Below are 72,089 nucleotides of genomic sequence, written 5' to 3' on the forward strand. Positions count from 1 at the left end.
TAGTGACTCAAATATAGAGAACGATGAGTGCTCACACGTTGCTAACTTCACAATATATTTATCATGCTTTGAAGATCCTTTTTTGCAGGCTTATTCCAACCCACTTCTCTAGGAAATTACTTTTTATCCATACCTTGACTATGGTATATCGAGTGTTGAGGTTTAGTTGTTTAGAAAGAGAAACTATGGTATGTTTTCCTGGTATTTATATGCTTTTGGTCTAGTTGATGATCCTCTAATGTTTAGAGAGCTTATGAATTGTGTCACTTGACTCCGCAAAGACTGATCCATATCCAAGAATTATTACGGCATGCAACCCGATCCAATTATAATACCATCAATAGTTGTCACGACTAAAAATTCCACAAAGATCGTGATGGCGCTTAACCTATTTGCTAGGCAAGCCAACACTTAATAACAATAATATAAGCTAAATTTTTAAGTCATTAACAGAGTTATGATATAAATATGACAGCGAAATAAGTATGAAAATATCATCACGAATATATAACCCGAGACAGGGTCTAAACGTGATCACAACTGTCTCAAGATACGCCCAAAAACCGGTGTCATAATATCATGAGCATCTAACAAGAGTAAATTGCCTCAACTAGCAAAAATATCTTTCTGGAAATAAGTAATTAGATAGAGAATAGATAGAACAAGGGAGAGGGACTCCATGTGTTACAGATCGAACAAATAAGGCATCTCACCATGAAGTCTCCAATGCAAAATCCTAGATAGTGGGATGGGTACGACTAGTACCTGCCTCTAAATCTTCATAAAAATATATAGAAGTATAGTATGAGTACAAAACTATGGTACTTATTAAGTATCAAGTCTTGATACGGAATAAGATAAAAACACGGATATAGTAGAATACGTAGAATCAAAAATAAGAGCTAGACCTACCATTGATTGAAAAAACAAGAATCAATTAGACTTATAAAACCTAATTACCTCTATGAGTTCAATCAATTATAACCCTAAGCTAAGAGAACCTTCAAGAGATTAGCAACTCTTTAAAATCCAATTAAGCAATTAAGTATTCACGACTAATCATTCACCAACTAAGACTAATTTAACACTAATAAAAGCATAAACAAAGCGATAAAGGAATTAAATGCATAAATACTTAATTGCATTAAATTAAGAAATAAGTAAGGAGTATGAGACTTTTATGTCTTCAAGTTTACCATTCATCGAAGTCTAACCCTAAGGGTACTCATGCTTAGATATTTATACTGGAGCAATTTTAGGTACAAGTAATTCCTAAGGTTGCCCTAAGAGTGACTCAAAATTCAATTTAGCCACTTTGGTTAAAATCTACTCTATGTCCATCCTCTTGCCTCAATTCTTGGTCTTCACTCCATTGGAACACATTGTAATGTATCTGAGACTTTTCCAAACCTTACTCTGATGCTTCAAGCTTCCTTTGTTTGGATTCTGTGAATGGTCTAGATGAAGTATATGAGGGTCGGGTTGTATCGTCCTCCCCCTAAGAAATATTCGTCCTTGAATTTACACCATCATGACCTACAACACAAGGACTTAAGTCACTAACATTAAAGGCATCATGAACAAGGATATCATTAGGAATATCAATCTTATATGCATTATTATTTGTCCTTTGAAGAACCTGGTAGGGGACTTCTCCCCTAGGTAGAAGCTTTTTGTTTCTCTTTTGAGGGAATCTTTCCTTTCTCAAGAGAATCCAAACCCAACCACTAGGTTCAAACATCATTCTATTTCTTCCTTTGTTGTTTATAGTAGCTGCCTTGTCATTTATTTTCTCAAGTTGATGTCTTTCCTTCTCATAAATATTCTTCATAGCCTCGGCCCTTTTCTTGGCATCTAGACTGACAATTACATCTTGAGACAAAGGCGTTAGAGCCAATGGGATGAGGGGATTAAAATCATACGCACATTCAAAAGGAGTCATTCCAATTGAATAATGATAAGAATGATTATATGAAAACTTAATCAACAGTAATGCTCCTCCAAAAAATAAACTTACTTAATTAACAGTAATGCTCCTCCTAAAAAGTAAACTTCACATTGACCATGGCCCAAAGCATGTTACCTAAGGTCCTACTGACCACTTCGGTTTGACCATTGGTTTGAAGGTGGAAAGAAGTAGAGAATTTGAAATGTCTGAAAAGCTTGCTACAAAGGCCCTTCCAAAAGTAACTAACAAACTTGGTCTCCATATCACTAACAATAGATATAGGGATCCCATGTAACTTAAGCACATTTTTCACAAACAAATGAGCCATCTTAGAAAATCGATCAAAAACCACAAAGATGCTATCTTTTTCCTTTTTGTCCTAGGCAAACCAAGCAAAAAATCTATAAAAATATCAAGCCATGATGCTTTGGGAAAATGGAGTGGAGTGTATAAACCATAAGGATTAGACTTAGATTTTACATGCTTACATTCAACATAGCTTCTACAAATATGCAGAATAACACTTTTCATTTTACGCCAATAAAAATGTTCCTCAAGAGTGTGCAAAAGTCTTATGAATTCCAAAATGCCCTACCAATCCCCCACAATGTATCTCACTAACTAGCAACTTTCTCCAAGAAGAACGATACACACAAAGTCTACCTTCCCTAAGCAAAAATCCGTCAACCTTGAAATACTTTCTTTCCTCCCTAAGGTGAGCCAACTCCCTCTTTCTTTCCGTATGCTCTTCCTTGACAAGACTTTATTCCTCTATGTTGGTGACTCTCTTAAAATAGTCATGGTTCTCAAACTTAGAATATATCTCTCCAAAGTCAACATCACCAGGATAAAGATTATTCAAGGACTCAAATCCTATAAACTTACAAGACAAAGTACTCAATAAAGTATATCTCCTAGAAAGTGCATCCGCCACCACATTCTCCTTGCCTTTCTTATATTGAATCATATAAGAGAATTTCTCTAGAAATTCTAACCATTTAGCATGTATATTCCCCAACTTACTTTGGCTTCTAAGGTGCCTCAAAGTATCATGATCGGTCTTAACAACAAACTCCCTGTGCCAAAGGTAGTGTCTCCAAGTAGCCACGGCTCTCACTAAAGCATACAATTCCTTATCATAGTTAGAGTACTTCAAATAATCTCCCTTAAGTTTTTCACTAAAATAAGCTAAAAGGCTTTCCATCTTGCATAAGAATCTCTCTAATGCCTACTCGTCTTGCATCACACTCTTTCTCAAAGTTCTTATCAAAGTTTGGCAATTGTAAGAGTGGAACACTAATCAAAGATTCTTTAAAGGCATTAAAGCCTCCTCTTGTTCCTGTCCCCAAATAAAACTCTCATCTTTCTTGACAATCTGGGTCAAAGGTGCGGCAAAAGTACTGATCCCTTACACAAATCTTCTACAAAAACTGGCTACACCATGAAAACTTCTTACATCTATGGTGGAATAAGGCATAGACCAATTTCTAATTGCCTCTACCTTAGATTCATCAACCTCAACACCTTTAGCACTAACAACAAAGCTAAGAAACAGAACTTTATCAACACATAAATTTCAGTTTTTCAAATTAGCAAGCAATCTTTCTTGACTAAGAACATCAAAATTTTGGCTAAGGTATTCCACATTCTCTTCAAGTATTTTAGAGTATACTAGAATGTCATCAAAGTAAACCACAACAAACTTGCCTATGAAAGGCTTCATGATATGATTCGTCAAACGCATGAAAGTACTCGGAGCCCTAGAAATGCCGAATGGCATAACCATCGACTCATATAGACCAAACTTGCTCTTGAAGGCAATTTTCCATTCATCACCGGATTTCATTCTTATTTGGTGATAGCTACTTTGCAAGTCAATTATTGAAAAGATTTGAGAACCACTCAACTCATTAAGAAGGTCATCTAACATAGAGATATGATGACGATACTTTACCATAATCTTGTTGATAGATCAACAATTAACGCACATCCTTCAATTCCCATCTATCTTTGACACTAATATGACCGGTACCGCACATGGACTCAAACTTTCACGAACAAAATCCCATCTCTAAAAGCTCTTCCACTAACTTTTGAAGTTCCTTTGTAGCTTGCTTCTATAAGCGGCTTGGTTTGAGAGTTGAGATCCACGCACTAAATCAGTTTGATGCTCAATGTCTCTAAGTGGTGGAAGCTTCTTTGGTAGCTCATCCAAAAAGAAATCTTCAAAACCTTGCAAACGAGAAGAAATAGAACTAGGTAAGGTAGATAGAATATCATTAACAATCAAATAATCTTTATTCATAATGAGAAAGATAGTAGGCTCATGAGCAACTTCCCTTGGAGGCTTGTAGTTGTTGTCAGGGAAGCTCACCCTCAATTTCTCTCCTTCTTCACCTTTTTCACATAAAGATTGAATCTTTACACTAATCACTTAATTCTCACTTTTACCATGTAGCTTTATCCCTTTTTCCCCTGATAAGTTGTATTATACCAACTTATCTCTTCTTTTATCTTAGATATTTGCTATGTTTGATCGATAAAATAGTGTATTTAATGTCCTTTACTTCCATTTTATAGGTTTTATATTATTTAGAAGTGACTGGGAAGAAACCAAGTAAAAACAAGTCAAAGAGAAGCTAAAACGTCACAGAAATTCTGCCCAGTGAATCACCCTTCAAGAACGCGAAGAAGGACCGTGAACGCGAAGCATCAAAAGTCAAACCATGGTGAAACCGAAGGAATGATCGCGAACGCAAAGCTTCAAAAGTCAAACCTTCGCGAACGCGAAGCTTCAGAAATCAAACCTCCACGAACGCAAAGGTATGAACGCGACTGTGAAGCTTCAGGAGTCAAACCTTCACGAACACGAAGGTATGACCGCGAACGCGATGAAGAAATTGGCAGAAAAACAGGTCAGTTCTGAAAATTGACAGTTTTTGGTCCCAATCCTTTTAATACTCGACCCTGCTCTTTTGGACAGTATCTTTGGCTGCCTTTGAGAGCTATTTGGCTATTTTTTGGTCTTCTTGACTATGAACACAAGTTTGGGAGCTACGGTTCTTGCACACACTTGGGACTTGAAGATTTGAAAACTTTTGTTAAGATTTTCTTACCCATTTTTACTCATTTCTTCATTTCCTTGCATATTGAATATCTAAGTGTGTATTATTTTTTCTAACACTTGAATCTTATTTTTGGGAATATTCAATATTTAAAGTTTGGATTAAATATCTTATTGTGCTTATGTATTGAATGGTTTTTATTAATTATGAAGTGAGTTAATTGATTCTTTAATTATTCTTGTTCTCTAATATTTCCAAAGGGATTAGCTAACCCTAGGACTCATCCATTAACTTCAAATTAATCTTGAAAAAGGTAATTTGGGATTGGGAAAGATTAATTAACAAGAACTTGAGGCGTTAACTCTCATTTTATAGATTCTACTTAGGGATAGGATTGAACTACTTGTAGCCACACCGGGTGCACTTAATCTCTTAATTGATTTAGAGATAATTCAAATAGAAAGTCTTTCTAGTCTTCAGAAGAAGCTAATATAGGATTAATATCCAAGACTAATTAACATAAACTCGCTCATATTTGTAAAATCGTAAAATACTTTGGATCGCTACTAAGTGTAATTCCCCTTGTATCCATGCCTGTAACCATTGATAATTTTACTTGCTTTCTAGGTTAGTTTACATTTCCGTAATTAGTTATAATATTTTCTCAAAAATACCTATTAGTGTTTGGCTTAGTATAATAAGCGATAATTCTCTTACTTTTCTAATCGCCTACATATTGTCCTTTGTGCGATTCGACCCCGACTCATAGTTGGGTATATTATATTGCATGCGACCGTGTCCGTTTACTCTTTGCGGAGTGGATTTGGATGCCATCACCCTCTCTTTCTCATTTTTTTCTTCTCTTGGAGTCTTACACTGTCACCTAACACAATTTTCTAGGCAAGCCAACAATAAAATATGCAGAAATAAACTTCAACAACATGAAGATATAGTCTTAACAATGGAATAACATAAATAATTGGAGTCAGAATAACGATATAACTAATAACCATCCCAAAAGTTGGTATAATCGAGTGCATGAACTCTATAGAATACTAAATACAAAGTTTGTACCAAATATACAATATTGTCTTGAAGAATAAACAGTAATAACATGATATAAAAGAGGGGACTTCAAGGCCTGCAAACGGAACAATATTGCTACCTCAAAATCTCCAACAAGTCCTGATACGGCTCACTGCAAACACCATGTACTCATGTCATGCCCAAAAACCGAGGAGCACGACCGAGCTCAATCGAGTGAACCCAACCAAGCGAGCCTGTTAGATTCCTTCTACCAAACTCATTCATGAATAAAGAGAATATATGTTTTCCTTAATTAAACAATAAAGTGGCCATGTCTACAATTAACAATTTCTTACCATAAGTTTTACCATTTTTAAAGTCTCAGATGGACAAGTAATACAACCACAACATAGCATAGTTTGTCTTTTCCAGCACCAATACACAACCCACACTATGTCTACAGAGCCTCTATAGATAAAGATGAGTACAATGATAATACCGGCAACAAGGCCCCGGCTATACCTAAAACAGAATACACAAAGAACAAAAGATACATGACCCCGTGATGAAGTGGGGCTCACCAAGTCAGCTGGGAAGAAGGTGTACTGCTATCACTGATCAATATCTCCTGCTGTGGAACCACCTGCATCTATTTAAAGATGCAGCGCCCCCGGCAAAAGGGACGTTAGTACCGTCGAATAACACTAGTATGTATAACTAAACAGTCTCTCAATAGAATGACAAAAAATACAAACAAGATTATCATGATATCAATGAAAGCCTTAATTAACATCAAACCTCAATTTAGGATCAAGATAGTGTTCAAATTAATTCCCATATCTCACATAGGGAGATTTTTAGTATCGATATACAATTGTCCACAATACCATTATTCACAATATCATTATTCACAAAACCAGTACCACCGTACTCTTAGCACGAAGTCCGATCACGGCTCGATCGTCTAGGCTATACATTAGGCACATCGACCACAATCACAATTTCAATTATAATTTCCAGCACAATCACCACCATGTGTGCGGCATGGTATCCGAGCACGACCCGATCGGCTAGGCTGTCTTATTAGAGACATCAACCTTTTTATATCAATCATCGCATTTCATAATACTTTCACATCTTTTCATTTCATTGGCACTAGTGGCCATAGTTATAAGATCATTCTTGGCACGTTGGCCATATTCAGTATTTCATGCTCACCTTATCAATTTCAAATATCATTCTCATCATCAACAACAAATACAATTCAAATCAAGGTGTGTAGTACACTTGTGAGCAATTTAAAGTCTAATGCACATAGAGATATTTCACAAAATTTGGCATAATAGCCTTCATTTGAACTTGATTTAAAGTTGAAACATTATTAATGCACAACCCATATTTTAACACATCCTCAATTGGTAACATAACATGAATAAAGCATTTGGGATTCTTGTTGAACATATATCTTTCAACCTAATCTTACTCGGAATAGCCAGTGTCATAATGAATCGCTCGGGACTTACATAATTTACATGAATATCATGGGATTCAATTCTAAGAGAAGAGTTTAGCCAACATACCTCAATTGAGCTTCCTTAAACTCTAAAATGTTCTGGAATTCTTAGCAACTTCAATATATTGTAGAAATATAACAAATTGAATCAAAATTAGGAAGATGATCATGGTTCTAGCTCACTTGAGTATTTTGTCAAACACAAGGTGTGCATAAGGTTTCAATGTCCTTTTTATGAAGGATTCCATCATCCCACAACCCAATCTTTACCATTTTTAGCTCAACAATCTTCCTACACCCTTTGATAACACATGCATGTAAAATAACAACTCTCATGCCCAAAATTATCTTGCTAGTTACCCATTTTCATAAAAATTTCGAAATTAGGGTTTAGGGTGTAGAATCTTACATCTAGGATGAAGACCTAGTGAGCTTCCCTTCTTAATCTTCCAAAATTTGAGTAGGAATTGAAGAAAAATTATTGAAGAACACCTTCTCACTCTAGGGCACTCTCTCTCACTCTAAAATATCAGATTATGTTTCAAAAATGGCCCGAAGAGTGTATTTAACGAAATAGGGTCGGGTTTTTAAAAAACCCAAAAATGGAGCTCCGGAACAAAGTATACGATCGCATAACCGATATGCGGACCGCATATCGATCGCATAATTGGTTACAAAATAGCCAAAAGAATTGTCTGTGTATGCGGTCACTATGCGGTCCGCATAACTGTTATGCGGTCGCATAATGCACCGCATAACAGTTATGCGGTCGCATAGTCGACCGCATAGCTACTTCCAGAATAGCCATCTCCTGCTCACTTCTGCGTCCATCATGTGGCCCGTAGAGTGATTATGCAGTCGCATAATGGACTGCATAAACGCACTTTTCCGGCAAAAATTTTCCTTTACTTTCCTGTGCATTGTTCAACCCAAAAAGTCCGAGCCGCGGCGAGCAAGCTCGCCACGAAGAATTTCTATAATCCTCAAACACGTAAGCCTAGTCTGGCACCATGAAACATTATTTTCTTTGAAAATTTTACCAGGCCTTACACTTAAGTACTTTGAAAATTTTCGGGGTATTACATTCTCCCCCGCTTAGGATCTTTTGTCCTCGAATGAGGATCAAATTCTGTTATTAGCATCTTATGCAACTCGATTTTTCATACCACACACCAGCAAACCAAAATTTGACTAACTCCCTAAATTTCCAAAATTTCGCCATAGTTTCCTTTGTAACTCGGCTTATCCACATGTCAGAGAGCCCCAGAAACACTTCCTAACAACATATACGTATGCCAACGACGTAACATAATACAAAACAACACCAACTATGGCCTCACAAGCAATTATATTACTAGAACGGAACACCCTTAACATCAAATGTACAAATCATACATAATTCATAGAAAGTAACTCTTAGAATTTTTTCATAGATCACAACTTTATAAATACATGGTCATTCAAACAAATAAGGATACTTTTTCGTAATTTCTTCCTCGGCCTCCCAAGTAGCCTCTTCAACCTGTTGGTTTCGCCATAGCACTTTTATGGATGTAATTTCTTTATTTCTCAACTTTTGGACTTGCCTATCAAGAATGACAACTGGAATTTCTTCATAAGTCAATTTCTCATTTACCTCAATAGTCTCAACCGGAACAATGAGTGTCGGATCTCTAACTACTTTCTTTAACATAGACACCTGAAACACCGGGTGTACTAATGACATCTCAGGTGGTAGCTCAAGCTTGTACACCACCTCACCGATCCTCTAAATGATTTTGTACGGTCTGACATACCTCGGACTCAATTTTCCTTTCTTACCAAATCGCATTACACCCTTCATGGGGGAAACTTTCAAGAATACCCAAATATCTTCTTTGAACTCCAAATCCCTATGACGAACATCCGAATAGGATTTTTGATGACTCTGAGCAGTCTTCAACCGCTCCTTAATTATTTTAACTTTTTCCATACCCTGATGCACAAGGTCTGGCACTATCAATTCTGCTTCCCCAATTTCGAACCACCCAATGGGAGATCTACATCTCCTACCATATAAAGCCTCAAACGGTGCCATCTGAATGCTAGCATGATAGCTATTGTTGTACGCAAATTCTATAAGTGGTAAAGAATCATCCCAGCTACCTTTGAAGTCTAGCACACAAGCACGCAACATATCCTCAAGTATTTGAATAGTCCGCTTTGCCTGCCCGTCAGTCTGCGGGTGAAAGGATGTACTGAGATTCACCTGAGTATCCAAACCTTGTTGAAATTTCTTCCAAAAATTAGCAGTGAATTGTCCTCCCATATTAGAAATGATGGAAACTGGGATGCCATGCAACCTGACTATTTCTTTGATATACAACTGAGCATACTGCTCCGCTGTGTTGGTAGACTTAACTGGCAAAAAGTGTGCTGACTTCGTGAGTCTATCCACAATCACCCAAATGGAGTCACACTTGCACGGAGTGCACGGTAATCCTACCACAAAGTCCATATTAATCATTTCCCATTTCCACATTGGAATTTCTATGTTCTGTGCCAACCCACCGGGCCTTTGGTGTTCGGCCTTCACTTGCTGACAATTCGGACATCTTGCCACAAAGTCTGCCACATTCCTCTTCATATCATTCCACCAATAGACTTCCTTAAGATCATGATACATTTTTGTAGAACCTGGGTGCACGGAATACCTAATAGCTTCACTCAAAATTCTTTCACGGAGACCATCCACATTTGGAACACATAGTCGCCCTTGGTACCTTAGTGTACCATCATCCATGACAAGAGAAAAGGCCATGGTCTTATATTTATGAATCCCCTCTTTCAATTGCACCAACAATGGATCGTTGTATTACTTCTCTTTGACTTCCACAACAAGCAATGATTCAGCCCTATTTTGCATAATTACCCCTCCTTCACTAGAGTCCGTAAGACGAACTCCCAAACTAGCCAATCGGTGAACTTCTTTGGCCAATGGCCTTTGATATGCCTCCAAGTGTGCTAAGCTACCCATAGATTTTCGGCTAAGAGCATCCGCCACAACATTAGCCTTCCCCGGATGGTATAAAATATCAATGTCATAATCCTTGAGTAATTCAAGCCATCTTCTTTGCCTCAGATTTAATTCCTTCCGTTTGAAAATATATTGAAGGCTCTTATGGTTGGATAGTTCTAAATCATGTGTTGGATAGTTCTTTTCATGATTCTTTAGTTGCCTATAAGCATAAGTTATCACCTTCCCGTGTTGCATTAATACACATTGGTCAGGCGAGTGTGAGGCGAGCTTTCGGAAGCTCAAGACTGCTTTGACTACAACGCGGGTGTTGGTGTTGCCCACAGGTTTAGGATCTTATACGGTATATTATGATGCATTCCATGTTGGGCTCAGTGCAGTATTGATGCAGGATGGCAGGGTGATTGCATATGTCTCGCGGCAGTTGAAGGTTCATGAGAAGAATTACCCTGTCCATGACTTAGAGTTGGCAGCCATTGTTCATGTGCTAAAGATTTGGAGGCACTATCTTTACGGTGTGGCGTGTGAGGTTTTCACGGATCATCAGAGCCTACAGTATTTGTTCAAGCAAAAAGATCTCAATTTGAGGCATAGGAGGTGGTTGGAGCTATTGAAAGACTATGATATCACCATCTTGTATCATCCCGGGAAGGCCAATGTGGTGGCCGATGCCTTGACTAGAAAGTCAGTGAGTATGGGCATCCTTGCATACATTCCAGTAGGTGAGAGACCGCTTGCATTAGATGTTCAGGCCTTGGCCAATCAGTTCGTGAGTTTAGATGTTTCTAAGCCCACTCGTGTTCTAACTTGTACAGTAGCTCGGTCTTCTTTGTTCGAGCGCATCAGAGATCGACAGTATGACGACCCTCATTTGTTGGTCTTTAGGGACACAGTGCGGCACGGTGGTGCCAAGCAGGTTACTATTGGAGATGACAGAGTTTTGAGGATGGAGGGTCGTGTTTGTGTGCCTAATGTTCATGGACTTCGTGAGTTGATTCTTGATGAGGCCCACAGTTCCCAGTATTCTATTCATCCGGGCGCCGCCAAGATGTATCGGGACTTATGGAAGCATTACTGGTGGAGGAAGATGAAGAAAGATATAGTTGCTTATGTAGCTCAGTGTCTAAATTGTCAGCAAGTAAAGTATGAGCATTAGAGACCTGGTGGTTTGCTTTAGAAGATAGAGATTCCTGAGTGGAAGTGGGAGCGTATCACTATGGATTTTGTTATTGGACTCCCACAGACTCAGAGGAAGTTCGATGCCGTTTGGGTCATTTTGGACAGGCTGACCAAGTCAGCGCATTTCATTCCTGTGGCAGTTACCTACTCTTCAGAGCGGTTGGCTGAGATTTACATTCGCGAGATTGTTCGTCTTCACGGTGTGCCCGTGTCTATCATTTCTTATCAAGGTACGCAGTTCACCTCACACTTCTGGAAGGCAGTGCAATATGAGTTGGGAACGCAGGTGGAGCTGAGCATAGCATTTCATCCTCAGACGGACGGATAGTCCGAGCACACTATTTAGTTATTGGAGGATATGCTTCGCGCTTGTGTTATAGACTTCGAAGGTTCTTGGGATCAGTTCTTGTAGCTTGCGGAGTTTGCCTACAATAACAGCTACCAGTTGAGCATTCAGATGGCTCCCTATGAGGCATTATACGGTAGGCAGTGCCGATCACCAGTTGGATGGTTCGAGCTGGGGGAGGCTCGGTTGTTGGGTACACATTTAGTACAGGATGCCTTGGATAAAGCCAAGATTATTGAGGATCGATTTCACACAGCTCAGTCCAGGCAGAAGAGTTATGCCGACCGTAGAGTTCGTGATGTTGCATTCATGGTCAGAGAGAGAGTGTTGCTTCGGGTATCACCCATGAAGGGTGTGATGAGGTTCGGAAAGAAGGGCAAGTTGAGCCCTAGGTATATTGGGCCTTTCGAGATTCTTGAGTGAGTGGGAGAGGTGGCTTACTGGCTTACGTTGCCACAAGGTTTATCAACAGTTCATTCGGTGTTCCACGTGTCCATGCTTCGGAAATATCACGGCGATCCGTCCCACGTATTGGATTTCAGCTCTGTCTAGTTGGACAAGGATTTGACTTACGAGGAGGAGCCAGTGGCTATTCTAGCCCGGCGGTTCGACAACTGAGGTCTAATTGTTATCCTTCAGTTCGTGTGCAGTGGAGAGGTCAGCCCGTCGAGGCAGCTACTTGGGAGTCCGAATTAGATATGCGGAGTAGATATCCCCATATTTTCACCAGTCCAGGTACTTTTCTATGTCCGTTCGAGGACGAACGGTTATTTTACAGGTGGAGAATGTGATGACCCGATAGGTCATCTCATGTTTTGAAACCTAATTGTGTTATCCTAAGCCTTAAAAATCATGTTTTAGCCTTCCTAGATTTGCATGCACAGTCCGGGCATCTTTCCAGAAAGCTTTTATGTTAAAAACTGAGAAAAATATGAAATTTTGCCTTAAAATCCACTTGAGTTGACTTCGGTCAACATTTTGAGCAAACGCACCCGGATTTGTGATTTCACGATCCCGGTGGGCCTGTATCGTGATTTGGGACTTGGGCATATACCCGGAATCAAATTCGGAAGTCCCTAGCCCGAGATATCGGACTTTGTTGAAATTTGAAAGTTAAAGGCTTAATGAATTTGAAATGTTTGACCAAAGTTTGACTATTTGGATAACGGGTTCGTATTTTGGTTCAGAAACCCGATATAGGTCCAACACCATATTTGTGACTTGTCTGTGAAATTTGATGAAAAACTGAGTTGGTTTGACGTGATTCGGATGTCTGGTTGTAAAAATAGAAGTTTCAATGTTTTCTTGAAAAATTTCATTTGATTTGGTGTTCAATTCGTAGTTTTAGGTGTTATTTTTGGTGTTTTGATCGAGCGAACAAGTTAACATGATACTTTTAGACTTGTGTGCATAGTAGGTTTAGAGCCCCGAGGGCTCGGGTGAGTTTCGGATAGGCTACGGAGTAAATTGGACTTAGATCATTTGCTGGTGTCTGCAATTTTTGGGAACTGGCCTCTGACCTCGTATTTGCGAGAGCAGAGTTCGCATTTGTGAACATTTCCATATTCTGTCAGGCTCGCATTTGCGAGCCATTTCTTGGCATTTGCAAAGTGTGCTTGGGTCAGCCTAGGTTCGCATTTGAGATCATGAGGTCGCATTTGCGGAAGGCCAGTGTCCGCATTTGCGAACAAAGCTTCGCATTTGCGATGGGAGCTGGGGAGGAAGATTCTTCGCATTTGCGATCATTGGGTCGCATTTGCGGTCAAGTCAGTGTTTGCATTTGCGAACTTTTCATCGCAAATGCGATGATTGAAGAGGTGTGAGAGTCTTCACAAATGAGATAGATTTCTCGCATTTGCGGGTTCGCAAATTCACAAATGCGACATCTGCAGCTGAACAAAATATGACTTACACGGGATTTTTGGTCCATTCTTCAAATTTTCAAAACCTAGAACCTTAGAGGCGATTTTTCTAAGACTCCTTCTTCCCCAAATCGTTGGTAAGTGATTCTAACCTATTTTCTTTCAATCTTTACTACATTTCATAAGTTTTCAACCTAAAATCTAGTGTTTTCATGGTGGAATTGGGGGTTTTGGGTCGAAATTAGGAATTTGATAAATTAAGGATTTAGACCTCAAATTGAGGTCGGATTCCAAAACAAATCACATAACTGGGCTCGGGGGTGAATGAGTAATCAGGTTTTAGTCCGAATTTTGGGTTTGGAACAAGCGGGCCCAGGGGTTGACTTTTGTTGACTTTTTCAATAAAGGCCTAAATTGAATTCCTTATAATCGTGTGTAGTTCCTAAGGCTTAATTTGAATCGTTTGGTTGGTAAATTTCTAGATTCTATTGGTTCGGAGGCTTGTTTGAAAGGAAAAGCCTTGGCTGAGCTTTGAGTTTGGTCTTCGAAGCGAGGTAAGTGTCGTGGTTAACCTTGATTTGAGGGAATAAAACTTGTTTTTCTATTTGCTACTTGTTTAAATGTTGGGGAACAATATATATGTGAGGTGACGAGTACTTATGCGTTGTAGTCGGGTTAAAGCATGCGGGCGGGGCTTGGTTTCATGCAATTATAGCTTCCTTTGCTCATGTTATCCTTGTTTAGACTAGTATTGCTAAATTGATCATTCTTATCGTATTTACGGATCTTCTTGTGATAATTGAGTATTGATTCCGAAGTTGAGGTTGATATTGTGGAACCAAATGTTGAAGTAAGTCTTGTACTTGTTATTCTATCTCCCTGTTGCTATTTGTTCATTGCATTATGGTAAGGGAGAGTGTTAACGCACGAAGTGTGATGCCGTGCCATATTGTGAGTGTTAATGCACGAAGGGTGATGTCGTGCCATATTGTGAGTGTTAATGCACGAAGGGTGATGCCCTACCATATTGTGAGTGTTAATGCACGAAGGGTGATGTCGTGCCCTGTTATGAGAGTTAAAGCACGAAGGGTGATGTCGTGCCGTTTCTATTGATTTTATGGTGAGGTTGAGAGTAAAAGCACGAAGGGTGATGCCGTGCATTCTTCCTTTACTATGTTTACTTGTTCTCATTGGTTCATAGTATATTGACCTTTCAAGTTACCATTCTGCTGTAGTTCTCTATCTCGTATTCCCCTCAACATGTTCCCCCTCCCAATAGTACTTGTTTAGTTGTTATTTGTACATATAATATTAAATATCACAGGTTTATTATGTAGGTGTCTTGTCATAGCCTCGTCACTACTTCGTCGAGGTTAGGCTCAACACTTAACAATACATGGGGTCGGTTGTACTGATACTGCACTCTGTACTTCCTGTGCAGATTTTGGTATTGGTCCCAGCTGATCGAGAGGCATAGCAGCTCGGACTGGTTCATCGGAGACTCAAGGTAGATCTGTTGGCATTCGCAGACCTTGTAGTCCCCGTCTATCTTTTCAGTCTTTTTTACTGTTTCTTTCGTTCGAACAATTGTATTTCTTTCAGACTTTTACTTGTAGTAAATCCTATAAGTTCGTGAATTTTGACTACAGATCCGGGTGGTAGTAATTAATGAAGTTTTTATATTACTTTGCACTAGGTTGCCTAGGTCTCACAATTCACGAGCAGGCTTAGTAGAGTCTGGAGGATTGGTACGTAGACGTCTGTACTTATCTTCCAGAGGCTATAAAGTTTAGGAACAAATTTAACTAATATTCTTCTCTGTCGTGCGATTTTTGTTCTTTCAATGCTAATTGAACTCTTCTACTCTTATTCTCTCACAGATGGCGAGGACACGTACCGCATCTTCAGCTGAGCAGCAACCAGAGCCTCCAGTGGCAGCTCATCCGAGGGGCAGAGGTCGAGGCCGAGGCCATGCCAGAGGCCGAGGTAGAGGCAGGGTTCTGCCCAGAGCCGGAGCAGCAGCCCCAGCAGTGGAGCCTTACGTAGAGTTTGACGAGGAGGTTCCAGCCCAGACTGTTCCTGCCGGTCCAGCTCAGGTCCCGGAGGGGTGCTCCCGGAGGGGTGCATCGCCACCCCGGTGCTTCAAGATGCTTTGGTCCGTTTGGTGGGCCATATGGAGAGTGTTTCCCAGACTGGCACATTTCCCATAGCACCAGCTGTCTCTCAGGCTGGGGGAGGAGCAAAAACTCCCACTACTCCCGTTCCGGAGCAGATGGCTCCCTAGTATCGGTCTCCAGCAGCCCTGCCAGTTGGAGTAGTTCTGCTGGTTGTTGCGGCAGAGGCCGATGATCGACCAACTATATTTTCACGACCCAAACCGATGGGCCGTGACGGGTACCCGGTACCTTACTCAACTGAGTTCCAACATAACGTATCTTTTCGTATCATACTATCATAGATAACTGAGCCGGAGAGGCTGCCGTGGGATAAGTAGAATACAACATGAAATACCAACTTATACTTCAGACATACGGACCTACAAGGCCAAAATGAGCACTCTTACACTGAACATAGGCCGATAAAGCCATACAATATTTCATATACATGACACCTGTCTACAAGCCTCTAAGAGAACATAACATCATAAAGGTCGGGACAGAGCCCTGCCATACCAATCAACACATGTTCTAATCATACTGACCAAATAGCATTTCCTGAGCAAATGGAGCGCACAAACACCTTTTCGCTGAGCTGATAGCCTACTTGGAGGACTCTCATCCTATCTAACGGGACCTGCGGGCATGCAACGCAGTGTCCCCAGGAAAGAGACGTCAGTACAAATAATGTACCGAGTATGTAAGGAATGAAAATTAGTAAACAATAGACATGAGAGAAACATGGAGTAAAAGACTCGACATATATGTATGAATAACTCTGTGAATCATTTCATATTTAAAATGTCATGCATATGCGTATAAATGTCATACCATGCATAGGTATATGCGTTCATAATATCATCAAGCCTCTGAGGGCATCCCATCATATCATCTCGGCCACTGTGGGCAATTCATCAACGTATACCAGCTGATCAGGTGGTGGTGCGTATATAATGTCGTAACCTTTTCCCATATCCCATATACATATATATATACATATAATTACATGTATAAATGAATGCAATGCATGAAAAGTACATCAATAAAATCTTTCGAAATGTTATAAGACCATTATACCTCTGATTAATATCTTGAAATGAACTTTATCAACTTATGTATTTTCTGAGACCCATGAACAGATTATAAAATAATAGGACACATGAGGAATTAAGAATATAGACACCCCTAATATTTCTATGAATAGAGTCATTTATGAAAGTTGCGTATTTTGCTCGTTTCGTTTGTATCATTTTGGTCATGCCAAAAAGAAAGAAGTGATAGCCTTAACATACCTGAGCCGATTCTCTTGACAATCTTTTTAATACTCCTTGATTGCGACAACACGTAACGGCAGATCAAAGTAGGGAAAAATCCATATGATATTCTTGATAAAGATTGTACCGTGCTCTCTTAGAATTGCAAATCTCATTGCGATTACACCGAATAGCTTCGTTGCAAATCTCTTAGAGTTGCGAATCCGAATTGAAGCTTAATCCGTCTCTTACCATACTTAGAATCATACCTTAATAAGGTAAATTTCTTAAAATTGTTGGATTTTTGTGGGCCCTACTTGATAGGGATATCTTGTATGATTTCGTATGAAAGTTGCTTGGCAGATCCGTTACATTGTAGATGAGATTAAGCATCTCAATTTTATGCTTTAAAGAGGCTTTTATATTAGTGGGTGTGGGCCCCACTTCATGTGGCTTAGTTGGCCAAAGACACCTCCACATTCTTGCCACCTTTTATGTGACTTTAAGAGTCGCCATCTCTTAATACAAGGGCTGCCACGTTTTGGCGGGTTTAGCTTATCCAAAGAATTGTAATTAATTACCCACTAAGTTTTAATTAACTTGCTAATTCCCCCATTAACCAGTAATCCACATAATTAAGAATTAACTCAATTTATTTAAAATACTACTCACTTTTAACACACTTTATATACCTCACTATCATGGCCATGTGGTACCTTGTATGGTATTAGTCCATAAATACCGGGTACTCTAGCTCGGGCCGTATTTTATCCCAAAATGTCAAACTTTGACTAAATTCATTTTTTTCGTTTTGCTTACCCTCTCTCCTTCACGAATTTACTCATCACTTGTTTTGAAATAGCATAATGCTTATAATCTCAAAATAATCTCATTCCCAAACTTTACATCGATTAACTTACGACGAAACTTTAACATACAAAATGCGGGATGTAATAATATTCCCCCCTTTGGAACATTCGTCCTCGAATGTTGACTGATGCACTTATCATTTTCATAACCTATGTCTTCCGAATAATTTATTACTCTCCTTGCCATCTAGGCAACTATTTTTTGAATAAATCCAAAGGCTAGGGCATTCCCCCCTTTATGCCTCTTTCTCACACCACGGTCTGTGGTCGGAATTCTTCCAATCTCGTAACTCTTCCTACCTTCTGCCATGCAGCCTGTAGGACTTTTTCCTTGCATATGCCCCTATGCGACTCTTCCCTTCAGCTTTTAGCCAATCTTTAGGCCTCACTTTGGGAACATATACAGAACTTGATAAGATGTCCCTCTAGGCATCTATAGGTGTATTGAAGTTCTTCGGTCGGTACTTTGTCGAACTTACGAATATTGTCATATCTCATTTCGTACTTTGTAACTTCTATCCATCAATTGTTGATTTACCTCAATGTTGATCTATAATCTACCACTGGTATCTTGAAACTTCTTACGTAAACCATTGCCACTAGGTCTTACGTTGCATCGAGGAATATTCGAAGTGATTTTCCTGATCCACTTAGCGGCGATACTGTACTTCAATAATCGTACTTTATAGCATCCCAATGTGACTCACTTACGTGGGTATTTTAATGCTGTACAATTCATGAAATCCCTTCAAATCATCACTCAATCGAAGGTCCAAATGTCATCCTTCATTTATTACAAGTATACCCTCATTTTACTACCACGGCAACATTTCATCTCTTTTAAATGCTATTAGTCTTAGACCCTTTTAAGTTCATTCAGGCTATACTGAGCTTTCTATAACTTAGAGAAACCATCAGCTCTCTTGTTTTCATTGGCTTAATCCTAAGGACTTATCCATTCTCATCACCTTCTCACCCGCCCTTTCTTATCCTTACTCATGTATTCCTAAAACCTTGTCGATGTACCATACTTTAGCTCGCGACCTACACATATCTAGTTATACTACTCCCAACCTTCTTTCAACTTGCTTGCACCATAGATTTCCTTGTGTTATTTTGGAACATCAAGCGAGACATCACGTCGTCTCAAACTCTTCTTTACTCTCTTAGCTAGGCCTCTCGGTACCTAGAAACCATAGGCTGAAAGATATATGCCGCTGAAGACGCTGCTATCATTCCTGGATACTGAATCCCAACGCTTCTAGCCTTCTATCCGAAGTATGGACTATTCACGATCTTCTACATTTGAGTATCTCGTACGTTATTCACCTTTACCTTACTTACCTTAAAATCTCGCATCACATCTTTGGCGTCCTTTCACATCATCGATGACCCTTACTTGCCTTGCGGCAATCCTACTCTACCAAGGATAACAAAATTCCTTATTCGCGAGGGTGACACTTAGTATAACTGGCACATACAGTCCCTTAAGCTTAACTTTGCTCACATTGCTTGCTTTAGGGAAGCGTCTTCCTGAATGACAATTCTCTGAATTTCTTGTGAATCTTCTTCTGTTGTCCACTCTATTATCGCCGGAACGAAATCTGAAATTCTTATGATGTCGACTATTATCCAATCACTCGGTCCCTAATTCATGTTTAGTTTATCTTGTTCACCAGCTCATACTGATTTCTATTGTTCTGGGGTCTAACTTTTCCTTCCGGTAGTCGTGTTGGAGTCACGAACTTATTTCTTCAAATGAGGATATGACTTTATGGCCTATACTCTTTTGTTGTCTCAAGGCTTGTCACTTCTCGTCTTTTCCTTTAATTGACTATAGACTCTATAATACTGTCATCTTTTTTATCTACCGTTATCATCCATGTATTTCATCATACTCATAATGCTTCATTAACTCTCTTCTTATTTTTCGCTAACATTTATGTCTATCACTTTATTCTGAAAACTCAAACAAAATATTCTTTTGATTTTAGCTCCCCTTTGCTCCATCCAGTGGCTCTTTGGGTTGCTTAACATTCTCACTCTACTAGGGACGCGAGTCAAACTAAGATAATATTTATCCCCTCTAGGCTTTAAGTGCCTCTCTTCTGAATTTTGTTTTTCATGCTAGTATTCACATCTAATTGTAATATCCTAGAGTGCGCCATTTGGGTGTCTCACAAAGAGATCTATTAGCACCTTTGTAATATCCTTCAGAAATGTCAACTAACACAAACAATCCATTTACCATTTTGGGTTACTCTAAACCCAGCCGGATCTTGATATCCCGTCCTTTTCTTAAACTTTACCTGTTAGCCCCCATAGGGCATAACTGAAATGGGTGTGGCCAATTGTACATTCCTCTGTTAGTGTTGAAGGTAACTCAAAATTCTTATATCTCTCTTCCTGAATTGTAGATAATGTTCATCTTTACTAACTGGGTACCTCGTACCCTTCTTCACCTTGCTTCTTTTACTTGTTGAAATTTGTATCTATGTTCTAAATCTCCCATTGCCTTTCACCATAGGGGTGGATACATACTCTTGCCTTAAGGCTCCTTATCAAGAAGGTTGCACGTCTTAGTATCCACATATTCTGCTGGAGACCTTATATTTACTCATCATAAGCGTGATGCAAAATCGAGTTCCTCTGACTCAATTCTTCCACAGCCATATTCAATCCCTTACCAACTGTATTTCTAGATGTCAGTATCGTTTTATTATGAATATAATATAATTTAGGAATTTGAATTTCTACGACTGAGCTCTACCACACGATCTAGAGTAAGAAGAAAGAGTGACAGTCCTAAATGCCCTGTAGCCTCTTGCTTATAAGTGTGGTACACAATACACCCATAAACAAGACTCTACAAGACACGACTTGTAGACTCCCTAGGACAGAACTGCTCTGATACAACTTTTGTCACGACCCAAACCGATGGGCCGTAATGGGCACTCGGTACCTTACTCAACCGAGTGCCAACATAACGTATCTTTTCATATCATACTATCATAGATAACTGAGCCGGAGAGGCTGCCGTGGGATAAGTAGAATACAACATGAAATACCAACTTATATGTAAGACATACGGGCCTATAAGGCCAAAATGAGTACTCTTACACTGAACATAGGCCGACAAGGCCATACAATCTTTCATATACATGACACCTGTCTACAAGCCTCTAAGAGTACATAACATCATAAAGGTAGGGACAGAGCCCCGCCATACCAATCAACACATGTTCTAATCATACTGACCAAATAGCAACTCCAGAGCAAATGGAGCGCACCAACACCTTCCGCTGAGCTGATAGCCTACTTGGAGGACTCTCATCATGTCTAACGGGACCTGCGGGCATGAAACACAGCATCCCCAGGCAAAAGGGACGTCAATACAAATAATGTACCGAGAATGTAAGGAATGAAAATCAATAAACAACAGACATGAGAGAAACATGGAGTAAAAGACTCAACATGTATGTCTGAATAATCATGTGAATCATTTCATATTTATAATGTCATGCATATGCGTATAAATGTCATACCATGCATAGGTATATGCGTTCATAAGATCATCAAGCCTCTGAGGTCATCCCATCATATCATCTCGGCCACTGTGGGCAATTCATCAACGTATACAAGTTGATCAGGTGGTGGTGCGTATATAACGCTGTAACCTTTTCCCATATCCCATATACATATGTATACATATAAATACGCGTATATAATGCCATCTGGTCATGGGTCAATGCACATGTATAAATGAATGCAATGCATGAAAAGTACGTCAATAAAATCTTTCGAAATGTCATAAGACCATTATACCTCTGATTAATATCATGAAATAAACTTTATCAACTTATATATATTGTGAGACCCATGAATAGATGATAGAATAATAGGACACATGTGGAATTAAGAATACAGACACCCCTAATATTTCTATGAATGAAAGTTGCATATTTTGCTCGTTTCGTTTATATCATTTGGATCATGCCAAAAAGAAAGAAGTGATAGCCTTAACATACCTGAGCTGATTCTCTTGGCAATCCCGTTAACACCCATTGATTTCGACAATACGTAACGGCGGATCGAAGTAGGAAAAATTCCGTATGATGTTCTTGATAAAGATTGTACCATGCTCTCTTAGAATTGCAAATCGCATTGCGATTACACCGCATAGCTTCGTTGCAAATCTCTTAGAGTTGCAAATCCGAATTGAAGCTTAATCCGTCTCTTGCCATACTTAGAATCATACCTTAATAAGGTAAATTTCTTAAAATTGTTGGATTTTTGTGGGCCCTACTTGATAGGGATGTCTAGTATGATTTCGTATAAAAGTTGCTTGGTAGATTCATTACATTATAGATGAGATTAATCATCTCAATTTTGTGCTTTAAAGAGTCACCATCTCTTTATACAAGGTTGTGGGCCCCACTTCATGTGGCTTAGTTGGCCAAAGACACCTCCACATTCTTGCCATATTTTATGTGACTTTAAAAGTCACCATCTCTTTATACAAGGGTTGCCACGTTTTCGGGGGTTTAGCTTATCCAAAGAATTGTAATTAATTACCCACTAAGTTTTAATTAACTTGCTAATTCCCCCATTAACCAATGATCCACATAATTAAGAATTAACTCAATTTACTTAAAATACTACTCACTTTTAACACACTTTATACACCTCACTATCATGGCCAGGTGGTACCTTGTATGGTATTAGTCCATTAATACCGGTTATTCTAGCTCGGGCCGTATTTTATCCCAAAATGTCAAACTTCGACGAAATTCATTTTTTCGATTTGCTGCCATCTCTCCTTTACGAATTTACTCATCACTTGTTTTGAAATAGCATAATGCTTATAATCTCAAAATAATCTCATTCCCGAACTTTACGTTGATTAACTTATGACAAAACTTTAACATACGAAAATGCGGGATGTAACATATGTCTTCTGAGGGCTTATTGAGGTTGGACAAGTTCACCAAGCTCTTTCCAGTTCACTTTAGTGGTGCACCTTCTAAGGACCCACCGGATTATCGTGACCGCTGCCATGAGGTTCTGCGGAACATAGGGATAGTTGAGACCAATGGGGTCGATTTTGCTATGTTTCAGATGATGGGTTCCGCCAAGAGATGGTGGAAGGATTTTGTATTGACCAGACCAGCGGGGTTGCCTGCTCTTACTTGGGATTAGTTCTCTCAGATATTTCTTGAGAAGTTCATTCCTGTCACACTGAGAGAGGATTTTCTCAGGCAGTTCGAGCGTCTCCAGCAGGGCAGTATGTCCGTCACTCAGTATGAGACCCGTTTAGTAGATCTGGCCTATCATGCTATTCTTCTGCTTCCTTCCGAGAGAGAGATAGGGTGAGGAGGTTTATTGAGGGACTCACTCACCCTATAAGGCTACAGATGGCCAAGGAGACCGGAAGTGAGATTTCCTTTCAGGCGGCTGCTAATATTGCGAGGAGGATCGAGATGGTTCTTGCACATGGGGGGTCAGGGGTCTGACAAGAGGCCTCGTCATTCTAGTGGGTTTAGTGGTGCCTCGTTTGGAGGCAGGGGTAATTTTGGTAGAGGCCATCCTCCTAGGCCGTTTCATTCAGCACTCCAGGCATCCCGCGGTGTTTCATGTGGGCATGGCCCTCATATGCCTTATTCTGACCAGCTAGCCTACAATGCACTACCAGCTCCTAATAGTGTATCTCCGCTCCAGAGTTTTCTGGGTGGTTACTCAGGTCGACAGGGTCAGAAGGGTCAGCAGTCACAGCAGTCGAGGTTCTATTATACTTGTTGTGATCTGAGGCAGCTCACAGCATCAGGGTTCTCGTGCCATAGTCCCGGCACCGGGTGCTTCACCGCCCGCTCAGCCAGCTAGAGGTTGGGGTCAGGCAGCTAGAGGTGGAGGTCAGGCCATTAGAGGTGTAGGTCAGGCCGCTGGAGGTGGAGGACAGCCAGCTAGGGCCCGTCCTAAAGATGTAGTTCAGTGTGGTGGGGCCCAGCCCCGATGCTATGCTTTTCCAGCCAGGCCTGAGGCTAAGTCATATGACGCTGTTATTACAGGTACTGTTTCAGTTTGCAGTATAGATGCTTCAGTTCTATTTGATCTGGGTTCTACTTACTCCTATGTGTCATCATATTTTGCTTCATATTTGGTTGTGCCTCATGATTCTTTGAGTGCTCATGTGTATGTGTCCACACCTGTGGTGGATGCTATTGTTGTAGATCGTGTTTATCGTTCGTGTTTTGTCACTATTGGGAGTCTCGAGGCTAGTATAAATCTTCTACTTCTCGATATGGAGATTTCGATGTTATCTTGGGTATGGATTGGCTGTCATCTTATGACGCTATTCTGGATTGTCACGCTAAGACTGTGACCTTAGCCTTACCAGGGTTGCCTTGATTGGAGTGGAGAGGGACTCCTGGCCATTATACCAGCAGGGTTATCTCTTATATGAAGGCTTGGTGTATGGTCGAGAAGGGGTGTCTAGCTTATTTGGCTTATGTTCGCGATTCTAGTGTGGAGGTTCCTACCATGGATTCAGTACAAGTTGTCCGTGAGTTTCCAGAGGTATTTCCTGCAGACCTGTCTAGGATACCACCCGACAGGGATATCGACTTCTGTATTGACTTGGCTCCGGGCACTCGGCCCATTTCTATTCCACCATATCGTATAGCCCCGCCAGAGTTGATAGAATTGAAGGAGCAGTTGCAAGATTTACTTGATAAGGGCTTCATTAGACCTAGTGTCGTGCCCTGGGGTGCGCCCGTGTTATTTTTAAAGAAGAAAGATGGATCGATGAGAATGTGCATAGATTACCGATAGTTGAACAAAGTCACCATCAAGAACAAGTATCCATTACCGAGGATTGATGACCTATTTGATCAGCTTCGGGGTGCCAAGGTGTTTTCAAAGATTGATTTAAGGTCGGGCTACCATCAGTTGAGGATTAAGGCATTTGATGTCCCTAAGATAGCGTTTTGGACTCGGTACGGGCTTTATGCGTTTCTAGTGATGTCCTTTGGGTTGACAAATGCCCCAGCAGCATTTATGGATTTGATGAACCGAGTGTTTAAGCCCTACTTGGACTCCTTTGTGATTGAGTTTATTGATAATATCTTGATCTACTCCCGTAATCGAGGGGAGCACGAGCAGCATCTTCGATTTGTACTTCAGACTCTAAGAGACAGCCAGTTATATGCTAAATTTTCAAAGTGCGAGTTTTGGTTGGATTCAGTCACTTTCTTGAGGCACGTTGTACCAGCAGAGGGCATTCAGGTGGATCCTAAGAAGATTAAGGCAGTTCAGAACTGGCCTACACCCACTTCAGCCACTGAGATCAGGAGTTTCTTGGGTTTGGCGGGCTATTACCGTTGATTTGTGGAGGGGTTTTCATCTATAGCAGCCCCGTTGACCTGGTTGACCCAGAAGGGTGCCCCGTTCAGATGGTCAGGCGAGTGTGAGGCGAGCTTTCAGAATATCAAGACTGCTTTGACTACAACACCGGTGTTGGTGTTGCCCACAGGTTTAGGATCTTATGCGGTATATTGTGATGCATCTCGGGTTAGGCTCGGTGCAGTATTGAAGCAAGATGGCAGGGTGATTGCATATGCATCGCGGTAGTTGAAGGTTCATGATAAAAATTACCCTGTCCATGACTTAGAGTTAGAATCCATTGTTCATGCGCTAAATATTTGGAGGCAGTATCTTTACGGCGTGGCGTGTGAGGTTTTCACAAATCATCAGAGCCTACAGTATTTGTTCAAGAAAAAGGAGCTCAATTTGAGGTAGAGGAAGTGGTTGGAGCTATTGAAAGACTATGATATCACCATTTTGTACCATCCCGGGAAGGCCAAAGTGGTGGCCGATGCCTTGAATAGAAAGTCAGTGAGTATGGGCAGCCTTGCGTATATTCCAATCGGTGAGAGACCGCTTGTATTAGATGTTCAGGCCTTGGCCAATCAGATTGTGAGATTCGATGTTTTTGAGCCCAGTCGTGTTTTAGCTTGTAGAGTCGCTCGGTCTTCTTTGTTCGAGTGCATCAGGGATCGATAGTATGACGACCCTCATTTTTTGGTCCTTAGGGACACAGTGCGGCACGGTGGTGCCAAACAGGTTACTGTTGGAGATGACGGAGTTTTGAGGATGCAGGGTCGTGTTTGTGTGCCTAATGTGGATGGACTTCGTGAGTTGATTCTTGAGGAGGCCCATAGTTCCAAGTATTCTATTCATCCGGGCGCCGCCAAGATGTATCGGGACTTATGGAAGCATTATGAGCGTATCACTATGGATTTCGTTGTTGGACTCCCACGGACTCAGAGGAAGTTCGATGCCGTTTTGGTGACTGTGGACAGGCTAACCATGTCAGCGTATTTCATTCCTATGGCAGTTACCTATTCTTCAGAGCGGTTGGCTGAGATTTACATCCGCGAGATTGTTCGTCTTCACGGTGTGCCCGTGTCTATCATTTCTGATCGAGGTACGCAGTTCACCTCACACTTCTGGAGGGCAGTACAGCGTGAGTTGGGCACGCAGGTGGAACTGAGCACAGCATTTCATCCTCAGACGGATGGACAGTCCAAGAGCACTATTCAGACGGACGGACAGTCCAAGAGCACTATTCAGCAAATTCGCAAATGCGATGGATTTTTCGCATTTGCGGGCTTCGCAAATTCGCAAATACGACATCTGCAGCTGAACAAGATATGACTTACACGGGATTTTTGGTTCATTCTTCAAATTTTCAAAACCTATAACCTTAGAGGCGATTTGTCTAAGACTCCTTCCCCAAATCGTTGGTAAGTGATTCTAACCTATTTCTTCTTAATCTTTCACTACATTTCACAAGTTTTCAACCTAAAATCTAGAGTTTTCATGGTGGAATTGGGGGGTTTTGGGTAGAAATTAGGGATTTGGTAAATTGGGGATTTAGACCTCAAATTGAGGTCGGATTCCTAAACAAATCACATAACCGGGCTCGGGGGTTAATGGGTAATCGGGTTTTGGTCCGAATTTCGGGTTTGGACCAAGTGAGCCCGGGTGTTGACTTTTGTTGACTTTTTTAATAATGGCCTAAATTGAATTATTTACAATCGTGGATAGTTCCTAAGGCTTAATTTGAATTATTTTGCTGGTAAATTTCTAGATTCTATTGGTTCGAAGGCTTGTTTGAAAGGAAAAGTCGTGGTAGAGCTTTGAGTTTGGTCTTCGGAGCGAGGTAAGTGTCGTGATTGACCTTGACTTGAGGGAATAGGACTTGTTTGTCTATTTGCTACATGTTTAAATGTTGGGGAACAACGTATATGTGAGGTGACGAGTACTTATGTGTTGTAGTTGGGTTAAAGCATGCGGGCGGGGCTTGGTTTCCTGCAATTATAGCTTATTTTGCTCATGCTATCCATGTTTAGACTAGTATTTTTAAATTGATCATTCTTATCATGTTTACGGATCTTCTGGTGAAAATTTAGTATTGATTCCGAAGTTGAGGTTGATATTGTGGAACCAAATGTTGAAGTAAGGCTTGTACTGGTTATTCTATCTGCCTATTGTTATTTGTTCATTGCATTATGGTAAGGGAGAGTGCTAATGCACAAAGGGTGATGTCGTGCCATATTGTGAGTGTTAATGCACGAAGGGTGATGCCGTGCCATATTGTGAGTGTTAATGCACGAAGGGTGATGTCGTGCCATATTGTTAGTGTTAATGCACGAAGGGTGATGCCGTGCCATTTCTATTGATTTTATGGTGAGGTTGAGAGTAAAAGCACGAAGGGTGATGTCGTGCATTCTTCCTTTACTGTGTTTAGTTGTTCTAATTGGTTCATAGTATATTGGCCGTTCAAGTTACCATTCTGTTGTAGTTCTCTATCTCGTATTTCCCTCAGTAGTTGGTGGAGGAGCCGGTAATGGCTGAGTAGGGGTCTCGCCTTGAGCCTCAGACTGGGCCCCATCTACTGGGGGTACCCTGCTGGTCCCCTTACCTACTGCTGTATCTCTCCTCTGGCTAGCCGTAGTCTTCCTAGTCACCGTCATCTGTGCATGCAAACACCAACACATAAGTTTAATTCAAATTTCCTATAACTCAGTTCTATAGCACGATTTAGATTTCAAAGAAGGGTAACCAACTCCTAAATGCCCTGTAGTTCCCTGCTTATATAATGTGGTGCACAACACATCTATAAACAAGACCCTACTAGACACGGCTTGTAGACTTCCTAGGACAGAACTGCTCTGATACCAAGTTTGTCACGCCCCGAACCTAGGAGCGAGACAAGCACCCGGTGCCTCACCTAACCTGGCGTACCAAATTGCGACTAAGGGACTCTGAACATATAATGTCATACTTTGGCCATGGGGCCACCTTGCAAGACAATTTGCAAAGCAAAATATAAAACTGAATGGAAACTAGCGCTAACTAAACATCAATATAAAGCTAGGCCGACAAGGCCGTCATAGCTACTATAGCTGACAAACCATCAAATATACATACCAGGCCTACAAACCCAACATACTGCACTAACCAACAGGATATGTCTACAAGCCTCTACTGATAGATGTACTATGATCAGAACAGGGCCCCGACCTACCCATAACATATATACAGATATACATAAGATGTACACAACACTCTAGACCTGGCAACTCCGAAAGACGTGGAGCTTACCGATCAGGCTGAACTCGGGAAACACCTACTGAGGAGATCTACTCGTCTGTCTATCTGAACCTGCATGCATGAAATGCAGCGTCCCCGGAAAAGGGACGTCAGTACGAAATAATGTACCGAGTATGTAAGGCAATAACATAACTGAAAATCGAAACTGAACTGATAATATAATAACTGAAAGTAACTGGGAGTCAAAGATGATCTGGAGATATACTTACCTGCTGATACTGACTCAACTCCTTCAATATAGTAAGTAAAATAATTGTACGGCCTTATAAGGCTCGGTATATATAACTGCTCTGCCATAGTAGGCTCGCTCATAGGCGCTCGGCCATACTAGGCTATGTATCTCGACCATGCTGGGCTCGCTCATAGGTGCTCGGCCACAGTAGGCTCGGTATATAACTTTCCATCTGATCAGAGGTTGCCCAATAGGGGCCTGCCCATCGATTATAGCTCGATGGTAATGAAAATACTGTAATACTGTATATATAGGCTTGCTGCTCTCTTGACTGGAAGAAGACAATACTAAAATTGAATATAGAGTCTCGATAAGGAATAATATTGTAACTTATGAGACTAGAATAGTGTGAATAAATTCATGAATATGAACTTCTCTTTTTGTCTCATTACTAACACATGTAGCTACGAGATCATGCCAAAATGAAGGAAGGCTTAGCCTTAACATACCTTATCACAATCTTTCCAATCACCAAGTTGAACTCACCTCTTCGCACCTTAATCTACAAGAATGATAATAATACTATCGTTAAGTTACGAAAGTTACAACTATCGCACAACGAACGACAAACCTATTTTGTATTAAAACGGGCAGCATCTCCCCTATAATTCTTACTTCCTCCAAATTCAAGATAACACCAACAATACAAGAACAGAACAATAACAACATATATACATCATTTTCCAGCCCTATATACACCATCAAATACTACAAAACAGCCCAACACACCCCAATCTCTTCGTACACAAAACGACCACCGTAGTAGTGTCAAACGACCCAAAAATGTTATGACGAATGACCAGCCAACCACCCTACATTTATATGGTGTTTATAAACCCCCTTCCTCCTCCAAAACTCCACAAAATAGTAGTAAAACACGCAGCCCAACAGCAACACAAAACAGTCCATAAAACAGTCTGCTACAAGTGAATAACTCGAACTCACGGCTTCCGATCACCGTCCCGTGAGTTCTTACAAGTATAGAACGACTTACCATGAATTTACAGAAGAAAAATTGGATGAAAGAGAGAAGTAAACTCACCTTATTTGTTGGATAACTCAGCTCTTATCTTGGTTTTTCAAACTCTAGGTTTTACCTCCAATTGGAACTTGAAAGGGAGAGAAAATCAATTAGGGTTTGTGGGAAATTTTTGGGAGGATTCTTTGCAGAGCTTATGTCTGGTTATTATGCTCTATTTTAAGTCTAATATATGAAGAAAATAGGCCCTTAAAAGGCCTCTTTGGATGACCCGAAATGGCCCATTTTTCTCATTTAAGCAAGTAGGTGACACACCTACTTGTCACCTAGCAGCTTGCGTAGTATCGCACAAATACCCATATTATTCTACTCCAATGTCGTATTGACAAACGGTTTAATGAGTTGGAAAATAGACTCATAGATCTTTAATTTGATAGGTGGAACATCCCATAACTCTAAGTATATTGGGAGAAAATCGTAGTTACATTTGACCCAAAGTTTCAGTAAAACTTATGAATGTAACTTGTGATGACTTTCATCGACTTTTGTTCCACAACTCTCTTGACTTCAAAACATAACACAGGGATGTCATACGACTAATATAAATCATAATATAATCTTCTTATCATGTTAATCACCCTAGTCTCACCCCAAAGGTATATGTTATAACATTCCCAACTTGTCGACTTTCGACGAAATATTATTTTCTTCAATTGCTTTATCTTCTGAACCGTCCAACCCTCTTTGTACTTGTTGTTCATGATCTTCAATATTTGTAACCTCAGAGGTAACATGATTAAATTAATTTATATACTTTTAAATATTATCTCATTTTTGGTCCTACATTAGTTTGCTTACGATGCATTTTTATGTACGAAAATATAGGGTGTAACAGTTGCTCAGTGCATTGAGGAGTTTAAATTGCAAGCATCTCTATATTATTAGCAAGCATAAGTCCTGACTCAAACTCTTATGACATAGCTCTATATAGCACGATTTGGATTTGAAAGAAGGGTAACAGACTCCAAAATGACTTGTAGCTTCCTGTTTATATAATGTGGTGCACAACACATCTATAAACAAGATTCTACTAGACACAACTTGTAGACTCCCTAGGACAGACCTCCTTTGATACCAAGTTTGTCACGCGCCAAACCAGGGGAGGCGAAACTGACACCCTGTGCCTCACTTGACCGAGCTTACCAACCTGAGATTGAGGGGCTTTGAACATACAATGTGGTACTTTGGCCGGCAAGGCCACAACGCAAGACAATTTGTGGAACAAAATATGAAACTGAGTGCAGATTAGCTCTAACTGAACATCTATATAAATCTGGGCCGGTAAGGCCGTCAAACTTAATATAGCTGACAAACCAAATATACATACAAAGCTTACAAGGCCAACATACTTTACTGACTGACAAGTTATGTCTATAAGCCTCTACTGATGGTTGTACTGTGGTTGGAACAGGGCCCTGGCCTACCCATATATATATATACACACACACACTCAAAACTCTAGACCCAGCAACTCCGAATGACATGGAGCTTAACGATCAAGCTGAACTCGGACAGCACCTACTGAGGAGGCCTACCCGTCTTTCTATCTGAACCTGCAAGCATAAAATGCAACGTCCACAAAAAAAGGAACATCAGTGCGAAATAACGTACCTAGTATGTAAGGCAATAGAATAATTGAAAGCTGAAACTTAACTGAAAATATAATAACTGAAAGTAACTAGGAATCAAAGACAATCTGAAGATACGCTTAACTGTTGATATTGACTCAACGCTCTCAATATAGTAAGTAATATAGTTTCCCGGCCCTATAAGGCTCAGTACGTGTAACTGCTCGGCCGTAGCAGGCTCGCTTATAAGCACTCGGCCATACTAAGCTCGGTACGTGTAACTGCTCAGCCATAGTAGGCTCGCTCATAGGTGCTCGGCCATACTAGTCTCGATATCTAAATCACTACTCGTCCATTTTGGACTCGCTCATAGGCGCTCGGCCACAGTAGGCTCGATATATAGCTTGCCATCTGATCAGAGGTTGCCCAATAGGGGCCTGCCCAACGATTATACTTGGTAGTGGTGAAAATACTATAATATTGTGTATATATATAGACCCTCTTCTCTCTAGACTGAAAGAAGGCAATACTTAACTGAATATAAAGTCCTGATAAGGGAGAATACTATAACTTATGAGACTAGGATAATGTACATGAATCCATGAGTACAAACTTCTCTTTAGGTCGCATTATCAAATGCATTTAGTTACGGGATCATGCCAAAAATGAAGGAAAGGTTTAGCCTTAATATATCTTTGCAATCATATCTCCAATCGTAAACCAAGCTCTACGATCTTCTTATGTATACAATGAGTAAAATGACTTCGTTGTCATCATATAAGCGTCGTAACTCTCATATTTCGACAACAACATTTTAAAAGAAAATGTATAGCACCTCGCTTTTTTATACTACATCCCATAAGTTATTAAAAGTCACCAAACAATCCAAACAAAAATAATAGAATTCACAATAAGCTTTCCGATTACTTCAACAACTATTTTGAGCGGCAAGCTCGATTTACGATTAACAAAATATAATTCAAACCCAATCCCTTTTCAATGAATCTGCCTACAACATTTATAACATCATACTTATGTTTACCATATTATTTTCCGCCCAAAACAACATAAGAATAATCTACAAAAACAGTCCACACACCTAGCACCTTAACCTTTATCGTCAATCTCTTATTTTTTATGTTTTCTTCTTCAATCAACTTATATAAATAAATAAAAAACTTAACCACAGCAGCCATAATATAATCAAATTATTTCTCATAATTTCCATCCACAAGAAACCATATACACACCCTCAAAACAGTCCAGCAAAAAGACAACAACACCCCATGCTATTTCAAGCACGAGCTTGTAGTTTTTCATTGAAATAACTCAACCAACACTTGAATAAACTTAAGAAAAAGAAAGGAGATAATATTCTTACCTTATACAGCTACTAAAACTCTAAATCCAAGCTCCTCTTAGCTCACAACAACCCTTAATGTCACCACAACACCATAGAAGTTTTATCCCACCTAAGCTAATCTTTAATGTTGATCTTGGATAAAAACACTTAGATTCGTTCTTGGATTTTCATGAACTTGTTAGGGAGGGTTTTGGGAGTATTTTGGGTCTGGAAATAGTGAATAATACCAATGAAAATGATCTATAGGCGTTTGATATATATCTGAATATTTTCACCGCCCTAAGTGGGCTCCATAGGGGTTGCTTGCACAATCTCGCGAAAATGCGATTACATATGTACTCTAATGTCGTATCGACGAACGGTTTAATGTGTTGAAAACTATACTCGTAAATATTCAATATGGTGGGTGGATCACCCCGTATATCCAAGTATATTGAGATAAGATCTCAGTGACATTAGACTCTAATTTCAGGAAGATTATGAACGTATCTTGCGACGACTTTTGTCGACTTTTGTCTTACAACTTATTTGATTTCAAAACTTAAAATACGAATATTATATGATGAAAGTACCTTAAAACATGACCTCCTTAGCATATCAAGTACTTCTAGTTTCACCCCGAAATTACGGGTTATAACATCTTTGATTCGTTTAGCCTCCAATCCTCATGATACTTTCGTAACACCTGTGTTAACTCATCATTATGTAAAGGTCCTTAAACTCTCCAGCTTATATTGATTTACTTAAGACGCATTCCGATATGAAAGTACGGGGTGTAACACGCATATTAGATCGCAAAATCTCCTTCAAATTTTCCCTAGTTGACCTGACCAATTCTGCGATGGATATGCGGTCCGCGAAACAGATATGCGGTTCCAATAACCCACATCGAAAAGGCCCTCAAACTTTGGTTTGCTTCTGCCCCAATCCGCAATGATTCTGCGGTCAACTAAACTGATTCGCGGTTCGCATAGCTGACCGCAAAATCGCCCTTTCATGCCAATACTTCTTCCCACTTATTCTACAACTTTCCGAACATATTAACTTGACTTTTGCACTATAAAACTTAAATTCTTGACGGACTTTTATGGGGCCTTACACTCAGCCAGCCAAACCTCATAGGTGCGGACTCCCTTCGCAAATACGATGTCCGAATCTACAGACCTCCCTCACAGAAGTGGCCCTGGCAGAAACAGCCAACCTTCGCAAAGGTGGCCACTGCCAACCAGCCTTCTCTTTCGCATTTGTGAAAGCGTTGCTCGTAGGTGCGACTTCGCACCTACCACCCCATCTCTGCATGTGTGATGCACCAGCACTAGATCTGCCAACTAATACTAAAATGGTCTGGAACCCATCCGAAATACATCTGATCCCCTTGGGACCCCGTCCAATCATACCAACAAGTCCTAATACCTCCCAAAACCTAACCAAAAGCTCAATACACCATAATTAACATCAAAATCAAGGATCAATGATCAAAACACAAGTTGAATTTCTCTTAATTTCATTAGTCCTCGGCAGGCGGGAACAAAAAGAGAAAGAAGGTAGAAAGGTTCAGTCCCAGTTGGTCTCGTCTATGAATTTTCTTTCCCTATCCTATTGTCGAGACGAATGTGGCCATACCCAGAGGACTATCACATCAGCAAGACGACTTTCTAGTCAGATCCTTCTTGTGCTTCGGATATGAAGAATTTGATCGATCGATTTAGGAAAGATGAAAAAACAAAGGCCCCCTCGTTCTCACTTCTCTTACTTTCGGTGCTTATCTTCAATTATAAGATGGTCACCCGCGCTAAGCAAGATCGGTTCAACAGGCCAATTCACGCATCTTTCGCAGAGTACCGGAAAAGCCCTATGAGCTAACTTTCCATTTGACGGCAAAGAGCAATCGAACCTGTGAAAGTCACATCTTTGACTTATATACACAGGCTTCGGAGAGGATTTTTTAATTAGATTCGATTTAGCAGTCCATACCAGGTAGATTTAGGAGTGACTGGCAGTGAATGCCCGGTAGCAAAGGTGCGAAGCAGACTCGGCTTAACTTCACTTGAGTTCGCTTTCCCCTGGAAATGATGGAATAAGCTAACTTCCAAACTTCAACGTCTGATTCAAACCTAACCGATTCGGATTACATCCAAACTTTGCACACAAGTTCCAAATGACAAAATGAACATATTCCAAGTCCAGGAACAACAATTCGACCTGATATTATCAAAATCAACTCCTGGTCAAAATAGGAACTCCCCAAACCTTCAAATTGCTAACTTTCGACAAATAGGAACACAACATCCTAAGTTCAAAAATATCATACGAACCTATTAGAACCATCAAATCACAAATCCGAGTTCATTTACAACAAAATCAAACTTTGATCAACTCTTACAACTTAAGACCAACTAAGTGTTCCAGTCACTCTTAAACCTTCTTAAAATAAAGTCAACCATCTCTTCAAGTCACCAAACATCAAATCATATACAAGGTATGTCAAATAGGGAAACGGGAATAAAATACACAAAATGACCGGTCGAATCGTTATAGAAGGTAGGGGAAAATCTATTATCTTTTGGGCACCTACTAGTCTTTGGGAGACGATAGGGTAGTCTATTATACATTGGGTAATGGGGGACTAACTTGTACTATATAAGAGTAGAAGGGGTCATTTTTGAAAGGGAGAAGACTTGCACACCATCAGATTTTTTAAGGGTCTCAAAACCTTAATTAAATTTTATCTCTCATCTCTCTCATTTGAGAGAACTAGCCACCCCCACGAGCTCCTCTACCGCCCGCCGGATCTGACGATGGCCGGCAGCCACGAACTTTTCTCCCCCTCATCTCTCTCTTTCCTACGTAGGGTGGACACTAACGCCGTCAGATTTCACTACTGGACGGCAATTGATACGCCACCATTGATGACCCTCATTGCCTTTGTCTTGTACCTTTATCTCATCTCCTTTTTCATTTTTTTTCTTTTCTTTCTCTTTTGCAAACGATACAGATCTAAGATTATTTCTTATATTCTTGTGCAAGTGTTTTGGCCGGAGAAGTGGTCGGAAAAGGTCAGATCTTGACGAAAAACTCCACCTCTGTTTGGCCATGTCATTTCTCGGTGACTCTGGCAATGAGCTAACGCTGTGTTACCCGGTCGTTCGCCTCTACTGCCCACTGCTACCGTTGAATTTTAGCCAAAAAAATTCATCCAGCGAAACAAATGTTGCTCTGGTGATTCCTTAGTGTCGTAGAAGCTTCCCAGGCTAACACTTTTGTGGTTTCTTCGTTACAATTTCGCTGCTTCGTTCTTGATGTCGTTGTCTTTGGTTCTATGCTGTTCCATTGATATTGCAATAGTGACTCAAAAATGCTCAATTACTATTTGTATTAGTTGAGGCAGAACTTCGCCGTTGTTGTTTGTTGCTGGACTGCATTTGAGATTCATGGCTTGAAAGCCGTCTCACTGTGTTGCTTTTGGTGGTTTCCAGCCACTGCGTTGATGGAAAATCTTGTTCAAATGATTTCCATTCAACTGACTGTGTTTGTGCCATTACTTTGACCAAAATAATATTTAGCTGACCTACTGTTTTGACTAACGATTAGCTTTAATACTTGTGGCTAAGCTTCTTCATTTGTCAAAATGTGTATATTTTGAGGCCTTGCGACATTAATTTATTGATACTGAACAGATACTACATCAGGCCTATGAAAATAATGAATGAATTATGGAGGCCACGCCCCTTCGATCCCGAAAATAAAAGAGGCGATGATAATACTCATCGAGAAAGGAAAAGAGGAGAAACACGACGAACTCATACTTTGGACGGTGACAAGGTTGGCCACTGTAGTTGCAACCAAGTCGATTCCCGTTCTCATATCTAGACTGAATCAAATATATAATCCGAGCCTCCCCAAAATATTGTAAACTATTTTCAAGTGCAAAATTGGCCAAATAATCTGCCAGTTTATTCCCCACATAGAATATGAGACACTATGATATTGCATCTGCCTCTAATATCTCCTCTATCCAGCCACATGGACCATGGTGGTTTTCAGTTTCCATCTGACACGTTCTTTAAGAAGAAGGAATCTATTTGTACAATAACATGAGTAAAGTTAGCATTGACATAAAACCTGATTGCCTGGAGTATAGGAACTGCCTCAGCTTTTGTATTTATATCATATCATATTTCCTTATCTTGTACATGAATTAGATCCCCGCAGCATCTTTAACACACAAAGCATATGAACTCCTGCCAGAATTGTCTTTTGAAGCTCCATCTATGTTGGCATTTCATCCATCCATATGGAGGTAATTCCCATAGTAATCTGGTGATCTTCCGTGTTGGAGTGAAATCTTCAAATAGCTTAATTATGAGGCAGTGCCTCCATTCTGGGATTCTCACAGCACCAATATCTTGATGAGCTCATACACTATTTTCCTTAAAGCATCAACTTCCAAGTCCACATAATAGAAAGATATTTTAAAAGGCAGTCGTTTCACCCACATAAACTTGTATGTATCATTAGGTTGCCCTTTATGTCTTATGTAATCCCAAGTTGACTTCACTATAAATTCTCCTTTGGATTCAAGCATCCATCGGGCTTATCATTCCCAGATCCCATCACAGGAGGCTTGACTTCTTCCACAACATGTTGTACAAGATCATCAGGCAAGTACTCATTTAATTTGTCCATATTTTATCTTCCTTCTTGTTCAAACTCATTAACAATTTGTATATCTTCAGTGCACTTGAAATCCGTAGGAGTTATAAAATAAAGAGGCCCTAATCCTGTCCAGTTATCAAACAAAAACTTTGATGAGCCCCCCTTTGGTTTGCCAACAGATCTGATGTTCAACCGTATCTCTACATTATAATTTTTTTTTCCAAGCTGAAGATCCATTCTTCCCCTGCACCATTACCGGATTCAGCTTCTTACAATACTTAATCTTTATACACTCACTCCACAAAGAGGGCTTTGTTCTGAAGTTCCACCACAACTTACTAAATAATACCTTAGACACATCAAACAATGATCTAAAGCCAACACCACTGCTATATTAAATCTTTCAAACATAGGTATATTTAAAGTAGGAACTTCTCTGTAGAAACATAAAGTCATAACGCATACTTAAAACCCAAACTTCTATTTGGTGAAGGTAAAGATTTAATTGTCAAATACTCTGCCCTGCAATCTCAAAGGGGAGTTGAAGACAATCCATCTTGAATTATGAAATCGGATTCTTCAATCTAGCATTTCTAGCTCTGTATTATCGAAATCTTGAATGAAACTATTTTCCTCACGTCACAGTTGATAGTAAAAATTTTGTTGTATCTGCATAATTCATGTAAAATAATTACATAGCTGAATTAATCAGTGATTCAAACTTACAATTCTTTCTTTTTACTACCTAGAATTTCCCATCACAGATAGCACTCCCTCTGCAAAAATTATACATCCAGATGACAATTTTACATTGTAAAAATTCCGATGTTATATACCTTGACTATGGAAGAACTATAAGAGCGGAATATGAGGGGATAAGTGCAGCAAAATCCACTGCTCCAACACTGCACAAAAGCCTTAATTAGTTTAGAAACCAAAACTTCTGTAAGCTAATGAAGCAAACTGAATCTCGTTTTAGAATCATCTGGTTATGGCGTTGAGGAGATCTATAGCAATTACAGTGGTGGAAGGACCACAATGACACTATTGAATATTAAACAAAGAGCAGTACTATACCGAAGAACTCAAGAGTGTGTTGGAACTAACCACAGAAAGCAATGGTCCCTGTTTAAACTTGTCATGAAATGAAAAAGCTATTGGCTTGGGGTCATCTCCAGGACCCCTAATGAACCCACTGGATATTGTATAAAAATAATTGTTAGAAACATTAAGGATAAAATTAAGTACATACACAATACAGTAAAACGTGAAGAGATTTATCTCCATCAGAACCACCACATATGTGAAACCAATAACTAATTAATAGTATAAATTTTAATAGACAAGCATGCATAAACAGAGAAAATTTTAACTTACACCAAAAACGCTGAAATCAGTGGACTTCTTCTAACATCAAATATTGCAATAAGACCCCTGTACAAGTCATCCCCATCTCGATAAGATAAGGCTAGACGCTCTCCTGAAGCATCCCATGCCATCTTATCAATTCCTTGACTGCATAAAGGAGAAAACTTCAGCGACAAATCATACATTAGATATAAAAATGGGCATCCTCCTTTTTACATATACAGTCAGTTTCTCCAACTAGTCCAAAGAGCAAACATACCCTTAGACTCATGTAAATGAGGTCTATTGGAACCAGCTTTTGCTTCGATAACCAAAGCATCTTAGTCCCAATCCATAAGCCAGTGATAAAATTTTCATTTCCATCCTTTCTATTTATATAAAGTTTAATCATTTTTAGCCTTACACTTCAACTGAAATGAAAACAAAATGAAAAAAGTGCTTGGAGACGGAAAAGGGAAAACTGATACATGTAGAATATCAAAGCAAAGAAGGAAAGAGTATATAAAGTTGAGACATGCAGAACAGAGAGTCACCCATAAGGACTAAACTTCCTTGTGGTCAAGTCCTTTAAGCTTTAGGAGTTGAAACTCAAAAACAAAGTATACAACTGGCAACAATTCTTTTCTGCCTAGTTGGACATGCAAATAATTCAATTAGAATATAGAAGAATGAATACCTTCTTGATGCTTTATATTTTGGATTATTTTTTTTATTTTTTTTTGAGAAAGTTTATATTAAGGTGGGAGTAGCCTCCGTGGAGGACAAGATGCGAGAACTGAGGCTGAGATGGTACGATCATGTGAAGAAGAGATGCATGAATGCCCCGATGAGAGGTGTGAGAGGCTGGCTATGGTGGGGGCTAAGAAGTATTGGGGAGAGCAGGGCGCGCTTCAGCTTACTAAGGACATGACCCTTGATAGGCGGGTGTGGAGGTCGAGAATTAGGGTAGAAGGTTAGTAGGGAAAAGTGCGGGCAAGGCAGGCTTGGAGTGGCTCACTACATTATTTAATGTCATTTTTAGAACGAAGAAGATGCCCGAAGAGTGGAGGTGGAGCACGATGGTTCCTGTATACAAGAACAAGGGTGATATCCAAAATTGCAATAACTATCGGGGTATCAAGCTGCTTAGCCATACTATGAAAGTCTGGGAGAGAGTGGTAGAGCTAAGGGTGAGGAGGAGTGTGTCTATTTCCGAGAACCAATTCGGGTTTATGTCGGGGCGTTCACCTATAGAAGCCATCCACCTTGTTAGGAGATTGATGGAGCAGTATAGGGAGAGAAAGAAGGACTTGCATATGGTGTTCATCGACTTAGAAAAGGCGTACGGTAAAGTTCCGAAAGAGATTTTATGGAGATGTTTGGAGGCTAAAGGTGTACATGTTGCCTACGTTAGGTTGATTAAAGACATGTATAATGGAGCAAAGACCCGAGTGAGGATGGTGGGTGGGGACTCGGGCCATTTTTCGGTTATGATGGGGTTGCATCAGGGGTCAGCACTCAGCCCTTTTTTGTTTGCTATGGCGATGGACGTACTGACGTGCCACATCCGGGGGAGGTGCCGTGGTGCATGCTATTTGCAGATGATATTGTATTGATTGACTAGACACGAGATGGTATGAACGCACAATTAGAGGTATGGAGACAGATCCTGGATTCCAAAAGGTTTCAAGTTGAGCAGGACCAAGACATAATACTTGGAGTGTAAGTTCAGTGGCGAGACTCAAGGAGGGGACGGGGAGGTAAGGCTGGACTCGCAGGTCATCCCGAGGAGAGGAAGTTTTAAGTACCTTGGGTCTATTATTCAGGGAGATGGGGAGATTGATGAAGATGTCACGCATCGTATTGGTGCGGGATGGATGAAATGGAGACTCACTTCCGGTGTTTTGTGTGATAAGAAGGTGCCACCGAAACTTAAAGGTAAGTTCTACAGAGTGGTGGTCAGACCAACGATGTTGTATGGGGTTGAGTGTTGGCCAGTCAAGATCGCTCATCTCCAGAAGATGAAGGTAGCAGAGATGAGGATGTTATGATGGATGTGCGGGCACACCAGGTTAGATAGGATCAGAAATGAGATTATTCACGACAAGGTGGGTGTGGCCCCTATTGAGGCGGGGAGCACGACTTAGGTGGTTTGGTCATGTGAGGAGGAGCACAGATGCCCCGGTGAGAAAGTGTGAGAGCTTGACATTGGAAGGCCTACGGAGAGGTAGAGGTAGGCCAAAGAAGAGGTGGGGAGAGGTGATTAGGCAAGACATGGCGCAACTTCAGCTGACCGAGGACATGACCCTTGATAGGAAGGTATGCAGGTCGAGGATTAGGGTAGTAGAGTAGGTAGTCTAGGGTGTTCATAACAGTAGTATTGGCACGCAGTCTCGCTTTCTGTTGGTAGTTAGTTTTTATGACTAACTGTTGTTTTCTTTCATTGTTGATCACCTTACTATCTTGTTATTTTTATTCTGTTTTTTATGGCTTTTTGGTACTATCCTTTCTTGTCTATATTTTTATTAATGTGGTGCTTATGCTTTCCTGAGCCGAGGGTCTATTGGATACAACATCTCTATCCTCACAAGGTAGGGGTAAGGTCTGCGTACACACTATCTTCCCCAGACCCCACGGTATGGGATAATACTGGTATATTGTTGTTGTATATGTTGCTTCTTTCTCTTCGGGTATTATCATCTTCTCTTGTTGTTGCTACTACTTATTGTCTCTGCTTCTTTTCATCTTTACTTGTTTTGCAAAAACTATCAAGCAAACACAATTGAATCATAAATTGGAATAGATTTTGGCCAAAAACTTTTTCATTCATTTTTTCCTCTAAATGCCATTACTTGAGAAAGCATTGGGCCTCCAAATTTTAAAATTTTCAAAGCAAACCAACCTAAGAAATTGCCTCACATAAGCTCTCTAACGGCTTGGACATCAAGTATTAAGTAAATTCGTGCACCAAATTACGAAGCTTCAGTTATACAACACTTGCAGCATGCCGCTCTCTCCATTCTGTATTTTGGTTTTCTTTTTTCATTATCTCTGCCTTCTTTGTGTAACTTCTCACTCCTCTACTACTCTATTTAGAGTGGAAGATTTCCTCACTGATAGGTTGACTATCATATAAAAATAACACTTGGTTTTCTTATCTATTTATTAATATTTGTAGGTTAATTATTTTCTAAATAATATTGTGCTATCAGAAGAGAAAAGGAAAACACATAGGCCACCCAAGAAAGATTATCTAGGTATCAAGTGGCCGAAGGAAGGGAGAAAACACAGAATATTTTCATGTTATAGCCAAAAGGGTTGTTGCAAATAAACAGGTAAGATCGGTGGTTTGGATAGCGTGCGGCGACAAATAGCGACGAGGGCCCGCTTCACTGAGGTGAGAGGCTTGCAGCGAAGCGCTCACCTTTTTGATGTGAAGCGACAATTTATACGAAAGCATAAAATATTATCTTTATATATATATAACTAAAAACTCAATAACAATAATATATTAATAAATATATCAATTCAAAAATTAAAAACTCAATAGATAGTCATAGTAGATTCATAAACTAAAGTCTAAAAGTCTAAAACAAGCAACATCTATTCTTCTTCAAGATTTTCAAATTCTAGAACTTCAAGAATGTTAGCATTATATTGGCTATCATTTTCTTCATCCTCAGAGTCTTCATCAATTAGGGACCGGCTTGAACTTGCTACTCCATTTCCCTTGTAATTTGAACTTGAAGAAATCCCTCTATACCTCTGCTTTGCTGGTCGAAAAACAGAGCACAAAAAAAGACAAGAAGAAGAAAAAGGAAGAAAGAAGAAAGAGCTTATCACTGAAGAAAGAAGAAGAAAAAGAAAAAAAAAGACAGCAATGGTTACTGTCACTGAAATAGAAGAAGAAGAAAGTAGAAAAAGAAGAAGAAGAAAAGAAAAGAAAGAAACATACCTGGGTTAGTTGGTTACTGTCGCTGATGGCTGAAGATGAATCCTAAGCCCTAATTTTTCTATTGCTGAGAGAAAGGTCGCTGAAGGAGAAGAAGTGAAAAACCCAAGCCCTAATGTTTTAAGTCACTGGTCTTTACGCCTTTTTCTTTCTTTTTTTTGAAATAGCGACGCCACATCTCGTCTCTCGCTACACAGGTAGAGGCGCTCGCCTTTTACAATCGCAACGCAACAGAGTCAAAATAGCGCAGGTTGCTCGCATCGCCTCATGCTATTAGTGCTGAGGCGAGCGCTATTTATAATACTGGGTAAGATATCGGTAGCGTTCGTGAGTGTATATTTCAATACTATCAGACACTATTACCTACTATGAGGATTGAGGATTGGGGGCCACAATTGAGGACGACAACATTCCAGAGAATTAGCAACACCGTAGGCTCTTAAACGCTCTTTTGAAGAGGAAGTTGGACAAGCTGTGAGGAGTTCTTCAGAGAACATTAGAGGAAACAAACACCAATTTTACCATTCTTTTTCTTTTTCCCCTTTTGAAGAACCAATTTAATCATAATAAGCTCAAAATAATTCATTCAAAACCAAATCCAGACACTCACAAAAAAGAAGAATTAAAACAGTACAAAAGTGTTTTCCAGTCCAAACGAGTGTTGTGTTCCATGTCTCCATTTCCTTTAAATTTCTTTTTCCTTTTTTGAAGAACCAATTTAATCATAATATGCTCAAAATAATTCATTCAAAACCAAATCCAGACACTCACAAAAAGAAGAATTAAAACAATACAAAGGGGATTTCCAGTCCAAACGAGTGCTATGTTCCATGTCTCCATTTCTTTTCTTAGTTAATAAGGAACTGGAGAAACTGTGTGGGACTCTTATTGGAGATGGAAAAAAAAGGGAGAAAATTCAACTTGGTTAGATGGAAGTCTCATGGTTCCAATCAAAGATGGGGGATTAGGCATCAGAAAACAAGCTATTTTTAATCAAGTTGTTTTGGAAAAATGGTTATCAAGATTTGCGCGCAAAGAAGATGCTCTATGGAGAAAAATATTACAACGAAATATCGTTGTAGTCAATATGGATAGTTTTCAAACGAGGTTAGAAACCATATGGGACGAGCTCATGAAAAGGAATTATGAAAGAGAGAATGAGTTTCTCAAGATTCATTGGGTTTTCGACAACAAATGTGAACCAAATACAATTTTTGTTTGATGTATGCAGTAACACCACCTCAAGGATGAATACCTTCTGATGAACATGTGGAGGCCATGTTTTCTACAACAATGGAGGCTTATTGGGCTCATGAAGGTGCCAATGGATTTGGAGAATTGGGCCACGAATTTAAAATGCTTACACTAACTAGCCTTAGTCCAATTGAGGCCCAAGAATTTCAAGAAATTGAAGAAGTCCAAGAATCCATTCAAGATTAGGATTTCTTTTCCTTAAAAGATTAGGATTTCTTAATTCTTGTTTTAGTAGGATTATATTTATAGTTCTAGTCAAACTAGAATTGTTAGTTGGTAGTCCATTTCTACTAGAATTCTTTTTTCTATTTCAGTTATGATATGTTTTCTTAGCCTTATTCTTATTCTAGTTTAATTAGGATTAGTTTTTCTTAACCTTATCAATTGTACTCATTGTAAGGCCTATTTAAAGGGCTTAATATGATGAAAATAAACATTGGTGATTAGTTTTTCTAAGCTCTTGCTTCAAAAACGTGATTTACTTTTTATTTCATTGTTCTTCCTTTACTCAACGCTTCTTGCAATCTTGCGGGATTGAAGAACGTGTGGATAGGTTTCTTTTTATCTTACATTCGTCTAACGTGAGTTTGAAGAACGCTTTCGCTAGTTTTGTGAAAAAATTTAGCGAGGTGCTTTTGTTTTTCTCTTCTTTGTGCTTGAGACGTGCAAAACCTTGAAAGTACATCAATTTGGTATTAGAGCCTAGGTTCCATATTCGAATTCTTGAATTGCTATCTTGTTCATCATGTTGCCAGACAAGAAAAGTGAAAGTTCAGGATCCTCTTCAATTGATGAACAAATTCAGATTGAAACATTAAGAACTACAGACTTTGAACGAGACAACGAAGAAATTAAAGTGCAGCTAGATGACTTAAAAAAATCAGTGCAGAATCTGACTCAATTGGTTGAAGGTTTGGCAATTCAAAATCAGCCACCAAATCTACCACAACGCCTGCAACCTCCCCCGCCACCAAGACAACACACCAATGCTACCGCGACGTCTTCCACTTCGAGATCCACCAATTAAAGTGCGTAGAGCAAGACATATTGAGCAAGCGGAAGAAGCTATAGCTAACCAAGGCATAAGAGTACCGAGGCGCCATGCTCACTATGATAAAAACTCATATTCAGAATACTCTGATAATCAAAGTAGTGAAGAGTATGACTCTGATAAAGTTCAGTATCAACATGATAGAAGGAGATTTTAGAGAAGGTCGCATAATAATAATCGTGAGAGGTATCAACGTGATGATATTAAGCTTGAATTTCGGAGTATGATGGCAAATCTCAAGGTGATGAATTCATTGATTGGCTTATAACTATTGAGCGTATTTTTGTTTATAAAGAATATTCTGATAAGAAGGTCAAACTTGTTGTTATAAAGCTTAGAGGTTACGCATCGCTATGGTGGGAAAACCTCAAAAGAGAGCGAGAGCTTAAAGGAAACACACGAATTCACACTTGGGAGAGAATGAAATGAGAATTGCATAAACAGTTCTTGCAAGAGACATATGAAGAAGATTCTTACTTGAAGTTTTATTCTTTTAGACAAGGGAGTTTATTCGTGGATGAGTACACAAGAGAATTTGAATATCTTAGGCTCAAGAGTGACATTAAAGAAAAAATAGCCCGCATAATTGCTCGATATTTGATTGGATTAAATAAGCCTATTGCGAATGTAACACGATTGCAGCCCCATTGGACCTTTGGAGATGTTGTCAAATTAGCCAAGGTCGTAGAGACACAACAGAAGGAAGCCAAAGCCATATTTTCATCAACTACCATAAAAAGACGAACACTTTCAACCATGGGAGTGCTAGTTCGAGCTCTACAAAGCCACAATCATGTACAACAAAACCAAGTGCCCAAAAAGTTGAAGGGAAGCCCATGACTTCAGAAGCTATTTTTAAAAAGAGATGCCATAAATGTGGAGGACTTGAGCATATACAAGTTGATTGTCCTAACAGAAAGGCATTCACCATCCTTGAAGGTGCAACTGATGAAGAAGATTATCATGAAGAGCAACATAATGACAACTTGGAAGAAGTAGCTGAATATGGAGATGATAGAGAATACCTTATGATCCAACGAGTTCTGCATTCAGATTCTAGCAAGGAAGAACCATGGTTGCGACACAATATTTTCCATACACGTTGTACATCTAAGGGAAAGGTTTGTACACTCATCATTGATCCGAAAAGTTGTACCAATGTAGTTTCTGAAGAAAAGGTTACCAAATTGGGGTTTGAGACAGAGCCATTGCAGAAGTCATACCGCATGAGGTGGCTGGATGAAGGAAGGAATGTACAAGTTAATAAACGATGCTTTATTCCTTTCTCTATTGGCAAGAATTATCAAGATCCTAAGAAAAATGGATCTTGGCGCATGTGTGTTGACAGTCATGCTATTAACAAGATCACCATCAAGTATAAATTTCTTATTCCTAGGCTTGATGATCTTTTTGCTTTTTGACCAATTACACAGGGCCAAGATATTTTCTAAAATTGATTTGAAGAGTAGCTATCACCAAATTTGAGTGACGGAGGGTGATGAATGGAAGACTGCATTCAAGACAAGGGATTGTATGAATGACTTGTTTGCCATTTGGGCTCTCTAACGCTCCTAGCACATTTATGAGACTCATGACCTAAATCTTTCAGCCATACATGGGAAAATTTATCGTCGTTTATTTTGATGATATATTTATTTATAGCAAGGATGACCAACAATATTTGAAGAACTTGAGAAAGATTTTTGAAGTTTTAAGAGAGCAAACCCTTTATGCCAACTTGAAGAAGTGCAAGTTTCTTTTCTCTGTTATATTGTCTCTAGTGAGGAAATTCATGTCGACTCGGGAAAGATTGAAGCTATTGCTAGCTGGCCCATCTAGAAAGCTTAACAAAGATTCGTAGCTTCATGGTATGGTTATTTTTATTGGCGTTTTATAAAGAATTTTAGCTCTCTTGTTGCTCTTATTACCGAGCATTTGAAGGGAAACTCATTTAAATGCACGGATGCTACCCAAAAGAGTTTTAAATTGATTAAGACAAAGATGACTCAAGCACCTATGCTTGCTTTGCTCAACTTTGATGTAATCTTTGAAGTTAAATGTGATGCTTCTGGAGTTGGGATTGGAGTTGTTCTTGGTCAAGAAAGTAGACTTATTGCTTTTTTTAGTGAGAAGTTGAATGATGCAAAAGTTCAAGTATTCTACATATGACAAGGAGTTCTACGCCATTATCTGAGCTCTTTCTCATTGAAGTCATTATCTTTTACCTCGAGAATTTGTGCTTTATTCTGATCATGTATATGAATAGTCAACAGAAGCTCCACATTAGGCATGCCAAGTGGGTAGAAATTTTGCAAGTCTTTCATTTGTTATTAAACACAAGGCTGGAAAGGTCAATCAAGTAGCTGATGCATAAGTCGCAAGCCTTGTTTTGCTTCTGCCATGCAAAACACTATTGCGGGTTTTGAACACCTAAAGGAATTATATGCAACAGATCTAGACTTTGGAGCTTTTTGGGGTCAATACTGGGAGGGTCCTCAATATATGTTTGTGCTTAGGGATGGCTATCTTTATCATGGTAAGCAGCTTTGTGTTCCACAAGGTAGTTTGCGTGAATTTATAATCCGTGAGTCCCACGAGGAAGGGTTAGCTAGCCACGTCGGGCAAACAAAGACTCTACGCCTAGTTCAAGAAAACTTCTATTGGACTAAGATGGTTCGGGATGTTAATAAACTGGTTGCAAGATGTGAAACTTGTATAAAGGCAAAAATGCACAAAAGCAATTCGGATCTTTATACTCCTCTGCCAATTCCTACTCAACCTTGGGAAGATATTAGCATAGACTTTGTGTTAGGCCTTCCAAGGACTCAAAGAGGTAAGGATTCCATCTTCGTGGTTGTCGATCGAATTCCTTGCGATAAGACTTCGGATGCAACAAATATTGTTGATCTCTTCTTTGATCATATTATGAAATTGCATGGAATTCCCATAACTATTGTTTCAGATAGGGATTCGAGGTTCCTAGGTCATTTTTGGAGGACTTTATGGGCTAAACTTGGTACTAAGCTAACACCTAACACTTCTCATCATCCCCAAACTGATGGGCAAACCGAAGCTATCAATGGAAGTTTAGGTGCTTTGCTTCGTGGGTTTAAAAGAAGAATCTCAAAGAGTGGAAATCATTGCTTCCTACTACTGAGTTTGCCTTCAACAAGTCAACCAACCGCACTATAGGAAAGAGTCCATTCGAAGTTGTCTATGGTAAGAATCCTCTTAGACCACTTGATCTTTCCCCTCTTTTAGTTACTCATTCTTTTAGTGGAGATGTTGATGATCGAGTGAAGCAACTCAAGAAACTACATGAGAAAGTTCGGGCACATATCGAGAAGCAGAATGCTAAATATAAAGAAAAGGCTGATACACGTAGGAAACATGTGGTGTTCAAGGAAGGCGGCTTGGTTTGGGTTCATTTGAGTAAGGAGAGATTTCCAAACTGCAATAGGCAAGTATGCATATTAAATGTTTGACAAAATTTCCAAAAGACCTAAAATATGAGAATTATTACTAATAATGGTTCAATTGAACTATGTTGATGTAGATTTAAGTTGTTAAGAGTAGTGGAACATCACAGGGATCCTAAGTAAAGCTCGAATAAGGTATGTTTGGCTAAACCTCTTCCATAGAATCAGATTCCATGAAACTCCTCATACACTCTAAATATGGTTTGTCCTAGTTCCTACTCCTTTGCTTGAACTGCTTCAAATACGATTGATTTATCAAATGTCTATGAACTCAACCCATGTTTCAATTTCAATTAATATGCTCCCTTTTAGAAATATTTCAATGTGTTTTATGCTCTTTATATACTCATGTATTTGAAACTATGATTTTCTTATTTTTCAATTATACTTGATGTCTAATGATAAGCCATGCCAAAAATGAATAAAGTGAGATTATGAAGATGAAATGTGGCTATTTTGCCAAAATGAGAATGATGAAGTATGTCCCAAGGGACAAATGAAAAGAAAAGGTTTTTATGAAATGCTTCGAATGAAATATTTTTGGGAGTATCGTTATGTAACCAGGAAGGTGTAGAATATAAATCCTATATCTGTAACTAATGATCTCCCAACCAAAAATGTTAAGGTTTATTTGAAGGTTTTACTTATCTTATGCTTTCTCTTTATAATTTAACTTGGCATTTTTAAATACTATTGATTTTCTGCCTACTCCATGTTTTCTCTCCTTATGTTGACATTCATTCCATGTGAGGGTACTTAGCTTCACATACTAGTACTATTCCATATATACTAACGTCTATTTTGTTGGGGACGTTGCAATTTTAATGGATGCATGCGGTATCTCAACAGGCGGCACAAATTCTTGATAGGAGCATACCCTTCCTTCAACATATTTTGGTGAGCCCTTCTTTACATGGGGGCCCTTATGTTGTATAGACCTTTTTACATTATTTGTGAGGTATAACCGGGGGCCTTGTCACCGGAACTTTTATATTTTTCTCATGTTAGTCTTGAAGCTTCGTAGATGCACTGTGGGAAATGTACGTATGCAGGAAACTATAAATGTTGTTTTGTCATTTAAGTCCACTTATAACCCATGGACATGTATTATTTTGTTGTATCCATGAAGACACTTTTTAATGAAAAAAATTTAGTGTTGTACATTCCTATCTTCTCGGTTGGCTACTCATGTTATTTCTTCTTAAATCATTCATGGATAAGGGTAGATAGTAGACATCAAGTAGGTTTGCTTGACTGGGTTACCTAGGTTGAGCCCCAGTCCTACTTCCCTAGGTTGGGGACATGACAAGCTTTGTATCAGAGACTCACGTTTTAAAGTGTCTTAGGATGCCTCGGAGCCATGTCTAGTAGAGTCCTTCGTATCGATGTGAAGTTGACCACATCTATAATTAGGAGGCTATTTGCGATGTCACCCTTCTTTGACACTCTAGATCGTGTGATAGATTTTGATTATAAGATTGTTCTATTAAATCGTGCGTTGTTCTAAATTTCAGTACATGGCGCCTAGGAAGAAGGCAAAGACTAGCCAAAGGGAAAATACCACCCCAAGAGTGGTAGTTAATACAACCCGATGCTGCGGCTGAGCACACAAGGGGTGAAGGAACTTCCCCAACTACAACACCTCCTACTTCTAATACTCTTGCTAAGGTTCTGACTGACAATGTACAGATGCCTCCTCTAACCGATACTCCAGTTCCACCTCCAGCTTCATTCTCCAGTCCTAGTGCTACCAATGGAGACCTTAGGGGAGCCATCCAATTGTTGACTCAAATAGTGGCTTCCCAAGCTCAAATATTGAATGTTATATCTAATTCCTCCAGTCACCTAGGGGATTCAGCTAGTTCCAAGGTGAACAGATTCCTCTAGTTGGATCCTTTGGTATTCATGGGTACTAAGCCCGAGGAGCACTTAGGAGTTTATTGATGAGATGCACAAGAATCTTCGTGTTATGCATGACACTAAGACAGAAATAGTAGAATCGACCCCTTATCGTCTGAAGGATGTGGCTTATACTTGGTATGAGTTGTGGGAAGAGTTCCGCAAGGAAGGTGACCCTCCGACAAGTGGAACGAGTTCGCAGATGCCTTTATTGATCATTTCTTGCCTGCTTAGACTAGGGCAGCCCGTGCCACTGAGTTCAAGAATTTGAAGCAAGGAAATGTGAGTGTGTGGGATTACCGCCTGAAGTTTGTGAATCTTTCAAGGTATGCCCTCTACATGTTGCCCCCTATGGAGGCTAGGGTACACTTATTTGTGTAAGGCCTTAGTAATTTGGTTATCAATGAGGCCGCAACAGTCGCCTTGAATTCTAACATGACTTATGGGAAGATGGTGATGTTTGCTCAAGCCACGAAAACCCGAAAGTTGAAAAGTAGGAGAGAGCGAGACTTCAACAAGAATGCTCGATCCATGGGTAATTTTAATGGGTCCTATAGTCTTGGTGGTTGTGGAAGGGCATTGTTCAGGAGAGAATCATTTGAATCGTCATTATCAATTATTCCCTCTTCAGCTAGTGCGCCGCCATCAGGGCCCAGTCAATAGTAGTGGGGCCATGTTAGGCAATGCCAGGGCAACATGTGATCTTATCAACAAGTTCAGTCATCGCAGAGCTTTTAGCCGCAGCAGAGGCCCTCATGTTCTAAGTGTGGGAAGAAGCATCCAAGAATTTACCGCCTAGGCTCAGGTGTATGCTATGAGTGCGGTCTTTCGAGCCAAAATCTAAGAGACTGCTTCATCCCGTCAGAACACTAGATGTGGTATGGTGCAGCTAGCCAGTTCAATAGCTACTACCTCCACAACACCTCCTCCGACTCGGGGTACTTAGGCATTCGCAAGGCATGGTGAACCTAGAGGTAGTGCACAGGATTCGGGAGGACCCGGTAGATTTTATGCTATGATGGGCTGCTAGAGTTCAGAGGCTTCTCTAGATGTTTTTCATATGTATATTGACAGTTCAATCTCATGATGTGTATGCTCTTATAGATCCTGGTTCTACATTATTATATGTCACTCCTTATGTTTCCATGTAATTCGAGATAGAACTGGAACAACTTTGTGAGCCATTTTTTGTATCTACTCTAGTTAATGAGTCTATTGTGGCCATGGATTTTATAGAGATTGTATTATCACAATGCATAGTCGGGAAACCACAGTTGACCTCATCGAATTGGTGATGGTGGATTTTGTTATGATAATGGGGATGTACTGGCTTTACTTGTGTTTTGCCAAGTCAAAATATCAAACCAGAACTATTATGTTCGAGTTTCCTGACAAGCCAGTCATTGAGTGGAAGGGGGAGGATGTCGTGCCGAAGAGTAGGTTTATTTCTTACCTTAAAGCAGCGAAGATGATCAACAAAAGATGTATCTACCACTTGGTCCGAGTTACGGACATTGCTGCTGATAAGTTGGTATTTTACCAACTTATCTCGTCGTTAATCTTAGATTTTTGCTATGTTTGAATGAGTAAATCATGTGTTTAATGTCGTTTACATCTATTTTACAGGTTTTATGTGATTTAGAAGTGATGGTGAAGAAACCAAGTAAAAATGAGTCAAAAAGGAGCTAAAGTGGAAAAAAACAATCTGCCCAGTGAATTAGCCTTCGCGAACGCGAAGCATCAGACAGCCAAACCTTCGCGACCATGAAGGAAATATCGCAAACGCAAAGAAGCAGGAGACAAACCCTCGCGAATGCGAAGGAGATATCGGGAACGCGAAGAAGCAGAAATCAAACCTTCGCGAATGCGAAGTATTGTTCGCGAACGCGAAGAAGAAACTGGGCGGAAAAACTGGGAAGTTATGGAATTTCATGATTTTGACCCCAAACCATTTAATACACAAACCAGCTCATTTGTAAAGGATCTTTGGCTTATTTTCAGTTCCTAGACTAGAGAAGACATGTTTTGGAGCTAGGGTTCTTGCACACACACTTGGGTCTTGAAGATTTGAAGGTTTTGGTTGAGAATTTCTTACTCATTTATGCTCACTTCTTCATTTCCTTGCTTTGTATTGAATATTTAAGTGTGTAGTATTTTTTTCAACACTTAAATCTAGTTTATGGAAATATTCATATTTAAGGTGTGGATTAAATATCTTGTTGTGCTTATGTATTGAACGATTTTTATTTATTATAAAGTGAGTTATTGTTTCTTTAATTATTCTTGCTCTTTAATGTTTTCAAAGGGATTAGCTAACCCTAGGACTCGCCCATTAACTTCGAATTGATTTTGGGAAAGAGAATTTGGGTTGGGAAAGATTAATTAATAAGAACTTGAGGCTTTAACCCTCACTTTACAAATTCTACCTAGGGATAGGATTGAACTACCTGTAGCCATATTCGGGTGTGCTTAATCTGTTAATTATTTTAGGGATAATTCAATTAGGAAGTCTTGTTAGTCTTCGGAAGAAACTAATATAGAATTATTATCCGAGGCTAATTAACATAAATTTGGTCATATTTGTAAAATCGTGAAATACATTGGATCGCTATTTGAGTGTAAATCCCGATGCATCCATGCTTGTAGCCATTCATCATTTTACTTGCTTACTAGATTAGTTTACATTTTCGCATTTAGCTATAATATTTTCTCAACAACCATTCTAAGTGTTTGGCATTGCATAATAAGTGATAATTCTCTTACATTCCTAATCGCCTGCATATTGTTTTCTGTGGGATTCGATCCCGACTCATAGTTGGGAAATTATATTGCATGCGATCGTGTCCATTTACTTTTTAGTAGGGGATTTGGACGTCATCAAAATTGGCGCCGTTGCCGGGGAACAATTTGGCATATTTAGGTTGTTTGAGAAGTAAGCGTAAGTGCTTTGGTTCAAACTTATGAATATTTGTGTAATTATTTTCTTATCTTTGTTTATCTTCTTTTTTGTTTCTTGTTTATTTTCTTAGTTTTTAAAAAATGGCATCATATAATGAAAATTGGTCGGATGGTAGTTGTTCATACTTTGATGACCCTTGTCCTTATTGTGGAAGACCACACTCGTGACAAAATTGTTTAAATTCTCCCGGGGGTGGATTGTGCGCACAATCTCAAACCCATGAGTGGAGTATTTGTGATAAGTGTGGCCGTCAAACTAGTCATTGGGATAATTGTGCATATTTGTCCTACCCGTCCCAAGCCCCCGCTATAATGATTCTACTTTTTGTGATGACAAGTATAGGGACATGGAAGTGGAATAAATTCAGCATGGTCAAAATGGAGAGTTCAAGCTCATGTTAGAATGCCTATTTGAAGGAGGAAACAAAGATCAAGGTTCCTTGGAGGAGCTTTTGGAAAATAGTCTCCAAAATGACTTGGCGCTTGAACGGATGCTCTCACAAATGGGAGAAATGCTTGAAGCTTTAGAGGCCCAAAAAGCCTCGGAAGTGAATGAAAGCCAAAAACCCTCCTTAGATGTGGAAGCCGAAAATCCTTCCTTGGCATTTGTTCAAAACCAAGAAGAACTCTCAAATGCTCAAAATGAGAAAATGATGCTCATGATGGAGGCCATTCTTAAAAATGAGGAGAAGCACCACTTGGCACTCGAAGACTTGAAACAAGGCTTGACTCAAAATGATGATGATATCCGCACCATGGAAAAGCAAATGGAATCATTGATTGAGGCTCATTATGCCCATCAATTTAAAAGTTTGGAAAGAGATCAAGAAGAGTCCAACTCCGAGGAAGAAAGTGAGCTTTACTTTGAGGAATCAAGAATTGAACATCCGCCAACCGACTCCATGCTTGTCAATGATGCCGAGAAAAAATGGAATTAGAGTCAGCCGGTGTAATTAAAAATATGGTTGAGATTGACTCTAGTCCGGGGGAAAAAGAGGAATTCAAAATCCGGGAAGAATTGTAATTTAGAGGTTTGATGTCACATTCCAAGCATTTTTCAACATTGGAATTATGTGGTGAATTGGGAATTGAACTACACGAGTCAATGAGGGATTGCGAGGAGGAAAGGCAAAGGCCATACATCTTACAATTTGAGGGAACAAGAAGGTAAAATGACATTCCTCACATGAAAGCCAAGAACCGCAAAATGAAGAAATTAAAGTTTGGCTTGATCATCAACTTACCACCCCCCACCGCTCGTGGTCACAAGTTTGATTCCAATTTAGGTGCCCAATTTATATTGTCAAAGAGGCGAGAAAAGTGGTAATGTGATTTGCATCGTGCCACGACGTTAAATGCGGCGCTTGGTGGGAGGCAACCCATCGTTTTCAAATTCTTTTGGTCATTTTTGAAATTTTCTCTTTTAGAATAGTTTAGTATATTATTTTTGTCTAATTTGCCAAGTTTTAGAATTTTTGGAGTTGATTTGAGTTGGTCGGGGTGACCGGACATCCAAAAACCAGTAGCTGTTGGAAACTGCAGACGCAATGCTTCGCATTCGCGTTGGACCTTCGCGTTTGCGAAGGTTTATGAAAATTTAACCCTTCGCGTCCGCGGTGAGCACTTCGCGTTCGCGACAATTTGGCACTTTTTACTCTTCGCGTAGGCAACAAGGCACTCGCGAACGCGTAAGGTCAGGTAAGTTAAAATCCTAGAAACACTGGAAACGGGCACTTGACCCCTCTTTTCTCAAAGAACGGGTTCTTCTACTCCTTCTGCCCCCCAGAAAAATCAAATCATCCATAATCTTCAAGTCTATTGCGATTTTCCATCTCCATTTGTAAGTTATGTGGTTTCCTCTCTTGTCTCTTAACTCTTTCTTCTCTTTCTTGGTGTAAAACAATAGAAGAACAACCATGGTTGTTTGGTTCTTAGGATTCAAATTTTGAGTATTAATTGTCAAGCTTGTGTTTGAAATTTGTTGTTGCTTGCTGGGTGAGGTTGGTTGAGTGTGAGTGTCTTTTTATTGAAGAAAATTGGGGCAAGATCTGTGCTTCAATGGTCTGTAAAATGAACAAAGAAAAGAGGGCACCCCAACTATTTGAAAAAAATACCTGAACGAAAAATAAGCCTGAGCGAAGAAGATTACCTTCGTGAACGCGAAGGCCAAATTCCTGGGCAAAAGTTTTTGACCTTCGCGAACGCAATGGTCTACTCGCGAACGCAAAGGTATAAATCTGGGCAAAAAATCTTTTTCTCTTCGCGAACGCGAAGAGCAATCACTGGCAGTCCCAAAAATGGCAAAAACATAGTAGCTTTGCACAGCTCTGCCCGGGACCTTTTTTGCCCATTTCTTTGGCCTAAATACTTCCTAATACATTGTTCTAAGTTTCTATATGAGCTTTTAACATTGTTGGCCTATTTTGTTGGTACTTTGGACATAAAATGGATCCGGAACACAATGAAATTGAGCAAGAACATGTCCTTGAAGCTGAACAAGAGGAACCCTTTGATCATGACCGGTTTTTATCTGCAGCATGTGAGCGAAAATATGATGAACTCTTGTCAAAGACCATCGTCCGGGAAAAAGGAATAAACATGGAAAAGGTTGAAGCTAAAATTCTGGGCTTTTACACAAGATTGGTAGAAAGCAGGTGGATTTGTTTTGCCGAGCAACCAAATGATGCCAATCACACTGTAGTTTTGGAATTTTATGCAAATGCCTTGAGGACCGACTTCCAAGGTACCTTAGTTACTACTGTGCGGGGTGTGCAAATCCATTTCAGCCCTGAGGTAATCATCGGAATTTATGGCCTTCCCAATGCCGATAATGAGGTCTACAGAGACATAGCTAAAGTAGGAGGAAACCAGTGGTTAGTGGACAAATTACATGATGGGGTAACCCCGAAGTGGATGACAGTGCACAAGTGAGTTGATTCTCATGATTTCACGGCTGAGGCAAAGACATGGCTCTCTATTATCTGTGCAAGAGTCTTGCCTTCTACAAATGACACTGATATGATATGACACCAGAGAGGGCACTGATAATTGATGCTATCATGGATGGGCTACCTGTGAACGTGGGGGAGCACATTGTTAGAAAAATCGAGGAAGCCACCCATGGAGGTCCAAGAGCCTATTCTTCCCATCCTTGATCACTCGACTATGCTATGATGCTGGGGTATTAAAACGCCCAAATGATGTTGAAAAAAGTCCGGAAAAGCCGATGATCCATCCTTTGCTGAAAAGGGGACCCAGTGACAAGTAGAAAAAGAGGAGAATTGATGTGGCATCCTCTTCATTTGGGCAGTTCTCTGAGGCCAACACCGATCCCGTTAGATCCTTTGCACCTGGACCAGGGTCATTTGACCCAATGGTACCACTCCAGTTCAGCTCTCACATTATGAGTCACTTATCCAGTCAGATACATGGAGTAGATGCACACATTAGGCAACTCATAGCTGGCCTTCCTACTGGCCCACCTAGGGCTAGCACATCTACTGGCACTGCTACCCCACTATCCCTGGATGATGTGGTCAAAGAGCAAAAAGTAATAACGGGCAAGATGGAGGCCGTGAACAACAGGTTGGAAAATATGAGCCGCCGACAAGGGAAGATTGAGAAGCGGCAGAGAAAGTTCAAGGAGCATGAGAAAAAGAAAAGCAAATTTCTGTCCAAAATGATGCACAAGCTGAGTTCATTCTGTGGCTCACATGAATCAGAGGACGATGGTGATGAGGATTTGGAGCTCAAATTTTCCACCACCTCCAGCTCCGAGTGATGATCAGTTTCAGGGAGCACCTCCTTCATTTTATCTTGTTTTGTTTAGTTGCATTAAGGACAATGCAACACTTTAGGTTGGGGGGTGACTTATTTACATGTGATGATGTAGTTGGAGCATAATTATTTTTTGTGGTAACTTGCGTAGATTGGTTGACGTAGTAGTTTATTAGTGATAGTTTGAAGTTTAATTCTAGCATGTTAGCATTAATTTTGCTACTTTAATTACTTGTAGTAGTATTAATTAAAATCCTTGGTTTTTCTTTATGCTGTGGTTGTTTTCCAAGAAAATAATTTGTGTCGAGCTTCCCAATGACTTCGAACTATCACTGGTCTTCAATGTAGCAGATCTTGCTCCCTACTATTCCGGTAACCAGGGGAGAATGATGAACATATGGAGATCATGTTTTCTACAACAATGGAGGCTTATTGGGCTCATGAAGGTGCCAATGGATTTGGAGAACTGGGCCACGAATTTAAAATGCTTACACTAATTAGCCTTAGTCCAATTGAGGCCCAAGAATTTCAAGAAATTGAAGAATCTAAGAATCTATTCAAGATTAGGATTTTTTTTCCTTACAAGATTAGGATTTCTTAATTCTTGTTTTAGTAGGATTATATTTATAGTTCTAGTCAAACTAGGATAGTTAGTAGTGCATTTCTACTAGAATTTGTTTTCCTATTTCAATTAGGATAGGTTTTCTTAGCTTTATTCTTATTCTAGCTTAATTAAGATTAGTTTTCCTTAACCTTATCAGTTGTACTCATTGTAAGGCCTATTTAAAAGGCTTAATATACTGAAAAAATAAACATTGATGATTAGTTTTTCTAAGCACTTGCTTCAAAAACGTGATTTACTTTTTATTTTATTGTTCTTCTTTATTCAACGGTTCTTGCAATCTTGCGGGATTGAAGAACGTGTGGGTGAGGTTTTTTTTCATCTTACATTCTTCTAACGTGAGTTTGAAGAACGCTTTCACTAGTTTTGTGAAAAACTTTAGCGATGTGCTTTTGTTTTTATCTATTCCTTGTGCTTGAGAGGTGCAAAACCTTGAAAGTACATCACCTTCACTATTCCCTATTATCGAATGCTAAAGATGCCACAATAGCAAAGTTCCTTAAAAGGAACGAATGCCAGGTAACATCGGAATGTGTCCTTTGGAATATGTGTGCAGCACTCAAAATGTGAATAAGTAGAAGTACTCTTAAAGATGTCATATAGCTACAAACAATTGGGGGAGGTTAATAAACTGTTCGATTGAAAGATCAGTTTGATCGCAATCACTTAAAATTGATAGAGAAGACTCAAGGATGTATGGAAGCCCTCGTAGAAAAAGCAAGGCACCCCAGAAAGTGGCTTTTTTGAAATAGTGTGCAACTTGGGGTGCCATATCGACCCCACGCAGTTAAAGAAGATGATGATGCATAAGCTAGTACATATTGCTTACAAAAGACAATAGATAATTTATTCCCATCTGCCTAAGTCTCGGGGAAAAAAGTTAGCCGGCACCTATACTGCTGGGAGGTAGAAAGTATCTAATAGAATAGTCAAGGTGCACGCAAACTGATCCGACTATCACTGTTATAAAAAATATATAAAAGAGCATGTGGATTATCTCCTACCACATTTAAGAAGTAGAAAATCTTTCTAAAAAAGAAGAAGCTGATCGTAATGTTGCAATGGCCAAAAGGTCAGTTTTTGTAATTTGATATATTCCATATTCAACATTCACTGGGTGGTTCCTAGAACAGCCAGAAACAATGGCAAATTCAAAGGAATTGGATGCTCAAAAGAAAAGGACATGGAAGACAGCAGCCTAATGTAACTTTTGAGTTATATGGAGAGAAAGGAATAGCAGAATTTTTTAAGGTGTTGAAAATCCAATGTCAAAGATTCAAAAGTTATTTCTTATTTCTTTTGTGTTGTTGGTGTGAAGAGGACATACCAATTTGTACAACTAGTCAGATTTTTTATATGCCTAAACATGACACTTTTGTATAGTATATGCCGTTTTACTTCATCATCAATGGAAGATATTTGATCTATCGAAAAAAAAAAGGTTTGACTTTAATGAGAAAACAGGTCGAGAACAGGATAACCATTATAGATTTCTTAAATGGAGAAAGAAAAACAAAATAAAAAACCAAGCACAGAAATTGACATATGAGGGCAGATTATGCATGATAGTAGTAACTTCACCTTATGTTATTTAGCGAAATGCTATGTGCATATTAGTTTTCCAAGATAGAGATAACAAGAGCACTAGCACTATATTTCTAAATAATAAAAGATCGACACAAATTTATCTGCAGAACCATCAACATCACCAGTTGAGGATACACATCATTCAATTAAAACATCCAAGATGAGAGTCTAAGCTAAATGTTAACACAACAAGCTGAAACACCATTGACAAATTGAGTAATCATTAGAAGAAATATGCACCATACTGGAAGCTTATTATCAGTACCTGCCAGTCAAGGTCTGTGTCTCTGGCAAATCAACAGGTATAAGATGAGCATATGCACTGAATAACAAAAAAGACAACAAGAGTCAAGCTTGTGAAAAGCTAATCAGCACCTAACAGATTGGGTAAATTTCTCAAATTACTATTACCCTAAATGTCAAACAAGGGAGAAACAGAAATCCTGAACATCTAACAGGCGGGGACCTTGTTTGATTGGCGCTTGCTTTATAAACTACTACTGAGAACCAATATTCATACAACAAGAACTATCGGAAAAATTTTTAGGAGCACAACATGGCTTATTCCCTTAGTGAGCCACTATATTAGAAGCCAAAAGAGAAGTTGATCACAGCAAGATGTTAGGAATAATCTGAAAGACTGAAATAGGAATAGGGCCTAAAGTCCTGAAAAGCGACAGAGACTATATAAGAAATAACTTTGCAAGAAAAAAAATGATTCTGCACGCATTCTTTATACCAGGATATGTTTTTCTAATGTTATCAAGCAAACAGAGGAACCACCCGATTTAAACAAAACTGTTGATGCAATTGACACACAGAAGGAGTACTAACAGTTGAGCAATATCCAACCACATTGCAGTTAGCTAGCTTAATTATGATCCTCCAGAACATCGCACATCTACTTCTGATTAGCATGTTTATTCTAGTCTTCCTAGTTTCCAACCTCGACCTCAATGAACAGTATATTACTAAACAAATTTTTCACACTGATTTTTCAACCCAATTCCTTTTCAACTTAAGCTACTAACAGTACAAATACGTCTTAATTGAGATATCACATTTCTTATCATCTTAAAAGTAATGTTGGACATCCCAAGTTGCTTTGACTTTGGATAAGAAATATTCCAGATTTAAGAAGAAACTTACAGCAGAGTATACATCAAACGAGAAACACAGTAGGAAATCAGCAATAAAGGGAATCAATGATATGTATGAAGAAGATGTGTAATGTCAGCAGAAGAGTCAGCCAGAAACTAACCTTTAACAGTTGAGGCCAAAGTTAATATGGTCAGTAAAATATATTCAATGAAAGGAACTGAATCAGCCAAAGTACATAAAATGCAAGACATAATTTAGGCTCTACTTCATGACCTAACCACAAAACAGAGAATATCCTAATTTTGGCGGTACTTTCTAGTATAGCCAGCATGATAACTACCATGTTCCGGCAAGCTACATCTCCAGTATTATTGTTTACTCTGAGACCGTACACACAACCAGATTCTTTTTTAAAACTAAGTACAACACTAGCGAGGTACATGCATCTAGAAATATTATGTGAGAAGGACAATTTCATCACATAAAGATCTAAATAATCTCTTCTCAACTTAAGAATTACAATGTTGGTGATGCATAGTTAATTACTACAAGGACGGCAAAGCCGCTTATCAGTATGAACCAGATATTGTCTGTGAAGTAATAACAAGTGACATTAGTAACCTTCTTTCAATTTACACACAGCACAATAACATTCTTCCTTATTTTTGTGGGATGTTTCCTGGGGGGTGGGGGATTTTCCAGTCTCCTATATCCAGAATTGTCACAATGTTAACAATGTTAGCCATCTACATTCATCAGAATATAAAATGGGAAAGCATTTATAAGGATAAATGAATTCTAATCTTTATTTTCCTCAAATCTCAATTCTCCTTCTTTTCTGTTATTTCTTCTTCGTAAAGCAGATAAATTGAAAAAGTCTCCCATTTACTCTCACTACTATAAACCAAAAGAAACATCCAGTAAGAAAATCTGGAAACAGGAAGAAAACACTAATATTGTCATTGGCCATATAATCAAGTTTCACAAGGTACATCTCTGAAATTTCCTTTTTGGATAGGCTTAGTTCTTATAGATAAGGAGTTTCTTCAGGGAATATCTCCCTGAGTCTCCATAACTGGCACTCTCTTACATGTTCACGGCAGTCCACTCAAGAAAACAACATCACATGCCTCCTGATCACACAGCGCTAGTAGCATAATAATACCCAGAAGGCCAAATACATATGGAAACTTGAACTTGTCAAGATATTTCATCTAGCCACCTAAACTAAACCTATGACCACTGGAACACTTAACCTCTACTCAAATCCTGCCACTTAGAAGTCACAGTGTGGGCCGCGGGCATCACAAATGTTAGCGGGAATGTTAAAAAAAGACACTTAACCTCTACTCAAATCCTGCCACTTAGAAGTCACATAGTGTGGGCCGCGGGCATCACAAATGTTAGCGTGAATGTTAAAAAAAGACTGATATGGATCAACTAACATACAATATCTATCCTTCATCTTCTCTGGTGCCACCACCATTTATCATAGTCACTGCCTCCAGCACCATAGCTCCTCCCACCTACTCATGCGCCTTCAACACATCCATCACCATGTGCTCCCCCTATAGCGGCTCCACCGCCACCACTGCCTCCACCAGATCACCATCATCTCCACCCATATTCATTTAAAACCAGCCAGCATTCGTCCATAAAAATACCATCAAGCCGTCGTCCTCTTCCTCTATACATTAAATTGCCTCTGTTATTCCAGCCATTCTTCATCCATCTCTGTGGAATTCTGGAGGAAGAACACAGAACTTTCAGAGTGTTTATTTCTGGCGTGATCCCAGTCATGTCTAGATGGGAACAAGCGAAACAATCTACATTAGCTATAAGGAAATTAATGAGTTTTTTCTGTGCTCGGGAGTTAACCTCGTGCCCAGGTATCCCTTTCGATCAGGGTGATGAACGACCTAGGAACTCTGTAATCATTATCCTTGCCCGCTTCTTGCTTCTCCGGTTCGGTCGAAGCTGGTGTCAGTGATTGCTATTTAGTTTCTTCCTTCCTAATCGGTTCCATGTTCTTTGATGTCAAGAGTGCGGTCATCGGGATCACCTTGTCGACCGCAAATATTTCTTTTGCGGCAGGCTGCTCTCCGCAAACCGTCTTGATCCATTCCGGTGTGGGGAACTTAAGTGCATGGTGTAGTGTGAATCCATGGCCTTCCGAATAGAGCATTATATCTCATATCCCCTTCAATCACATAGAACTTAATTTCCTGAATGGTCTCAGCGGTGTTTACCGACAGGGTTATCTCCTTTTTAACAGTTTTGCATGTCATGTTGAATCCGTTTAAAACCCAAACTACAGGCACTGTTTGGTCTTGTAGACCCAGTTGCTCTACGACCATCGATCTGATGATATTGGCCAAGCTACCTGAATCAATTAACATACGCTTAACTCGAGATTTAATTATGAGTACAAATATTACCAGTGCATCGTTACGCGGTTGCACGATGCCTTCAGCATCCTCATTGTTGAAAGAGATGGTTCCCTCGGGCATGTAATCTCGGGTTCGTTTTTCCCTTCACCTTAGTGCGCTTTAGCATTGGCCCTTGGGGGACGTCGACTCCACCAATGATCATGTTGATAACGTGCTAAGGTTCCTGTTGCTTGGTTTGTTTGTTGGAGTCCCTATTCCTGAAGTGATTTTTAGCTCGATCACTCAGAAATTCCCGGAGGTGCCCATTATGGAATAACCAGACCACTTCTTCTCTTAGCTATCGGCAGACTTCGGTCCTGTGGCCGTGAGTGCCATGCTACTTGAACCTCAGGTTGGGGTCTGTTTGGGCAGGATCAGATTGTAATGGCCGAGACCACTTGGTATCTTTGATGCGTTCGATGGCAGATACGATGCCGATACCATCGACACTGAAGTTTTATTCCGATATACCTGGTGCCTCCCTTGCCCCGAGTGGCCTGTCGAAACCGTTTTTACTCATGCGTCCCCGAAAATTGTGGCCTCGATCGCTTTTTTTTTCTTTTCTCGAAGGGTTACGTCTAGATCCGCTGCTCTTTCGATCTCTGATATACAGTTCATACCGATCTATGTTCGGTCTTGGTTCATGATCGACGACTCTTTTAGACCTGTCATTAGTTCTTATGAGATATACGGACCCGAAAGGGGCGCCGAGTTGATCATCCTCAATACTGATTTTCGATTTGTAAATGTTATGGACATCAGCCCAAGTTACCACTAGGTATTCTATCAAATTCTTTTGCAGCTGTTTTGAAGCCAAGGTGCTTTGGGGGTTGAGTCCTTGAGTGAATGCCTGAACGGCCCAATTGTCCGCAACCGGAGGTAGGTTCATTCGTTCCATTTAAAGAGGTCTGATATTTTGGTCTGGACTTTGATGGCCTCGGCATGAGCTTTTACGAAGGAATCTACAAGCATAGCAAACGAATCAATGGAATTAAGGGTTGGTTGTGATACCATATCATTGCTCCTTTCGATAGGGTTTCTCCGAACCTTTTCAGCAGAACCGACTCAATTTCATCATCTTCTAAGTTATTTCCCTTGATGGCCCATGTGTAGGAGGTCACGTGTTCATTTGGATCCGTGGTTCTGTTATACTTTGTAATTTCGGGCATATGGAACATCTTTGGGATTGGTTTCGGCGTTGCGCTCGGAGGGAAAGGCTTCTAGACAAATTTCTTGGAATCCAGGCCCTTCAATATCGGGTGTGCTCTTGGGATTTAATCAACCCTGGAGTTATAGGTCTCCACTTTTTTGTCGTTGGCTTCGACCTTCTTTTCCCCCGATTCCACCAGCTTTGTCAGTTCGTCAAGCATCTTTATTATTTCAAGGTTGGTCCCAGGTTCACCTTCACCCATCCTTTCTGTGGTTGGTTCATTTCTTCCGGTGTTTTCCCGGGATGGTTCGGGATCAACCCTGCTGGAGGTGCGGCTTTGATTCTGTAGCTGGGCTATCGCCACCTGTTAAGCTTGTAGCATTTCGAAGATCATCCGCAAATTAATCCCATTGCCTTCACCGTCATATGTAACCTGGGTTATTTATTGGGCTCCTCCGCAAATGATGTTCTCCGGGTCAGTAGGAAAGTTTGCGTTGATGGTCACATTGATTGGGTTTGCGATCGGAACTCCGTTGGGGTCAACAGGGGGCACCTCATTGCTGGGCACTATATTGTTGTTCTCGCCATGGTGGCTAGACTCGGCATCAACATTCAAGTGGGCAGATAGAGAGTTTGACATTCTTAAATTGACCTAAAATTAAAATCTCAAAGAACAAGCATAAAACTGAGTGCGTTATGGAAATTTATATCAAATTACCACTATTATCCTTAGCCCCACGGTGGGAGCCAAACTATTTACCCTAAAAAATGGATAACAATTGAATTTATAAGCGGTTTTAAGGATATGTGGATTAATTCAATACAAGCGATTTTATGACATTATATTAAGCAAATAAAAGACGTAATAAATGGCCAAACCAATGATAAGAGTGAGTCCGAGCTCGGTTAATGGCTTAACGAGGAACCTGTCTTCCGTTCCGAGCTTGTACTTATGAAGAACGTATGAACAAATTACAAGAACTTTGAATAACTTTTAGAACCAGGAAGAATAGAAGTGTATTGCCTTGGAATGCACGTTACAATGTCCCTAATGAATAATAAGCTTTCCATTTATATAGTAGCGGAGTTTTATCCTAAGTACAATCTTAAGAAATGTAAAAATCTTCCTTTTCGCTAATCACTGATTTTCTGTCGATACGGGTTGAGATTCACACCATGATATCTGGTTGAGCATGGACATCACAACCCTTTTTTAGTGGTGTGCAGTTGTTTGGTAATGCTTTCCGATATTTTGGGACTCGAACCGAACCCGGAGGACGTGGTCCCGATGGCCACGAGGACAGGTATTTTGCTCGAGCCCCGATGTGAAGGGGATCCTCGCTCTGATTTCGATTCATCACGGTCACCCCTCTTCTCCGTTTGCCTCACCGGGAAATCAGGGTGCTTAGTAGGCTCGGTTTTTACCCGTATACACTGAGGTTATGACACGTGATTTGTCCTTACATTTGAGATTATTATGGCATGAGGTCTTTGCCGTACATAGTATGTGATATTGTTGTTGTTATTGCACGAGGTTTTTGCCGTGCGGTTATTTGGATATTGTTGAGGTTGTGACATGAATATTTGCCGTGAAATTATGGTGATATTGATATTATTATAGCACGAGGCTTTGGCCATGTAGAGTGTTGTTTTTATTTATCCCCTAGGGTCGCCCTCTCATGCTTCTCTCTTGATGGAGTACACGTAGGTTTTGAGAAACCAACAGATTTTTGGATGATTGTTATTTGAGATCCTATGTGATGCATTATTGAGTATAAAGGTGGAAGTATTGATCATTCAAGTGAATAGTTTGTATATATTCATGCATATCTTCTATATATGCTAGTCAAGGCATCATACATATGCATGAGACTTGTCAGTGAATTGTTGGACACTTAGAGAGTGTCAGATCAATGTAGAGTGAGAGTCATCATTATATACTGACATGTTGGATTTATGTAAAGATTCCCATATAAATGCCAATCAAAAATTGATATGGAATCAAGTCATTATAAGGTATAAACACTTTACATCCACTTGGAAGTATTCGAGTAAATGCCTTTTGGTACATATTTATTTGTATGCGGAATAGGTTCAAGTTGTAGTTTCTTTGACATGTTTAATTGGAAAAGCGTGCTTATTACCTTTATTTTAGTTTTGCGGCTTTATTATTAATATCTGATGTGTAAGGCCCCGTAAAAATCTCACCTAAAATCCGGAGTTTCATGGTGCCGAGGTAGACTAATGTATTTGAGGGTTGTCGAGCTCGCCGCGATACGGACTTTTTGTGTTGAACAGTGCATTGGGGAGTTGAAGAAAAATTATTGCAGAACAGAGCATTTCTATGATACATTATGCGACCGCAGAACTGCCGGCATTTCTGCGAAACATTACGGAGTGAAGCAGAGAAATGGGCCAATTTGGAGGTTGTTTTGCGATCAACTATGCGAAGGCATAATCATTTCGCGGGCCGCACATCCATCGCAGAACAAACATAAAGATTTTCGGAGGGAGATTCTTCGGTCCATTATGTAGCCGCATAATTGATATGCGGGCCGCAGATTGGACCAGGCCAGCCCAGTTTTTGGGACCATTTCTGCGGTCCATTTTGCGGGCCGCACACCTGATCTGCTGTGCACTCTGCGAACGCAAAATTGAGTTTGGTGGGTCCATTTTTCTTATTTTTATAACCCGACCCCATTTGATTAAAAGCCATTGGGTCTCATTTAGAAGGCAAAGATCTGCAATTTTAGAGTGAGGGGAGTGCTTTAGAGAGAGAAAGGAGGAAGCCCCTAATACTTTGTTCATCAACCATTGCTCTAGCTTTGAAATTCAACAAGAAAAACTCACAAGGTCTTCACCCAAGAGGTAAGATTCTACTCCCTAGCCCTCAATTTCGGGATTGGACTGAAAGTAGGTAATGAGAAGTATAATTCTTGAGTGTTATTTATGCATGCATGTACCATCAAGGTTGGTGGGAAGGTTATTGAACTTAAATGGGTAAACATTGGGTTGTGGGATAAAGGAATCCACCATATGAGAACCTTGAAATCTTAATGCACACCTAGTGCTTGATAAAAAGCTCAAATGCACTGAAACCCCGAGTATCTTCCTAATTATGGTTCAAATTTGTCATGTTTCTAATTGATTGAAGTGGCTAGGATTTCCGAAATATTGTAGTAATTTAAGGAAGCTCAAGCGAGGTATGTTGGCTAAACTCCTCTAGTAGAATCGATTTCCACAATGTCCTCGTAAGTTGCGATTATGATTGGCTCAATTTCTTATTTCTCATGTTCCGAGTCCTTCCTAATAGATTTGATTATTCTAAAATAAGTGTTGTGTTGAAAGATGTTTGTACTCAAAATGTGTACCAAATGTTCCTATCATATCATGATTCTCTCCGAGAATGTAATCTAGTGTGATCAATGTACCAAAGGTGTTGTGATTTAAAAATCATGTTTCAATTGCAAGTTAGTATGCCTAATTGTGGAACAGAAATTCAATGTGCTTAAGACTCTTCGTTGCTCATATGTGTACTTAAAGTATTGATTTGAAATTCTCTTATTGATAATAATCCATGGTAATGCTTGAATGTTATAGGGGTGAGTATGAAATATGAAATACGGCCAACGTGCCGAGAATGATATTACAATTGTGGCCACTAGTGTCAATAAAATGGAAGGATGTGTGAAAGATTATGAATTGAGTTGTAAATCCGTTAAATAATAAATTCTTTGGAGTATCATTTAGTCACCGGGGAAGGGTAGGTCGAAATAACCTAACCCCGAAACTACACGTACCGGTGTAGGAGTGATTGAGGGGTAAATCCCTGTGTTGATGTGATCACATTGTTTCCCCTTATATGGGATGGGATTGATGTGTTGAGATATTTCCCCTTAATGGGATGAGATTATTGCTAGCGAGATGTGATGTGATGTCGACCCACACGGCATTGTGGTGAGACGCCTTAGCCGATCGGGCTGAGATCGAATGCCATGTCGCGCACCTGGTGGTCTTGTGACTGGATGTCTCTGGGTGAGATGGCTTAGTCGATCGGGCTGAGATAGGACTACGTGCTAAAAGCACGGTGGTGTATCGGTACTAAAAAGCTCCCAACTTAAAAATATTGAAACTTACTTGAAATTTTTCTTTCTCCTAACTTGACACCTTGATACTGTTTGAGGCTCTAATTAATTTCATGTTTCCTTCTCATTTTACTATTACCCGTTCTATTGAGAGGGTGTTTAGTTTTACATATTAGTACTATTCTATATGTACTAACATCCTCTTTGTCGTGGGCGTTGCCTCTTTAATGGATGCAGGTGGTTCCACAGCAGGCAGTATTGATCAGTGATAGCAGTTCACCCTCTCCTCAGCTGACTTGGTGAGCCCCATTTCATTTCAGGGTCTTGTATCTCTTGTCATATACGTATATTGTTTAGAGGTATAGCCAGATCCTTGTTGCCGGTACCATCATGCTACTCTTTTGTATCTATTAGAGGCTCCGTACACATAGTGTGGGTGGTATCATTGTTTTGGGAAAGTCAAACTAAAGATGTTGTATTTGTATCACATGTTCCACTTCAAACTATGAAAGTGTACGTATTTTGAAACTTGTTAATGACGTAACTAATGGTAATGAACTGGTGTCGTTCACATGATCCCTCATTGTCTAATTAATGAAATATATCTTCTCTTTATTCATGGGTAAGATTGGGTCGAAAGCATTGTACGAGCTTGCTTGGCCAGGTTATTTCGGTTGGGCGCCGGTCGCGCTCCCCGATGTCGTGTTACAACCCAAATTCGCATACCTTAGATCACGCCGTAAGTTAGTCGACGTAAATCCAAGAAGAGATTATCTTTGAGATGATAAGAAGTTAATCCTATTGGTCTTAAACGATACAAGGGTGTATAAGAGTGGTTAACAAGTATTAGAAGTTAAACGAATCAAGGATGTTGTAACCCGTATTTTCGGGTAATACTAGAGGTGATTAATTGTCCCAAGAGGTCATGTTTTAATATATTTGAATCAAAAAATATCCGTATCATAAGTCTTGAAGTCAAGTGAGTTATGAAACAAAGTCGATAAAAGTTGTCGCAACTTACGTTTATAATTTTACTTAAACTTTAGGTCAAATGTTACTACATTTTTCTCCCAATATACTTGGAATTATGGGGTGATCTACCTATCAAATTGAATATCTATGAGTCTAGTTTCCAACGCATTAAACCATTTGTCGATACGATCTCGGAATAGAGAGATATTCGCATTTTCGTGAGAGTGCGCCAAGCAGCTCTCTATGGGGCCCACATAGGCGGTTTAAGACATATGGATATATATAAGATACCTCAACCCCGTTTTAAGTCATTATTTTTCAGTATATTCAGACCTTAGAACCCTAAAAACACTCTCTCAAGGTTCTCTCATGATCCAAGACCCAAACAAAGGGCAAACAACACAAATCAAGTGTCGGGAATCCCGTGGCGCTAGTAAGTTTCTTGTTCTTCTTGTTGTTGCTGATTTTTGTGTTGTTCCAGCTCGTGTGGGAGGTTGTTTTAAGTGTTTTATGTTCTGTAAATACTCCTTCAAGTTTTTAATATCAACCCTAGGTGATTTCAAGTCTTCTAAAGTAATTCTAGTGCCGAAAAACCCGAATTGATTGCTAGTTTTGCTTCCTTGTTCTTGTGGCAGAATTGGAGAGATATTTCGTGGAAAATTAAGGTCAAATTAGAGTTTTTATTTCTGTTTAAAGGTAAGGAACCTCTTACTCTATATATATATTTAAGATTATCCAAGTTGAGGCTAAGTCATTGAAGCTAGAACTTGTGAAATATATATCGAAAGGCTTGATAGTAATGTTGTTGGTTGGTGGACTGTTTTGGGAGGCTCAATATGATTATTAATGATGTTGTTTGGGCTGTTTGGTGATTGTATTGACTTGTGTGAATTCATATAAATAGGGGAGGTGCTGTCTGTTTCATCGTAAAATAGGTTGCGGTCGATACATAATAGTTACGACGCTTAAACAATAATGATAGTGTCATTTCTCTTATTGTAGACTAAGGAGTCGTGACATTTGCATAGCTTGAGGTTGGGCAGTATATACAAGGTATGTGAGGCTATCCCCTTCATTCTTTTGCACGACTCCGATTGTACATAATGTAATGAATGACCTCCCAAAGATACTCTACTCTTAGAAGCTAGCAGTACTTACATTGCTGCCCTTCTTATGCAACAATTGATATTGATGTTACTTCTCTTATTCTTATATTATCAATGTTGTTGGTAGTTCCTGATTCTTATATGATTCTTGATGAAGATTTAATCCTAATAACGTGTACGAAGGATATCGACCTTACGTCACTCCGAAAGGTTCAAAATGTGATTCCAATGAGTCCAACATGCATCATATATGTTGGCCGGGTACGTCACCTATTATGCAACCACTGATCAGTTGGGTTTTACCGAGCTCCACGTGGCCGGGTATGATTCTACCGAGCCCTATGATGGCCGGGTACATTTTACCGAGCCTATTACGGCCGAGTATGATATGATGATGGTGATGCCCACAAAGGCGTATGTTTTAAAAGTTTATGTATATATATGTATGTATCATGTGTTTCATGTCAGTAGCCCTCAGAGGTACCCAGATGTCACAGGTTGTATATTCCCTATCCCTGTTTACATTACTGTTCTTACTTATGCTTTTCTGCCTTACATACTCAGTACTTTATTCGTACTGACGTCCCTTTTATTTGTGGACGCTGCATGTCGTGCTGCAGGTCCTGATAGACGGGTAGACGCAACTCCCCCACCACAGTAGGCTGTCCAGTTCAGCGGTTATTGGCGAGATCCCTTCTCCGGACTTGCCGTGGTCTTGGTATGCTTTTTTGTTATAGACATTATGGGTATGTCCGGGCCCTGTTCTGGCAATGTTGTAGAACTTATGTTCCTTTAGAGGCTCATAGACAGGTGTCGACTCATGATGGCTCGTACCTTATATATAGTTTCTTGACAGTCTTGTCGTCCCATATTATGTATGTTCATGACATTATCTTTCATTGTTGGATGTTCATGATCCATGTCTACCATTTATATTGATCTTGTCGGCCCTTAAAGATAATAAGGAAGGTTAGATAAAATGTACATTGGTGCTCGGCAAGTATGGCCCGGGTGCTAGTCATGACCCTCCAGTTGGGTCGTGACAAACTTGGTATCAGAGCAAGTCTGTCCTAGGGGTTGTCTATGAGCCGTGTCTAGTAGAGTTTTGATTATGGATGTGTAGCGCGCCACATTTATAATCAGGAGGCTACATGACATCTAGGGTTGTTACCTTCTTCCTGAATCTAGATCGTGCGTAGAGTTGAGTCGTAAGTGTTCATATCTAATATTCACCTTGTTTTCTTTTAGCGATGCCTTCGACTAGGAAGCAAGCGATTAGTAAACGGCTTGATACAGCTGTGGGAGAGGGTAACATTCAGGTGCCTCCAGCCATAGCAGGCCAAAGTGAGCCTCAGAGTGAGATGCCGTCTCATACCTCTCTGTCTCCTCCAGAGGATATTAGGAGGCACCCAGTACATCCAGTTCCTCCGTCTGGCACTACAGACCATGATATGCGTAGTGCGGTGTAGTTGTTGACTAGCTTGGTAACTGCTCAGGCTTAGAGGCAGAATACCGGTGCTGCTGATAAACCGGTTAGTGCGAGAGTTCGTGATTT

At 39.8% G+C, this 72,089-nt stretch overlaps 1 protein-coding gene and 1 long non-coding RNA gene across 4 annotated transcripts; one reads left to right on the forward strand and one right to left on the reverse strand.

Annotated features, from left to right (window-relative positions):
• Window positions 1-35,473: 35,473 nt before the first annotated feature.
• LOC107820428 (uncharacterized) lies at window positions 35,474-36,690 on the forward strand. The gene is made up of 2 exons (XR_001655918.2): window positions 35,474-36,041; window positions 36,137-36,690. It is a non-coding gene; the product is annotated as an uncharacterized LOC107820428 (long non-coding RNA).
• A 307-nt stretch (window positions 36,691-36,997) lies between these two features.
• On the reverse strand, window positions 36,998-44,668 carry LOC107820427 (aladin-like). Of its 3 annotated transcripts, none has more exons than XM_075239829.1 (5): window positions 43,836-44,668; window positions 39,143-39,280; window positions 38,873-38,960; window positions 38,602-38,670; window positions 36,998-38,434 (listed from the first exon to the last, which is right to left on the reverse strand). In XM_075239829.1, exons 2-5 carry the CDS (start codon window positions 39,262-39,264, stop codon window positions 38,405-38,407), a joined length of 309 nt encoding a protein of 102 aa, XP_075095930.1. In that variant the 5' UTR covers window positions 39,265-39,280; window positions 43,836-44,668; the 3' UTR covers window positions 36,998-38,404. The 3 variants fall into 3 exon arrangements, with proteins under 3 accessions (XP_075095930.1, XP_075095928.1, XP_075095929.1); XM_075239827.1 differs by having other exon boundaries at window positions 38,843-38,960; window positions 43,068-44,668; XM_075239828.1 differs by having other exon boundaries at window positions 43,068-44,666.
• Between the last annotated feature and the right edge of the window lie 27,421 nt (window positions 44,669-72,089).

Source organism: Nicotiana tabacum, chromosome 19, assembly GCF_000715075.1.
Source record: "Nicotiana tabacum cultivar K326 chromosome 19, ASM71507v2, whole genome shotgun sequence".
In the NCBI taxonomy this organism is placed as follows: domain Eukaryota; kingdom Viridiplantae; phylum Streptophyta; class Magnoliopsida; order Solanales; family Solanaceae; genus Nicotiana; species Nicotiana tabacum.

Bases quoted from the DNA above. Each gene is read 5' to 3' on its own strand.
- LOC107820427 (XM_075239827.1), bottom strand. From the start codon at position 39,264: ATGGCATGGGATGCTTCAGGAGAGCGTCTAGCCTTATCTTATCGAGAT. The intron at 38,961-39,142 runs GTAAGTTAAAAT...TACAATATCCAG, and splicing joins CTGATTTCAGCGTTTTTGGT to TGGGTTCATTAGGGGTCCTG. The intron at 38,671-38,842 runs GTATAGTACTGC...GCTTTTGTGCAG, and splicing joins ACACACTCTTGAGTTCTTCG to TGTTGGAGCAGTGGATTTTG.